Source organism: Monodelphis domestica, chromosome X, assembly GCF_027887165.1.
Source record: "Monodelphis domestica isolate mMonDom1 chromosome X, mMonDom1.pri, whole genome shotgun sequence".
NCBI lineage: Eukaryota > Metazoa > Chordata > Mammalia > Didelphimorphia > Didelphidae > Monodelphis > Monodelphis domestica.
This window is the reverse complement of record NC_077235.1, coordinates 1,033,585-1,088,029: the sequence shown is the minus strand read 5'-3', so window position 1 is coordinate 1,088,029 and position 54,445 is coordinate 1,033,585. Positions and strand designations below refer to the sequence as shown.

Below are 54,445 nucleotides of genomic sequence, written 5' to 3'. Positions count from 1 at the left end.
AAGCTCACTGTAAACCTGACTGTACCATAGATTTGTTCAATACTCAGTGGTTACCTCAGTTTACCAATTTGTACCATGAGCTGAAGTTTATAACTGATGAGGAGTACCATGCTAACAATGCAGCGGACTGACTTACTGCGGATGCCTGGCATCAGTTAATCAAAGGTGGTTGGCTGCCGATTCACTATAATGGAGCAAGAGTTCTCTGAGATGGGGAGAAGCAAAGAAAAATTTTTGCCTTTGGGTGTGGGCCAGGGAGAGTAGGAGGTTCCCAACCTAAAAAAAACCACTGACTTTGTTTCTATAAATTCTCCTCTGTGGTGTTTGCTCAGCCATTTGGGCAAACGTAGTCTGTCATCATGGCAGCCTCTGATGGGATGGGGAAGACCCAAAGAGAAGGCTATCATCCATCGGGGTGGGCTCTGGAGGCACTGCCCTCCCAAGAGGGATCTCTTTGGAGCTCAGGTTTAAGCTCCCTCCAGGACCTGGGGACTGTGCTTGAGTGGGTTAACTGGGAAAATGAGAATCTGTAAGGGCCCAGTTGAGTCACTGATGATTGTGGGTAGACTACAGCTTGGAGAGGGCTTGTGGCCTCCACAATTGGCAAGTGTAGGTGCTCCCCAAGGCTTGGGGCCGTTCCTGGGGAGAAAAGTGGGCCTGGCCCAGGCACTCGGTCCTCTGGTCTTCTTTCCACTTCTGGAAGCTTTTTTGTACCAAGTGAATCCCTGCAACCCCCAAAGGATATGGGCCACGTTAGTTATCCAATGACTGATGCGTGAGGACGCAGGAAGCAGCTGCCCAAAGGAGCTTTGTCTGCCCTTTCAGCGCTGGCCTGTCCTCCACCTCAACTCACCCCCAGGCGGCCCCTGCATGGCATGCCCATTCAGACTTCATTTTCCCTGGCTCTCTTGCTAAGGCTGCTGCTGCTGCTGCCTGGAGAGAGAAAACAAGGCAGGAAAACACCTGCCCAGGGTAATCCTCTCGCAGCCCAGTGGTCTTCTAGGCCAATGACTCAATCAAGGGAATACCTAACAAACATCAATCGAATGCCAGGCACTGTGCTAGGCACCGGGAGACACAAAGGAAACAGTCCCTGTCCTCTAAGAGCTTCCATCTTATGGGGCAGAGGAGAGGACATGTGTGTGTGTGTGTGTGTGTGTGTGTGTGTGTGTGTGTGTGTATGTGCTAGTGGTCTAACAAAAAGCCCTGTTGGCGTCTCGTGAGGCATTGCTCAGTGTTTTTGATCTGAGATCTGGTGCCCCATCTGAAGGGGAGCAGGAGGATGCCCAGGGCCCGGTTCTGGAGGGAGCCGGTTTCCCGGATTCTTTTCCCAGAATAGAACTCTAATGTGACCCTTGTTCCCCTGGGAGGGACGGAGGGGTGGTATATACTATTAATAAGGTGATACTTCTGGTCCTGGGAATCCAGGATGGTCTCCCACCATCCCTTGAGATAGATATGGAGATCCACTGAGCTGAACAAATAGACCACAAGAAGCTCTAGAGGGAGGGGCAGAACTCCCAGTCTCTCTTCACACTAGGCTGGAAGCTTGACTCACTGGCCTCTAAGGGGGATGGGATGAATGGGCCTCAGAGGGCATGCGAGTCCTTTCCAGGAGGAGCAGGAACCATAGAGCTGCATTCTGGCTTCCTGGGGGACGTCGTGGGTCCTAAAAGAGGGGCTGCAAGACATTGGAACTCCATGACCAGGAACCTGCCTGTGGAGGAGAAAGTGGAAAAGCAAACAGGGCCCTTGGTCAAAGCAACGGTACATTCCTTCCTGAGTGCCAAGGACAAAATGTACCTAGAACCTGAGAGCAAGGGCTTGGGAAGGGAAATGGCAGCCAAAGGGTACCAAAGATCCCAGGGCCAGCTGTTCCCCTTCCACACCCAGGTCAATCAGACCCCCCCCCTTTGCTCTAAATGGTGGAAGGCTTGGAGGCCCTGACTTAGCAAGGTCAGCTGGAGGGCATAATCTCTGGAGGGAAGGATTTGGAGATGGTCAAGTGTGGTGGGTTTGACCCACGGAGGGGCAGATGATCGGAAGGGAAAAGGTCTTAACAATGCGATCTCCCCCTACGTGGACTGGGCTGCCTGGAGAGGTGCCCACTCACGGGAGATCTTCAGGCAGAGGATGAACTGGCACTTGTCAGGGAAGTTGGAGATACAAGGATTCTCTTCTGGTTGTCAGTCACGCCAGAATTGGTGCCAATGGAGGTCTTGCCTGGCTCTGAGGCCACATGGCTACAACTTGGATGTTGTTAGAGCCAAGAAGAATCTTGTCCAATCCATTCATTGTAGAGATGAAGAAACTGAGGCCAGGAAGAGTGAAATGAAAGGGACAGAGCCGAGAGCGAGTTTGTTTCCTTCCCCTCTCACTTGTCCAGGAGACGCCATGAGGTGGAATTCCAGGAGCAGAGAACGTCACCATTATCTAGGGATCGAGTGTGCTGTTCTGTCTCTCTGTCTTTCCCTCATGCACTAGGAGAGCCAAACCCTGAGAGTCTCCCAGAGGCCCTGCCGTCCCTGGGTATGAGTAATATCATCTTGCCTGGGATCTGGAAAGTCCAGGGTGGCTGGAGAGGGTACACGCACTGCTCAGTGCTGAGGGGAGAACTGACACTTTCGAGGCAGGAGCTCCTGTTGCCTGGCAGCTGCTCTGTGCGTCACCGATGACTGCCACAGAGCCCAAGGACATAAACAGGAAACTCTTGTCTAAGCCCCACGTCTGAACCTCTTAAGTGCCCTCTGTGTATCACAGGGCACCCAGCTGTCCCTCGATTTTCTGGCCTTTGCTCAAATGTTTTCTTATTCAAAACAACCAAAGACAACCACTCTCCAGCAGCAGCCTGGAAGCTGGCGATGCCCTCAAGATTAGCCCCTTTCCTAAAGATGGCTGCTAGGCCACACAACCCGGGGAGGGGGGCACAGCACCAACCCTAAATGCCAGGTAAAACATGGCAGCCCTACTTGGGCTGTGTAGCCCTATTGGGCTGCTGCTGTTCACCTCATGCTGGCCTACCCATCACAGAGTGGAACAACGGACCCTTTCACATTCCCGTGGACTCTCCCTCAAACAGCCCACCCTCTCGCTCTACCCCACAGCAGGCACAGCATGCCCTTCCTGGGGAGAGGAGAGAGCTGGGAGCCGGGCTCTGACTTCATGGAGGAAGGAAGGGGAGGGAGGTCTGCGACCTCCATGGGGCAGCTCTGCTGTCCTGGCAGGAAAGGCCCTCCCAAAGGGCTCTGTTACAATGGGCCGGCTCTCTGGCTCTGTGGGGAGAGATGGGCCCCATGGCTTGCAGCCTTCCTGTTTCTTGGGGCAGTGGGATTTTTTCCCTGAGAACCCCAGAGGACTCGCCCACATGCTGCTTCCCCTGAAGCGCCTGTGTTTCCGGCGCCACCCCCCCCCAATCTCCAGACTGAGGCTGGGGTTGGCGATGGAGACAGGAAATTGTTTCTAAACATGTGCTGGGCCTTACTGCTTCCCAATTTGGAATCCAAACAAATCCACTGGGCATCCACAGTCCTAAGAGAGGGTGACGCTCTAGAGCCATGCAACCATTCCTGCCACCTTCTTAATGGAGATGCCATCAAAGACACCAATGGCTGGTTTTCCAGCATTGCTGCCAGGCCCTTCATGCAGCCCATGTCTGGGGGGCTCGGGGTGGAGAAGAGAACAACTAAATGCAACTCACTGAGAGCAGTCAGAGATCACAGGTGCTACAAGGGGCTTTGAATGGCACTGAGGCCAGCACCTCCATTTCATAGATGGGGAAACTGAGTCCTGAAGAGGGCAGAGAAAACACTTCACCTGGTGGTGAGTGGCAAAGTTGGGAATGGAGCCCAGACCTCTGGGCCCTCCCTGCACCCCGCTGGCAAAGACAAAATAGGGCAGGAGCCTCTGCAGGGGCTGGCTGGGGCTTGGCAGGCGGGGGGCCCACTCCCACTTGTCCAGCTGGTTCTTCTTTCCTTCACTGTGAGATCTCTGAGGCACTCCCATCATAGCCAGCCTACGACAGAGGGGCCAGAGAGACGCCTTAACATTGTCACTCTAAAAAGCAGGGAACTAAAGCTTGAAAAAGCTTGGTCAGTGACTTTGCCACAGCCACGTGAGCAGACAGTGCCAGAGCAACAAGTGCTGCCTTGGAAGCTGTGGTCGGTCATGCTTTTCTGGCTTTCTCTGGGCACCTGGGGCTGGGTCATGCCACGAGGAGAGCTGCCTGACCTTGGGCAAGGCTTTGCCGTCTTTGGGTCCAGCTCTGTGTCCTTCTCTCTTGATTCACCAACTCTCCTTCACTCGACAAAATGGACAGTCTTCACTGAATGGCCAAGAGCCTGGGCATGAAGTGGACACTCTTGAGCTGGCCTGTCATCTTCCCTCCATAGCTGCTGCTGGCCTCTCCCCAGGATGCCTGGGACAGCTAGAATGGCTGACCCAAGAGGTCTGTGACGAGGAGGAGGGGCAGGGTGAGGAGACCCTGGGGACATGGCTACAAAGCAGGACAGGCTGCTGGAGAGACCAGACGGGGGCAGAGTCCCAGATGCCACCTGTGTGCCCCACCCATCCACAGGCCAGAAGCCCCTTATGAAGAGACTAAAGAGCCTGTGACATGGCAAAGAAAGCTGGAGTGGAGGTCCGAGGACCCAGGGCAAACCCTGGATTGCTTCCCCTCCCTGGGCCTTGGTTTCCTCTAAATGACCCAGAGAAAGAAAGGGGACTTGCCAATCCACTCAGGCTTCAGCTAGGAGCAAAGGAGAGGAAGGCTCTGGCCACAAGAGAGGGAGGGGCAAAGCCCAGCACACTGAGATTGCCCAAGAGAAACCCTTTGACATATGTTTCCAAAGTGGGCACCCAGAGTCAGACACATCAAGAAGAACCAAGGCCTCTTGGCAGCCAGAGCCTGCAGGGCCAGATCAATGCTCTTGTCATCCTCACTGCTACTGGCCTCCTCTGCCAGATGGACAAACTGAGGCTCAGAGTTGTGAAGCAGCTTCCAGAACTGGAGAAGTGTCTGAGGAGCTCTTTGACTCCTCTCACAGAGGCTGAATCTGGCAAAGCTGAGGTGGCCAGCGACAGCCCACTAGGTTCCGCTGGCCAAGGACGCTTACAGAAGAGGCAAAGAAAGAGACCAAGAAGGAAAGGGAGGGGTCTTTATTATTTCTTCCTTTATTGCATGTGCCCAGGGAGTGCCAGGGCCAGCCAACACAGAAAGCACTGGCTGTCACTGCGGGAGACCTAGAGACAGCCAGAGGAGGGCTTCCCCTGCCCTGTCCCCTGGCCACACTGAGGCACACCTGAGCCTCCATTTGCCCTCTTTCACTCAGCCCTTCACTCACCTCACTCTCAGTAGCCTCTGGACTACCCATCCCACATGCCCCCCTCTCCACTACACTAGTTTCACTGACTTCTGCCAGAAGCCCCCCTCCCTCCCCTTTCCTCCCCACCTCCACCTGCCCCCCTCCCCCAAATGTCAAGCTGCTTGGGGCCCTCAGGGGCTATTGTCTTCATCTGTCCACTTGGCCTTGTGGGACCATTGCCTATAGGATGTTTCTGGATGGTGAGCAAGCCTAGGAGCTGCTAGAGCCTAGGAGCCTCCCACCCAGGACCCAAGGCATCCAGTCATAGAGATCACAAACCCACAAGGAAGGAAGTGCTGAGGAGGGGGTGGAGGTTGTTGGCAGCCTTGGGGTTCTACCTTGTGCCACTCAGGGCATTCATCCATCTCCCAGGCCCCACACCTCCCCTAGGTCCCTGACCTGCCAGGGCGATATGTTTATGTGGACACATATATGTATACGGAGGAGCCCATGCCAGGCCAGAAGCAAGAAGGCTCGAGACAAGGGAGTGACTCTCAGGACAGTGGGCCAAGGAGGCTGAGAGCCCAGGCCACCAAAGTCTCTCTGGGAAGAAGAGAGCTAGCATCAGCCCATGGTGGGAAGGGGAGTCAGAACTCAGTGGCTTCTCTTTGTTGGGTGGTGGTGGAGGCGGCAGAGGCAGTGGAGGCAGTGTCTCTGAGTATCACTCGCGGTAAAAAATATACTCGGTGTAAGAGGTCCAGATCTTGTCATCGCTCTGGTCCTGAGCACAGGCACAGGTGCCCGTCGAGTTGGACGTTACCATGTGGAAACCGGCAGTGGCCAGTTTATCAAAGGCTTGCTCTAGGTAGTTGAATTTGAGGTAGTATCGGGAAGTGTACCGCTCGGGAGGGCGGTCCGGGTCCCGACTCTCATTCAGGGTTTCGCCAAATACTTCTTTGGCCAAGGAGATCTTGCCACACACCATGATTCGGGCCACACGACGAAATTTGGCATCGGTTTGGCTATCCCGGCCTAGGGTATAGGAACCCCGGTAGCCAAGGGTGATGTAACCACCTTTGCGGATGGCCCCTGCCACGGCACCAGCCCCAGGGGAGCCCCCTGGGCCACTGAAGGAGGTATAGTTGGAGTATTGCTCTTCCAGGTCATCGGCTGCCACCAAGCTGTTGTTTCCAGTCTCGGGGGCCAGGATCTTGACGAGCTCAGGCAGTCGGAAGTACTCGGCCTCCCTCTTGAGCCGGCTCCGCTCTGGAAAGTGGTCGGGTAGCACCAGCTGGTGGTCTCTCATATAGTCTAACACATAACGAAAGAGGAAGCCATCTCGATCCACAAAGAACCGCCCTTTGTTGTCGTGGGCCAAGCAGAGGGGACTCTTCCGACTGAACATTTCCCAGAGCAGGGAGCCCTGAACACTGACCAGGGTGGGGTAACGGGTGATATACACCTGGCCTCCCACATTGAGCTCGATGATCTCAGGGAAGGCGGCCGACTCCTCTCTGTCTCTAGCGTTGTGCACCACAGCCATGACGACCTCTTCAGCTGCAAAAGCAAAAGAGACTCTGAGCCAGGGGCATCCGGTGCAGGGACAGGCTGGCGACACCCAGAGGCCCTTCTCAGGCACCCCAGCAGAGCAGCATTGCTTTCAGGATCCTTCACATGGGTGTGCCTGCTATCCTCAGTCGGTAGCCACTTCAGCCAAGAAATGCTACCACAACAGGAAGTCCACACTCCCTCTTTAACCCTTGAAGGCCAAGCCTGAGTTCTGGTTCCCAAGGCCAGAAACCCTTCCCCAAAGAGACTGGCCGCTGCCATCTCCAATCAGGATGCTTCCAAGTCACCAGGGCTCCAGTCTCGTACCTCTAGCTTCTGGATGGAGAACTCCACCAGCTGGGCGCCACCTGCCCTTCCTCCCATTCCTTGGCCTCCCAGCTGACTCTGTTTCCTCCACCTTAACCCCATCCCTTCCCATGTTTCTGTGGATCCTGCCCCATCCTTCAGGCCAAGACCAACATCCACCTCCTCTATGAAGACTACCCTGACCACCTAGCCACAGGGCTTCCATATACACTTCCTTGTTGAGGAGGGTGGCTGGGCTCCTCCCTCCTGCATCAGCCTCCCTGGCCACAGTTGAACACAGAAGGGACTTTGAATGGCTTCTAGTCTAAGCCCTCCATTTCACAGAAGAGGAAACTGAGGCCACCCAGAACACTGACATGCCTTGCCCAAGGGATCTCTCTCTCTCTCTCTCTGTCTCTCTGTCTCTCTGTCTCTCTCTCTCTCACACACACACACACACACACACACACACAAGAAGTGGCTGTCTAGATTTGAACTCAGGTTCTCAGAAAAAATCTCTCAGGTACCTAGTGTGGTTTAGTGGAAAAGAGCTGGATTCAAATTCAGCCTCTGTCCCTGAACCATCTGTAACGTTGGGCAAGTCATCTAAGTTTTCGGAGAGGCAACAAAGGCCTGAGCTAGGGGGTGGCTGTGAGTGATGATGCCAACTTCCACGGCACTTGATAAGATGATGTCACTGGAGCTTCCCAGCAACCCTGATTATTATTAATAATAGTCCTCTTAACAGTTGAGGAAGCTAGGAAAGCATAGAAGTAGAGTGACTTGCCCAGGGTCCCACGGCTAAGAAGTGGATCTGGGGCTGTATTTGAACTCAGGTCGTCCAAACTCCAGACCCAGGCCACTGTCCCCTAGCTAAAGAGATACTGTCCAGATAGGGCTAACAGACATTTTCAAATGGGGGGGGGGGGGAGATAGAGAGACAGAAAGGAGGGGAGAGAAGGAGGAGGGACAAAGAGAGAGGGAGGGGAGAGAGGTCAAGTTGATGCCCAGGATGGGAGGATAGTGCAGTCCCTTGACATAAGAGGGAAACTGAGGGGAGGGGGCGGGGTTTCTCGGCATTTCCCCGCCTCCGTCAGGCAGTGAAGAAGCCTGGCGTGGTCCTGCGGGCCCCTGACTACTTCAGCCTCGCATGTGGCCCAGCAGGAGCGCCCTTGGTTCTCCCAAGTGGAGGCCCTGCGGTGGGCCACAGCGTTGCTGGCCCAATTGGCCCCCGCCCCCATTCTCGGACGGCAGCCTGGGGCGCCCCTCGGCTCAGCCGGCCCATTTCTGGGAATCCATCCACTGAGGCAGGGGCAGCCCGAAGCGGGTTCAAGGTCACCCAGCCCAGAAGGCCGGCAGGTGGGGTTCCCGCCTCCCCCGGGCTGGGCGAATCGCTCGCGGCCGCTACGGGCAGAGCCGGGGCACGGACTGGAGCAAGAAGCCGCCCAGGCTTCGCGGCCCTTCTCCGCCCTCCAGTCTGGCCATGGGACAGCCCCGCAGTAGGTCCAGGCCATGCCGGTGCCCCCACCCCGAGCGGCCCTCTGCAAACCTGCCCGCAGCCCCCCCGCAGGACAGCGCGAGGACTCCTTCCTGCTGCGACGCTCCGTGCGGCGCCCCCTCCCCACCTCGGACCCAGGTGAGCGGAGGCAGGCGGCCAGGCAGGGAGTGCTCGGCTCCGCGGGAAGCGCGGGGTGGGGGTGGGGGGCGAGGAGCAACACTTGGCCAAGTTGGCAAAGGGCACGGGTCGGAAACGGCTCCTCCCAGCCCCTGGCGCGCGCCCGCCGACCTCCCCCCAGGCACGCACTCACGCACGCCCCCCTCCCCGCGCTGCAGCTTACCCGAGTGCCTCTCGCTCCAGGTCCTCCTCTCCTCCCGCCGACTCGGCCGCCACTTGGCCCGGCTGCTCCGGGCCCTGCACTCCTTCCCCCCGTGCGTGCGTGCGTGTGTGCGTGCGTGTGTGTGTGTGTGTGTGAGTCCGTCTGTGTGTGTGTGTGTGTGTGTGAGTCCGTGTGTGCGCGTGTGCGTGTCCGGCGGCGGCGTTTGAGGAGGGGCGAGCGGGAGGGGCACGCCCCCACAGACCTTCGCCTGGTTCTCTTCACCCCGCTGGCAAGGGAGCAAACGGGCGGCTCTTGCGCCTCCCCCAAGCCTTGGCAGTGACCCCAGTTTGCAGTCTGCGGCCACCCCTGGGGACATCCCCGTCTCTAGTTCTGGCAGGAAGCAGAAAGTGCCTACTGTGCGTCAGGCACTTGGCTTAGTGCTTTCTTTATCGAAGTCACTTGCCAGCCTGTCTTGGTGCCCACTAGCTCAGCTTTTCTCCCATTAGAGGTGTGGCGAGGCACGCCAGTGTCCACTGATACCACAAGCCCATTTTACAGGTGACACAACTGAGGTAGACAGAAGTGAAATGGCTGGTCCAGAGTCAGGCAGCTAGTTCAGGGTCTGAAGCTGGATTTGAACTCCCTGGGCTCCTCAACTCCAGGTCCAGTGCTCTGTGCATGGGTTGGGCCCTCTGTGCCTGCTTCCATCCATCCTGCCCCCCCCCCCCAGCCATCACTGTGGAGGACAACCACACACTTGCTTCTGCCAGTCAGTGGTGCCTGCTGGCTGGCTCCCACCGTCTGACACAGCCAGCCCAGTCCCCATAGCCTGGCCAAAAGAGGACCACCACAAAGACCCAGTGGCAACCAGCTGCCACCACCAGGCAGGCCATGGGTGGGATTTCTAGTCTAGGTCCAGTCGCTGGAGGGCAAAGCCCCTTGTAGAATGGCCAGAAATGCCCACTTGGTACTAGCTGCCACCAAGTGGCAGCACCTCCAGGACCACCAGTCTTGTTTCTTGAAGGCACCGTTGAGAGGGCAGGCACACCCTCCTTACCAGCTTCTGCCCAGCTGCCGCTGCCTAGCCCTACTTTTGGCCCCTGTGGCCACCACTGAAAGGAGTGGCTCACTAGCCAGCAGCCAGCGCCACCCAGGGCCCCTGGACCTCCAGCCCTGCTCCCAACCCTACACAACCATTAAAGTCAGTGCTGAGGAAAAAAACTCTCCACACAAGGGACCTCCCTGGTGCTGCCACCTGCATGCGGGCAAACTTGAGAGTCCCAGCCAAGAGTGCCCACATCCTCCAGAGAACCCATACAGCTCCCTGGACGATGCTCTGTGGAAAGGGCCAGACATCCCCTCAGCCACAGCCTTGTGGGCATCTGCCTAAGCTCAAGTCCTGGGAGTGCCAGGGCCACTGCCTCCAGTTCAACTCTTCCATGTATCATGGAGAGAAAGGAGGGGCTTGCAACCATCCCTACTGCCAGATGCCACCAAGGGACACAGAACCCCAAGATCCTCCATACTGGCATCACCCTCCCAGGCCACGGATGCTGCTTCTAGCCCAGGCCCTGTGGCCGTCCTCACCACCACCAATGGTCAGATGCCACAAACTGCCAGTAGGAGCTGCCCTTGTGAAGAAAGTGCCTGACAAAAGCACCAACTGCCCATCTCTTAATACTGCTGGGCGACTAAGCCCAAGCCAAACTGGGAGGCTAGCTGGGGTTGGGGGAGCAGAGCACTGGACCCAGAGTCTGGAAGACTCTCTGTGTGACACTGGGCAAATCAGTTCACTGCTGCCTGCCTCCATTTCCTCATCTGTAAAAAATGGGAATCATAACAATTCCTACCTGACATGGCTATCAGGAGGATGCAATGAGAACCTTACCTATGTGTAAAGCACTTGGCAAACTCGAAAGCACTTGAGAAATTCCAGAGCTCTTTATTCCAAGAACCCCAGGACTTATGGCATCTCCCAGAAAACCCGTGCTGCTTCCTTCCAGCCCAAAGCCCCACAGACACTGTTATGGGGGACCAGCCTTTGGAAGAGGCTTGCCACCCTTGCCACCACCCTAGTGATGACTCAGCCACTCTTCTGGCTACTAACCCAGCTCCTGTGGCCCTCACTGAGGTGGAAAGGGACTGGAGTACCCCCCCCATCCAGTCGGAGAGCCCATACCAGCCTCTCCCATGCCCCACCAGGCAGCCTTCCCATCTGCTGAGTAGCTGGCACCAAGAGAGAACGCCAGAGTCCCAGGAGTGGCAATGTCCTCCAGACTACCGTCTCCATTTGCAACCCAGACCCCACATCCGTTATCAGGGGGAGTGACCGCTGGGGAGCAGGCTACCTGAACCACAGGCTCCAGAATGGGCCACCAGCCCAGGGCCGAGCCCCGGCTGTCGTGCCTGTGTTATGGCCTCCATGATCTGGGTTTCTGAGGACTGGTTTTCTTTCTTTAAACACCTTCTCTGTCTTTGTCATTGCCCTCCCCTGCCCTCCCCCCAGCTTGAACCCAACCTAAACTGGCCCTCAGCCACAAGCATCATTCCTCTTTCTGACCCTCCCCTCCCCAGGTCTGGATCCTCCAGCCCTTGGGATCCACGTTCACATCAACCAGCAGCCACCTTTGCCCTCGGCCGCCGGTGAGGATGCTCAGTCCTGGCTCCCTGGCAGGAAGCCCCCTACTGAGCTGAAGCTTTCTTCTCCCAATCACACTCACTCTCCCCCTTTGCTGGAAAAATGGAACCTCCCTCTTCTCTGTGCCTCGGGCCACCCCTGTGCTAGCCCTTGGTTTCCCTGGCTGTTGTGATTCCCTGTGCTGCTTTCTTCTCCCCTATTCAACTTCCCCCAAGTGACTCCCTATTCCACAGCCTTCTCTTCTCCTCAAGCCAGGATAGCCTCTGCTTCCTCATCTTTGCCTAGACCTCTCTGGCTTCCTGTAAGGCTCCAGGAAGTCCTCTGTAGCCCCTCTTCATTTCTGCACCTCCCCTCAGTTCACCAGTGCCAAGATCTTCCTGGGACCTCCCTATTTGCTTGCACAGTGTCTCCCCCTTTCGATTGTGAACCCCTCTAGGGCAAGGGCTGCCTTTGGCCTCTTTGTATCTGCAGGCTTCAGCACACAGCAGGCACTTAATTGATGCTTACTGCCTGATGAGCTGCTAGTACTCTCCATCTCATCCTCCATGCTCTAAGCCAAAGCAACCATTGCTATTCATCCTAGATGCCATGCCATCTCTAGCACCCTTCCCTAAGGCTGGACCATTTGGCCTCCTCACTCCCGACTCTCTCCGAAGAGACCTTTCCCCATCCCCCCAGCCTCCCTGGATACTGAGGTAGTCTCTCCTTCAGAGGGGGGCCACAAGCAACCACCCTTTCGTGGCTTGAAGGGAAGGCATCACTGGCTCACACGCAGTGATGGTCACCGCTCACATGTCCGCAAACCCTCCCGGGGCTGGCCACAGGGCTCCAGCCTCTCCCAAACATCCAGGAAGAAGAGGAAACCCACAGAGATGGACACCCAAACACAGGAAGACTTCAGTGGGGGGTGGAGGAGCATGTTGGGGGCTATGCCCCCCCTTCACAGTCACGGTGCCTGTCTCCCCAAGAGAATCTCCCAAGTGGCCTGTGTTTGTGTTTCGATGGATTCCGAGCTTCCTGTCTCTCAGAGAAGCTTCTGCTGGGGGCAGCGGGGGGGGGGGGGGGGGCGATAGAGGGGACTAGCTTGCCCTGTACAGCCAATCAACTGGCCAGGTACGGGATAGGGGAGGCCCGGCTAGACAAAGGTTTCAGAAAAAAGATTTGGGGATTCAAGTGGCCTGCGAAACCCCTGGGGATTAGCGGTGAGACGTGGCAGCCCCCAAAGGCCCTGAGAGCTTGGGCTCCCTTTGGAGGTCTCAGCTTCTAAGTACCACAGTCAGTCCCCACCAGGTCACGTCCAGAGCACCACCATGTTGACTGAGGGTCCCTCCTGCTCCTCCAGGATAAAGGGGCTCCGAGCCCAAGAAGCTGACTAGTGGGCATTCTGGCTTTGGCTGGCATGGTGCCAGCCTCCCAAAGGGCTGGGGAAAGGCCCTGATTGGGCCTCTGTTCCCACTAAGATCAACAAGACTGTGGGAGAAATGGAACAAGAGCCCCCCTGAGGCCAGGGCCAGCATGAAGAGCAAAGGACCAAAAGCAAGTTGCTCTGGGCCCAGCTCAACCCCCACCCTCAGTCTCCCATTTGTCTGTGTGTCTCAGCTTCACCTCCTCCTCCCGTCTCTCAGATCAGAAGATTTCATCACCACAGAACATCCTTCATCCTGGCATTCCCCAATGTTTGCCACAAATGGCCACTGAGCAGCCAGCCACCCAGCTAACCTGTGACATACTACCTCCTCAGGGCCCCGCTTTTACCCATAGATTAACAGAGGCGCACAGAACCTTGTGGGCCAAAAGGCAAACCAAGAACCAGCAGTGGGAGCAGTGGGAGCCTTGCCCAAGGGTCCCCAAGTGAGATACCCATACAGGATTCCAACCCATACTGCACTACTCCACCCCATCCCCATTAGCCTCTCACTAGGATAGCCGTCTGCCTTGGCTTAACTGAGCCCATTGCCTTATCTCCACCAGTAAAGAGGGGAGGACCACAGCAAGGGGCTCACTCCTTCAGGGAAGCCCTCCTAGGATTCAGCCAAGGACAGCGAGTGTTTCCTCCCTCTGACAGTTCTGAGTCCAGGGTTCTGTCCACTAGGTACCACTGAAGTGACGAAGGTGGGCTCCCACCAAGCAACCACTCTTGCCGGTACCCTACCACCACCTCCTGGACTTCCTCCAAGGCCCACCTGTGTCCACTGCAGCACACACAGGCCTTTTGGGAAACAAGAAGTTCCAGCCCAAGGCTGTGATCCTTTGGGTGCATAGCTTCCTATTGGCACCAGCCCATTGGAAGTAGTTGGAATCCCTCTTCCAAGGCCCACTGGGAGAGGACTGACCAAGCTTCCAGAGAGGAGGAGGCCAAGGCCAAGCCCACTCTACAGGCTGCCATCCCCACCCCCACCCCGTCTCCTGGAAGCAATCTAAAGCAGGGTGGCCTTGGCCTCCTTCTCTCTCGAAGCCAAAACCCAAAAGCACCTCAAGTAACTCAATGCCTATAGGATCAAGAAGGCCTGACGCTAAAGCTGGCACTCTCTCGCCTCTGCCTGACCCCAGTGGGCATCTGTCTCCAACAAGAAGGGGAGGCCTTTGGGACAGGCTTACAGGACATTTGCTACAACTTGATGCCCCCCCATGTCAGTTAATGATTTGGAAGGAGTTTGCAAAGAGAGAAAGAGGGAGGGAGAGAAAAAATTCTCCACATTGCCAATGTCATCACCCCAAACTGCCTAGTGCCCCTGCCCCCGATCCAGGAAGCCCCACATCTAAGCCTTCACAGAAGATATTCCCAAAGGAATCCGTGGCTCTCAGTATCCCCGTGGCATCACCAGGCAGCCAGCTTTTGTCCAGGTACCTCGGAGGAGACTCCATGTCCAGGCCTGGATGCTGCTAGGCCAAAGGGAAGGCTGCTCTGTCCCCCAGGCCCTGGCCCCTGCCTCGCCCAGAAATGACCACACAGGCGCTATTTAATCAACTATTTAATCGACTATAAACAATAGACCTGTACACTATACAGTATAAAGTTTTCTAAAAGTCTATACAAATCAAACAATAATCACAGGAAAAAGTGTACTCAATTTTATTTCTTTCATTGAAGAGATCCCTGGGAAAAGGGTTGTGCCTGAGACCAGGAGGTGGAGAGACCTGGGGGAGAAGAGGTGTGCCTTGTTAGCCCCAGGCAAATGCCCGTAGATAAATGGGCTGCCTCTGGAGGTAGTGAGCTCCCCATCACTTCTAGTATTAGAGCAGAGGCTGGACTTACCACCTTTCAGGGAAATTAAAGAAGGGCCACCCCAACGGGATAGGAGGCTTTATTCGATTCCCCCAGGTGCAGGGAACAGCTTCTGACTCTGACCCCCAGAAAAGAGCTGTACAGGGAGACCCCAGGGAAGCATCTGAAGCCCTGGGTTTGCCCAGCGAGGTCTCCCGTGCCAGAGCCAGGAAGACGAAGAGCCTGCCTCTTGTGTCAAACACAGGGGTAGTAGCCAAATGGCCGTGAATTTCTGGGAGTCGGTCAGTCGGTCAGTGCCTCTTGGCTGCAGGCTCAGATCTCCCCAGAGCCAGGCTTGCCCTCACGAATCCTAATTCCAGGAATGCAAGACAGCCTGGTTTCATGGAATCATCCACGCCAAACAAAGGCTTTGCAGACACAGACGCTCGCTAGAAGCGCCATGTGATGCGCAATGGTGGCAAGGCTGTGTGTGGCGCACAACAGCACCATCTGACCAGTCCTGAGTTCAGATCATCCCCAGATGCTTAAGAGGGCGCCATACACCCCCTTTGCCACCCAGCTCAGGATTTGCCCAAGATCTTTCTCCCGACCGCCTGCCAGCATGTGCTTAGAAAATGTAAACTTGCTTTAACATTAGTCTAGGTAAGACCAGAACCCCGAAGTAAAAAAACAAATGTTTGGCCCCATGCCACTCACCCAGGCCTCTCTGGGAAGCACAAATTCTGGGTTCTGCACTGGGGCTGGGCTCTCCAGGAAGCCTGGTGCCAAGGGGGAGCTACCAGCCCCCTCCTCTAAATTCCAAGGTGTCCCATCTGGAACTCCTAATGCCACTAATCTGGGACTCCCAAGTTCCTGGGTCTGGAACTGATTGTGGCAAGAAGTAGGGGGAGGAGCTCTTGGCCCTCTCTACTCCTTCCGCTTCTAGCTCTCTATGCTTGCCTAGAAGTTGGGCTAAGGAGCAGGTCCCCAACACCCCGAAACGGGGGGCATTTCCTTGGAGGTTGGTACAAAACAAATATATCCCTTGTCTTCAATCATATGACTGGCGGCCCCTTTGGGGCAGCAGAAGACAAGGTGGGAAAATGTGTCAGGCCAACTGACAGACAGAGGGGGCCCTCAGTGCAAAGGGCACTGGAAGGGCCTAGGGCCCAGCTGAGCCCAGCTCAGCCCCCGAGATTCCCTTACCAACAAACAGAAGGCCAGAAGGTCCCTGGTAGGCAGTGGGCAAAGCACCCAAGTAGAAAAAGCAGGCAAAAGGGGCAGAGAAGAGCTAGGGGGAGGCCTTGATTCGGCAAGGAGGGCTCCAGCTCAGGAGCCCTCGATGAGGGAAAGGAGGCCAATGGGAGAAAACAGGTCCTGCTGCTCTCCTGCTTGGGAGGATGAGTGAAACAGGACTGCCCAATGGAGGCAGTGGCAGCAGCAAAGTGGTCTGTGCATGAGAGGAGGCAGAGAAGCCCCAGGAGCTGCTGCCACTTAAGTCCTCCACCCTCACCGGGAGCAGGCCAAGACCAGAGCACGGGTGCCATACCACCCGGTTTGCTCTATTCTCTTATGTTCTGTGGACCTTCCCTGCTCAGGTAATGTCCAAAATATTGTCTGCTGGTGTATTGGGAAACACTGTTTCTAAATGAACCCTGCTGGCCTTACAGTAAGGAGGCAGCAGGGGCTTTTTCAGCATCCGAGTCCATTGGCAGGTAAGTGGGCAGCAGGAGGAACCCTGACGTAGCTGCCAACTGGTCATCTGGGTTCCACTGTTGGGGCTCAGTCTTGGAGAAAGATCCCAGGGAACTTGCCAGTTTCCTGGGAAGAAAAGTGCCTGATCACAGAGCGGCCCCCAGCCCGCCGAGGTCAGAAGCTGCCATCTCATCCCGGAACCAAGGCCCTACCTCCTGCCGTGGCGTCTCCTGGCCGAGGGTTTCTAGCCCTGGAGAACGGCAGCCTCAACTAAGTCACCGTGGTCAGCAACTCCCCAGGCTGAGCTCAAACCCAGCAGCAGCCAGGCTAGGCCTGGTGCCCGCCGAGCTCCTACCTGCTACTTCTGGGCAATGGGCTTGGGGACTGGAGTGGGGCATGGGGGGAAGGGGGTGGCAGGGGAGGACAGAAGGAGAAGCTCAGTCAGGGAAATGACAAGTTACTTTGCACTCATGTCCCTCAAGGGCCTACATGGGAGAAGGGGGTATTCAGAAAGTTACCAGCTGACTCACTCCAGACACTCATTCGAAGCAGAGCAAGAGCTGAGTAGAAGGTAGAACAGGAAGGGAAAAGGAACAGCGGGAAAGAAGAGATAAAACGGGGTTAGCTCAGCCCAGTCATGAGCTCAAAGCTTCTGTCCACTTGTGGCTGTGTTCGAAAGTGTGGCCATGGCCACAGAAGCCATGCTACGATTCCACCCATTCTGGGATGAATTCTCGCCTAGATGTCAGCCAGGCTGGGCCTGGGGGGCCTGAGGAGGTCAACGGGAAGCCACCCAGGCTCACCCTCCTCACTTTCCCTCTAGGTGTGGCTCTGGCCCCCTCCTGATGGCATTGCCAAAGCACAGGGCCTCACGATGCCGGTGGTGGCTCTGGCCTAGGATGAGAAGGGAGAAAAGGAAGAGGGAGACGACGGGAGGGAGGAAGGGAAAGGGAGGATGGGAGAGGGGGTGTCAGAAGAGTGGGGAGGAGGAGGAAGGAGAAGAAGAGGTGGCGGCGACCAGGCTCACATCATGATGTGCCGCCGCCGGTGGAGGGCCAGGTGATCCGAGCGCGAGAAGCTTCGGTCACAGTCTGAGCAGTGGAAGGGTTTGATGCCCGTGTGCTTGCGGAAATGTCGAGTCAGCTCATCCGAGCGAGCAAATTTCCAGGTGCAGCCTTCCCAGGTACACTTGTATGGCTTCTCTCCTGCAATGGGGACATGGCAAGGAGGTGGGTGAGCAGGGATACGCACCTCCCCAAGGAAGCCTGTGCCTGAGCAGGGGGCCAAGCCGCTAATGAACCACCAGATGTGTGCCTCACCCTAAGTGACCATGACATTGGCTATTCTGACTGTGGCCATCCCCTCAAAGGTTGGAACCCATAGAAATACAGTAACATATGGGCGGCTCTGGCACATCCATAATTTCATTCTCACAATCCTAGTATTAGCTTCATTTTGCAGCTGAAGAACTGAGGCAATCAGAAGCAAAATGACCTGCCCAGGGTCTCATAGACACTAAGTGTTTTGCCAAATGATATGCTGGCCAAAATGAGAAACTGATGAAGCAGATACACGTTGACAAACCCCCAAAGTACCCAGATGAACAGAACAAGAAAATGGGAACGAGGAACTGAAAAAGAAAGTGCAGAGAGTAAGCATGGGCAAAGATGACATCTACCTATAATAGAAAAGCCATAACTGCAATCAGCAGAAGTAGCAAAAGACTTGGGCAAAACACAGCAGCCATTTCTGTTTGAAACACGTGCCTGTGATCAATACTGCTAGGCTGCTAGATCTGTTGAGCTGGACGGTTCTGGGCTATTCCTCCTCCTCCCCCTCCCTCAGAGCAGAGGTAGCCTAAAAAGGGGCAAACCAGTCTGTGACAATTAGTGGTGGCATTGTGGCCCCTGTATTCTCAGCCTGGATAGATAGATTGACAGATAGATAGACTGATGGGTACATAGACAATAAAGAGAACCATACAGATGGATAGACAGATAGACAGAGAGACAATAGATATAGATCTGAGGTGGTGAACCTATGGATGTGTGCCAGAGAGGCATACATGTCATTGCCTGCCAAGGTTCCTTACTAAAAAGCCAGAGGGATTTGGGGCAGAGCTTCTCCCTGTTTCCTCTCCATGCACCTGTGGACGTTCTTCACTTCCCTGGCTTTCTACCCAGCTTCCTCACACCCACCCCCCAGTCTGAGATAAAGCACTGGTGGTGCAGCTTGGACAGCAGCTTGTTGAGAATGTGGTGATGGTGATTCCCATGGTGGAGTTGGTGGAGAGGAGTGTGAAAATCAAATTGTAACCCCTGCTCATTTTTCGATTTAATCACCAAAGGTGTAAACACCTCATTCACACTTGAGTGGGGGAGGTCTGTGACCCACGTGTGCAAGTGGGTGATGAATCAGAATTATACTAACTGCCCCATGGCAGTCTTAAAGCAAAGCTTCAACTGTGATTGGTAGACATAAAATTAGGGAAAGGCACAGGAAGTGATGCAAAAGAAAGTGTCTTTAAAAGGGAGTTACAACTTCCTGAGTGCAGTTTTTACTTGGAGTTCTGAGTTCAAGTTGAGACTGGAGAAGAATCTGCTGCCTGGACCTAAGACCCTGTTCCTGGTGAGGTTGTTCTTAAGTCTCTTCCCTTTGGACTGACACGTGGTGAGTGAAAGGGCTGACTCCTTTCCGGGATATTTTATGAAGAAACTAGCCTCAGGAGAGACCAGCCTTTTGAGAGAGTTTTCTCCAGGTCCTGGGCTTTGCCAAGGCCCGCTAAGAACCAACTCTCCCTGCCCAGGTTGGGCCAGGGGCTGGGAGTAAATGGCTTAGTGCCATTAAGTAAGTTACCTTACCCTATCCTCTCTCTGATTTCTTACTTCACTCTTTCTACATTTTGTAAATAAATTGTAAATAAATCTCTTTGGAATAAATTAAATTCCTGGCAACCCTATATTTAAGTATAATCCAGTCCAACGTTTTACAAAATGAATCCCTTTTTCCCCCTTAGAGGAGCTGGGTTTTAGGGGAGCATAGCTAACAGCATGGCACATAGCTGGAAAGGAGTGGAGCACTTGGACCACTCTCCTCCCCTTCTCCTCACTCCCGAGTCACCCACCCCCTCTGCCCAGCAGCCTAATGGGAGCACTTCCTCCCTCCCCTATCTGGGCTAAGGTGGTCACACTCGGTCTCTAAAAGATTCGCCATCACTGATATAGATGCTAGCTAGCTAGCTACATGATAGGTGAGAGAGAGAGAATATCATTAAGAAGTATACGAATAAATAATTCCTCAACATGGCAAGTGGTCTCTTTCCCAAACTCCAGAACTAGCACTATCCTTGCTGAAGAAGTGCTGAAGACCTTTTCAGTGTGGCCAAGGAACAGAGACGGGAGGCTTTCACTTGGCAAACCCTCATGGCTCCGAAGGAACCAGTTTAGGAAGCGGTAGGGGCAAAGGGAGCAAAAGAGAGGTGAGAGAAGCCAGTATTTCCTTCTCTCCAAGACCCAAGGGCTGGGCCTGGTCACCAGCAGCCTCCTCACCTTCGTAAAGGTCTCAGGCCAGCCTCTCTTCTCATATATTGCTGCCCGTATGGGGATAGGCAGCCTCAGCCCTTCACCCATCCCTCCTCATGGCCTTCCTAGTCTTCTCTGACTCCCGCTCTTGGAGAGAGCTCGTGCCCACATACAGGAGGGTTTCTCTTTCCAAGAGACCCACTCGTGGACTCACTCACCTGGACAGGGGGATGGGGTAGGGGAAGAGGGCATGTTAGGACGACATGCCTGGCATTAAATTGAGAGTCAAATTCACTGTCCAGGGAGTTCGTCTGAGGGACCTGCTAGCACCTACGTTCTCTTCTCTTTTTCTGTGGTCTCTTTTATTCCCATTTTCTTTTGCACAAGGACAGCTAGGTGGGATAGTGGATAGAGTGCCAGGTTTGGAGCCAGAAAGACTTGAGTTCAAGTCTGGTCTCAGACACTTACTGGCTGTGTGATCCTAAGTAAGTCACTTCACCATTGCTCTCGCTCAAGGACAGATGAATAAACTGAAGCCAGGAAAAGGCTGCCCAGTACTGTGCCCAGGACTGTTGTTGCTATGCACAATGGCCCTCTTTCAACTAAGCCCCACAACACCATCCCTTCACTGGGGCAACTGGCCCATGAGACATAGTCACCGCAGGGAATGCTGGCCAAGGCCAGCCAGGAGGTCAGAGCGTGGCAGCAACTTCCTTTGCCAGGGAGCCTGGGAGACGGTGCCCCAGCAGTGAGTAAAGAGAGGGAAAGGGAGAGGGGGAAGAGGGCTGCATTAGTCATGGGTTGGGGTGGGGCAGTATGGGAGGGAGGCCGTACCATCCATACAATCCATACTCCAGGCTCCAGCCAAATGGCCCGAGCGCGAGTGAGCCGGGGATCGTCCATACCTGTGTGGATCCGCCGGTGGGCCTTCAGGTGGGAGCTCTTGGTGTAGACCTTGTTGCAGCCGGCAAAGTCACACTGGTGAATCCGCCTCTTCTTCAGGTCGGGGGAGTCCGTGTGATGTAATGGGGTCCCCACAGATCTGGGAGTGGGGGACAAAGTCAGAAAAAAGCAAGCAGGCTGCAACAGGAGTGAAAGGCTTGGGAGACATGCCTGTGTGCATGTGCACACACAGCAACTTAATGGTTCCTGCAGCGTCTTGGAGGCCCCCATCTGCCCGCCACCCTGGAAGAGGCCAAGGGGCAGATACACAGATACTCACTCTCTCGGCAGCTCCTGAAAGGCCGCAGATACAGACACGGTCTCCCCCATGCTGTCCTCACTGTCACTCTGGACTTCCACCGGGGACAAGGAGCTGGGGTCTAATTTCACTGAGGGGGAAAGGGAGGAACAAGGTGAGGCCAAAGAGAAGCTTGGGTGTGAGACCTGAACCCACCAGACCCTGGGGACATCTGGGATGGCCCTCTGGGCTGTGCCTGGGAAAACTGGAAACAGAGAGAAGAGGACATCTCGGATGTCACCTAGTTGTCCTCAGCCGTCCACTCTATTATGGGCAGTCCTGGAGAGAGCTTGGGCTTGGCATAGATTCAATGCTGCCAGCGGCTTCCAGGCCTCCTCCACATGTGCCATGGTGGTGCCCAAGTCCTGAGGTCAGGAAGGACCTGGGAGTCCTCTATTGGGGCTGAGCCTAAATCTGCCTCTTGAACTTCTGCCCATTGGCACTAGGCCTCCTATTGGGAGGGAGAAGTCAGGCAACTGGCATGGGGAGAGAACTCGGACCTGAACCTGGGCCTTGAGTCACCTTGGGTGGCTCGTGGGCCCTCTCCCATTCTGCTTGGCACTTCGCTTCCCTAAGATCCCAACATATCCCTCATAAGCCAACCAGAATGGGCCTGCGCTGCAGGGTGGAGCCCCACAGTTGCTGGACCTGGGTCCATGGGAGTTGGGGCCTAGAGGCAAAGAGCCCAGGCGGAGTGAGCCCTACCTGAGGCCAGAGGGGCCTGGCTGCCCCCTGCATGCAGAGCTGGGGCTAGGGAAAGAAGATCAAAGGTGGGACATGGGCACTTGTGTGCGACCAACAAAAGCCCTGAGCTGAGCTGGAACCGAGGAGCCTGGGAAAGTGGCCGGCTAAAACAGATGGCTGGAGACCAGACAATCGGCGCGTGGCGCTCTGAAGGATGAAGGAAAGGAAAGAGCAGGGGAAGAATCCATCCCAAGCAGAGCTCCCCAAGCCCCCTAAGGCTTGCTGGCCACAAAACTGCATTCCAAAGCAGGGGTCCAAGCCAGGCTGGAGTCCTCTGGCTCCCCCAACCAAGAAGGGAATGGAAGGCCCAAAGGGCATGGCAAGGCAGTTCACAGAAGATGGTCTGGGGATAAGCTGGGAGTGCCAGAGCCTCAGATGCACAGATGGGGGACAGAATAGCTTTGTGGCAGGGACCCGATGGTGAGGAGGCAGCAACATCCACTGGGCCTGGAGCTAATGCAGCCCCAGCTCCCCAGGCTGCCTGGTGGCTGCCCAGAAGGCAGAACCAGCCTCAAGAAGCTTGGCATGAGCCTGTTCGGCCAGTGTGAGAGGGAACAGCTGAGCTCTGCCTTCGTGGGCACTGCTGAGGCCCCTCGTGCTCTTTCAGCAGCTTGGATGTCCCAGCGCTGTTGTGGGTCAGCCTTCCAGTCTGGGCAGCTCATCTCTGCATGGGCTTCTTTGAACTCAGTTGATATCATTTGGGCTACCCAGCGCTAAGTTGGCTCAGCATCTCAGGAGGAAGTTGTTTCCGGGACCGGGCCAGGCCTGGCCTTTTTTCTCCAGCCAGTTCTTTCTTCTCACTTCTTAGGAAGTCGGATCCTCATTCTGAGAGGCCCACAAGTGGTCGGATGCACACAGCAAGTGGCCAACTCTGGGATAAGCGGGCCCTCGCCAAGAGGAATGAGTCTTCCCTCTAAGAAGAGGAGGGTCCACATCTTTAGGGGAGGCTATGAAAGCGGGCCCAATGCAAAGGCCTGAGGTATCTGGGGAGCTGCTCAGCTCAGCCTCTGACTGCTTCTGCTGGCCCTCAGTGACTGCGCTTTTGCTGCTCTGTAGGCTGCTAGCCACTTATCCCTGGAAGATGACATGACCCAGCGGGTCCTAGGAAATGGGATTCTTGGTGGCCCATTCCACTGCCTCCTTGCCTGGCCTCTCCAAGGAGGGCCTGGGAGTCAGGCTTCTGTGGCCCTGAGGCTTTCTTCATCTCTTCTGGTTTCCTTTATTGAGAAAATGTAAAGAGCAAGCAAGCAGCATTTATAAAGCACCTACTGTGTGCACAAAAAAAGGAGCTGAAGTCTCCTCCCCAGGAGCAGCTGGCTAGGAAGACTACAGGAACAAGTTCAAATGAGACTAATGAATACAAATGTAGACAATGCCAGGTGGGGGTGGGGGTGGGGTGGGGAGGAAGGCACACCCAGTTCAGCCTCCAGGGGCAGTCAGAACAAAGGCCCAGATGGGCCGATGGGCAGAACCATAAGGTCTGTGGGCACTCCCCTCTGCCCCTTTGGCCACTCCAGAAGAGGACGAGGTTTGGGGAACCCAAGAGGGGGGCAACGCACGGCAACAGCAACAAGGGCAGACACGAGGACACAGGTGACAGGGCCCAACGGAGAGATGGAGGGATGGATGGCAGACAGATGGAAGAGAGAGAAGAGGAAAGGGGGAAGGAGGAGGAGGAGAGAGATGGAGAGAAGCAGCACTTCCTCTAGGTATACAAATGCAAGCAAGGGAAGGGGAGCTCACATTGTAATGGAGAAAGGAGGCTGGGGGGGGAGGGGGGAAGTATGCTAGAGGGGCCTGGGTCTGAGGAGGAGGAGAAGGCTGAGGCTCACCCATCTCCCATCTCCGTAGAGTGCCTGCCTAAGATCTGGCCCTCTGAGGGTAGGCTCCCTGCAGGAGGGGCCCCCATGCTGGAATGGCATTCAGCGTTCCCACAAGCTGGGCTTCCAAAGGCAGAGTCCCAGCAAATGAGCTCTGAGTGTGTGGGAAGGATGCCCAGAGCTGAGGGGGGGGAGGGGAAGGGGGAGGAGCAGCACTCACCAGAACCTGCGTTTTTGCCATCTCCCCCAATGAGTGGGACGGTGATGGCGGCGGTCACGCTGTCAGGGGCCATGGTGGTGTAGACCACAGGCAGGGACTGGACCACAACAGGGATGGTCTGCAGGTTGCCCATCTTGCTAGGCAGGCTGACAGAGGGGATGGTGTGGATGAGATGCAGGATCTGCTGGCCACTGCTGCCCTGGGTCGAGGCCAGGATGGAGCCCGGAGACAACACGGCCGGGATGGCAGAGGTGGAGGGTGAGCCCAGGCCGGAGGGAGATACTGACACCACAGGTGGCTGGACTGAGGGGGCCACCAGCATGGAGGACGGCAAGAGGGCTGCAGTCTGTGGCGGTGAGGCTTTGGCCTTGTGCAGGGACAGGTCCACGGGCTCCGCCTGGGGCACACTGCCACAATCAGGAGCCAGGAGCTCTTCGGGAGGCTCGGTCTTGATCTCGCTCAGCAGCGTGGGCGTCTCTATGGAGCTGAGCTCCAGAAGTGATGAAGACGTCATCTTCCCCCTCTCTCTGTCAATCCCAAGAAGCCTTTAGTGCGGTCTGCAGCTGAGGCCTGAAAGAGAGGGGGGGCGGGGACTGAGCTCTGGAAGAAGCCCAAGAGCCGTAGGTCTGCCCCTTCCTGGGGAGAGGCCACCTAGAGGCCCCAACCCAGAAGGCCCCTGGGAATCCCCGGGCACTTCTGCAGGAAGGGCAAGCCCATCAGACACCCCCTTGGTCAGTCAGCTTCCAGCTCTGCTCCTTTCCCCACAGGGACCTGAACACAGAGCGACATGGGGGGGGGGAGGGTGCACACCTGCCTCCCCTAGCACCCAGAGTGCCAGCTGAACAGCAGCAACTTCCTGACCCAGGGCCTTGGGGCAAATGCTGGGGGTGAGGGAAGGGCTGGTCAACTCAGACAAGAGAGTTCCCAGAGGTGTGGTGTGAGCAGTTCTCCCCGGGCCCCCCTCCCCGGGCAGCATCTCCCCCAAAGCTTCCTTGAGCATGGGCAGCAGATGAGCTGATTTTGTCTCCTGTGAAAAAAAGGGCCTGAGCCTCAGCTCGAACCCTCTGTTCAAAATGCCCCCTGCTCCTATTTGCCTCACATTTTGCTTGATCCTGCGGGCACACACGCACACACCCACGTGCACACAGAAGCACGCTGCCACAGCCTCATTCTAGACCCTGGGGAATATGGAAAAGGAAGAAGCAGCCCTGAAGTCATTGGCCTGGTCTTCGGTCCCAATGGCTGTCTTGCCTGGAGCCCAGACTCTTGGGCTTTCTCTCCTCTCTTCCTCCAGCTTCCCTCTGTCCCTTCCTCTTTATCATACACACACACACAGAATTCCCCAGTTTCCCCCACAGTCCAAGATGGGAGGTGTTGCCAGAACCTGCCCATTTCCCAGAAAAGGCTGAGAGGTGATGTTTATGCAAAGCGCTCTACAAACCTGATCTCCTCCTCCTTTCCCCTCCCCCAGAAGCTCCACAAGAAGGCCACAGGCCGGAGGTCACGCCAAGGACCTGGCAGAGGGTAAAGGAGACAGACGAGATGCCTCACTGATGGCAAAGGAACTCAGAACTTGGAGAACAACACTTCTCTGCCACTGACCTCGGGCAAGTCCTTTAGCACTTCCTGCCATCTCATTGGATCCTTCTGATGACCCTGGGAGGAAGGGTCTAATATGATCTCCATTTTATGGATGAGGAAACTGAGGCACAGGAAAGGCAAGGGACTTGGTCAAAGTCACACAGCTAAGAAATGTCTGAGTCACAACTTGAACTCAGGTCTTTCTAATTCCCCATCTTGGGCTCCAGTCCCTTGGCCACTCAGATGTCAGTGTCCCCTCGCCAGTCAATGCCTCAGTTTCCTTCTCTGTCAAATGAGAAAAATAGACAAGACAATTGCATTCTAGCTCTAGATGAAAGGATGAATGAATGAGAAAGGATCTATTAGGTGCTTACTATGAACAGTGTTGATGTGGCCCCTACTAGGTGCTGGGAACCCAAAAAAGGAAGTTGCACAGGTCCTTGCTCTCCAGGGGCTCCCAGGTTAACGGAGGGAGAGGAGAATCGTTGGAGAGGCCCCCTGGGTCTCAGAGGGCAGCCGCACTTTCCAAGGCTATTTCTCCTTGGAGGGGCGAGCTCTGCCAGGAGAGCGGGGCGGAACCTCCCCAGGGTGAGCCGGCTTTTGTCTCGCCTTTGTACCCCTGGCCCCTCCCACAGAGCCGAGTGACTAAACAAATGAGCCCGATTTCTTCTAGGAGTTTTTTAAAGCTTTGAGCCTTCCGTTGGAATAAGGAACTTGGCAGCCAACCGCAGGGCCTGGGTCGGTCACCAAACGCACTGGTGCCCACTGGGAGATCCATTGCCAAGCTTGGCCAAGATCATGCCCCAGCTGTGGCTGGCTCGCTCTTAACGGATCCTCACTTGACAGCTACTCCGCAGAGTTCCTTCGGTGACCCGAGTGGACCTGCTGTGGGACCTTGTCTCTCACGTTCCACCTCCTCGGAGCGCCCAGAGAGCAGTCAGACGGAGACTTGGGGGAGGGACCTGCACATTTCGGTCTCTCTCTCCTGCACAGCCAAGACTTCTTTTCACTGGATCTGGGGATGGTAGGCCATCTAGCCTCTGTTAGCATACCTGCCAGTGATGGGGAAGTCCCTACGTTATGATAGGCCTGGGAATCAGCAAGGCTCGAGTTCAAATCCTGCCTGAGACTCTCGGCCTCAATTTGCCCAAATGTAGGGGGGACGATGACAGTCCCTACCTGCAAAGGCTGCTGTTAACATGTGACTGTGCTTTGCATGTCAGAGCCTAAAGAACTCCATCCAAAAGCTTTTCCTTAATGGGAACCAATGCCGAGTGAAGGAGGCAGGACTGGGCAAACAATCTATCCAGTGACCATAACGGTGGAGACAGACGGGGTGAGCCTGGCTTGGCGAAGAGGGTGGAGTAGCAAGAAGAAAGGCAGTGGAACTCCTGCAAACAGATCCAGTCCTGCTGGGAAAAGAACACCCGGGTCAGCAGGTGTCGGGGAGGGAGAGGCCCAGACCCATGCCAGGCTGCAGCAAGATCCAAGATGGCCTGAGAAGGGGCCCTGTGCCCAGGGTGGCTCCAGCTTGGCATCTCCAGAAAGAATCCAGGGTGGCTGTGGCAGTAGTGGACGGTCTAAGACCCCAGGCTTCAAGCAGCATCTCGCCCAGGCTGCACAGGAAGAAGGAGAGCAGGAGCCCCACACTCCTGGGGAAGGGGAACGGACTTCTGCTGATCTCCAGCTAGTTAAGAGGGGCTGAGCCCCAGGCCAGGCTTGGGGGGTGCTGGGGAACATCCAGACTTCCCAGGAGCGTGAAGGCTCTTCGGGGCTCTAGCCTGAGATGTCCCCGACGTGCTGGTGGCAATGGGACGAGCCTGGACCTTCCCCTCCCAAATGGCCAGAGCTTAACTCTCTCACAGACTTGGGAAATAGGCTGAAAGAATGAGTCTCTGTCATAAAGAGGGCACGTGGAGAGAGGGAAGCTTGGGCAAACTCGGCTGCAATTCCCGCAAGAGACAAAGCAAGCATCTGCAAAATCCTAAACAGAGTTCTCAAAAGGGAACAGCAGCCCAGGAGCGACCAAGAAACGAGAGCCCTGGAGGGAAGAATCACCAAGGGAGCTCCCTGAAAACGCGAATGGCCCAAAGGAAAGCCAGTGAATCCAGGAGGCAATAAGAAACATGAAAACAAAGCCGAGAGCCTGGGAAAAGGAGAAGAAAATGTCCAGTGTCTCCCAGGAAAAGCAACTGATCTGAAGAAAAGAACCTGAGAGCCCGGACCAGAATGGAGCCAGCAACTATGTCTTCCAAGCAGAGGCTTCTAAGCAGAAACAGAAAGAACTTAGAGTCAGTTCCTGACAGAAACCCCCAAATGAAAGGAAACTTCCCAGAAATGTCACAGCCAAACCCCAGAGTCTCCAGGTCAAAGGGCAAGGGGGAAAGTCCAACAAGCAGTCCAACCACAATACTGAGGAGCCACCTCAAAGACAGGATCCCACAGGACTTAGAGGCCACGGATCCTGTCAGCAGCAGATGAGGCCTTCAGAGAGGAAGGGAAGGGAAAGGAAAGTTATTTCACAGGTCAAACCCTAATTCCTCAGTGCTCTGCCATTCCCTGGCTGCATTCCGGGTACTCTCCCCACCCAGCCTTTTGGGTAATTCCAGACCTTGCTTATTCACCCCTGCTTAACCTCACCCCATCCTCTGATCCGCATCCAAGTCCGGTGGCTCCCCGGTGAGGCATTTGCTCTCAAGGAGGCCTAAATCCAAATTGCACCTCAGACATGCAATTTAGTTTCTTCCTTTGTCGAAGGGGTCGGGAAGCTCATCTTTCCATCTTTCATGATCTCCACATGCCCACTATGCTTGGACACATGTAAGGCCAGAGGGCAAGCTCCTCAGCACAACATGTCATGCCTGGATATGGCCCTAGCTTCTAGTCCCCCCCCCCACCACTTGTTTTTGTGGCCCCTTGGTTTCTCCCACAATGCAGTGAGAGTCCAACATTCGGAGACCACATATCTGTGATGCTGCTGCCATACAGCCGGGGCATATTTTAGCTCAACTTAAGAACTGCGGTCACGCCCTCACCCATGGGGCACTCTGTCCATCCACATTGTTCGTCCCCAAACTCTCCTCGTCCACAGTTGGCTTCCGTCCCTATGGGTCGGCCACGTGCCAGGCTCGCGTATACCATCATGTGCCATCAATCGTAGCTGAGAACAAGCCTTTGAAGCTATTTACTCTTTCAGGCTCACAGGAAGCACAACTGATCACTTCCAGAGAGCTCAGTCTGTATCACGAGTGCCCACATCCTCTCTGCAGTGTTGGAGTGCCCAGCAACATGGTCCTAAAGGAACCCTGACATGCGATGCCTGCCATTAGATTAACTTATCAGTGCCATGTGCCAGCCCTTGAGGCATCTTAGGGCTCTCAGAGGTTACTGGGCCAGCCCATCCTGGAAGCAGGAAGCCCATCCTCTTGGATCTGTCCTGGATGCTCTTCGCTCGAGGACCTCCTCTGATGCTGGGGATCCCAGGGGCCCCTCCCAAGGCAGGAGGACAGCCGAAATTAGGAGCAACAGCTTCTCTAGCTTGGACTCGGCTCTACCTTCCTCCAACTTCTCCCATCCAGCTCCACTGGCCTTCAGAGCTAACTCGGTCCTTCTGAACATGCCGGCACTTTCCTTGCTGTCGCTTTCTCCTTGGCTTCCTCTTCAAGTCATCTTGGTTCACGCTGATGCCCCCACTCACAGGAGCACAGAGGGCACTTTGCCCCTCTTTCCAGACAGCTCATCCCTCGAGTTCCTGGATAAGTCCCCTGCTAGACTTCTTCCCAAGTCCCACATCCAGCTAAGGGGGAAGGGAACGCCGATATGACCCTGGATGGGGGATGAACAGATGGACCAGCAGCACTGCCTCCACCCAGTGGGGCACTAAGACTCATGCAAGCAAGTCCCTCTGCTACTGGCCCCAATGGGACCCCAGCAAACAGGAAAGAGAGAAGCCCAAATCGAATGTCACTGTCTGGGCAGCGGCGAGAGGGAGAGCCGATAAAAGGAAGAGCTCTCTCTGGACATGGATGTGTTCCCTAAGGGGCCACCCCACCAGGGAGCCCAGGATGGCCCACCCAGCACCAAGGGCAGATCCAACAGAGGCCAGAGCTGATTCTCTGATCATTTGTCCAATGCAATAATCTCTATGGGGAAGGGGGACAGCCTGTGCCACTCAGGCCCATTTGCGGCGAGCAGCCCACTGGTCATAACACCGCAGGGCCTTCCTCTCAGGAGAGGGTGCTGTGCACCTTGCCCTACAACTGCAGCCCACAGATCCCCTGCACGAAGCCGGTAACCCTCCCTGATGCCCTCCCTTTCCTCCCCTTCCCCTTCCCCTTCCCCAGCCCCCACCCCACCCCCAGCCAGCTCACTTCTGGGAGTTGTTCCTGCAGGCCGAGTTCCAGGATTTCCACCTAGCACTAGGCAAGGCTCTCCCCCTTTGTGGACCCGGGGAGCAGAGGGTCACAGGTGCAGGCCCTGGAATTCATCTGGGCTGAGCCCCTCTTGTGACCGAGAGGGGTTCTGGGGCCCGTTCGTTGGAACAGCCCACACCTGCCAAAGGAAGGTAATTCCTGGAGATGGCGGCCAAGGAAAGGACCATTTTGGAAGACCTCAGGGGTTCAGCTTTGCCTCGCTCTGCTCGGTCCAGGCTCTCAGGTGCTGGGCTTTGTTACAAACCTTTCTGCAGACTTCTGGGGCTCCTCACTGTGAGGAGAAGAGCAAATGAGACAGACAGACCCTCGGCTAACTGCACCCCGTAAGGCCTAGCCCTGGGCTTTAGAGGGAGTCTGCCAGAGAGCACCAGGGAACGAGACAAAGGCCCTGCTCACTCCCTCCTCGGCCACAGATGAATCTGGTTCAGGGTTTGAAAACGGGCTGGAGGGGCAGAGTGAGAGGAAAGAGCAAGAACAAAAAAAGGAAAGGAAACCTCCCCCACAGCCCAGAGGGTGGAAAGGGCCTAGGGGTTGCTATGGCAATGAGATAAAGCCCAGGCATCTCCCTGAGTGAGAGAGGAGAGTAACCTTTGCACACGGTCCCTACTCCAGCGCTGCAAAGGATGAAGGGATACGTTCCCTACCTACTCACACACACACAAAAACCATTTCCTTTTCAAGGCCCGTATCCAATGGGTTCTTCCCAACCCCTCCCCCTCTCCCTGCCCTGTAACTGTGGAAGGCGCCCCCATCCTCCCATCCTCCCAGTCCCCCAGGCTCAGTGTCACCCTGAACTCCCCGGTCTCTTTTGCTCACCCCCTCCTCCGTATCCAAGCCGTTGCCAAGGCCTGTCGCTTCCACCTTCTCAACATCTCTTGAATACGCCCCCTTCTCTCCTCTGACACTACCGCCCTGCTGGCTGCTGTAGGTCCTCATCCCCTTATGCCTGCCTCAGCTTTGCCCCGTGATTTTCCTAAAAGGGCAGGCCCAATAATCACAGCTCCCCAGCCCAGGCGCACACACACACACACACACACACACACACACACACACACACACACACACACTCTGATTCCACGGGCTTTTCATCACCTCCACAAACCAATACAAAATGCTCTGGCTGCCATTCAAGGCCCTTGATAATCCACTTAATAAAAGCCTGTTGAGTGAATGATGAGGTGCAAGAAAGATGAATAAATGAATGAAACCCAGCATAAAAGACTGACAGCAAAGCCCACTAGAAGCAGTTACTGACCTGCTAAAAGGGGGCCATTTTCTAAACTCAGAGCCCCCTGAGGCCTTCAGGTGCAGAAGCCTGAGCTCCCCTTCCATCCAGAGTAACAATGACTGGCCCCATCTAACAGAAGTAAAAGACTTACCTAGCGTGGCACATCACTAAGAAGTGGCAACCAGAAGTGGCAAGGCAAGGCCCTTCTGAGATGCAGGCTCTGGCTCTGTCCATGTTGCCAGGGTCAGCAAACTGAAGGAGAAACACTCTATAAATCCTCACCCAAGGACCCTGGCCAGCACATGCTCACTTCCTTCCAGCTCTGCTTAACAGGATTTTTGTTTTGTTAGACACTGCCTAATTTACTTGCAGTAATTAGGATACCTTGCAGGCTGCACCCACACACTGGACATCTGACTTGTTAGCACCTGCTCACTGGTTCTTAGACCTTAGACACCAACTCCCTCATTTTGGAGGAGGGGAAACTAAGGCCACCCAGAGAGAGTAAAGGATTCTTTAAGTCTATATGGCCCTGGATTCCTCTCCTTCCCTCCCCTTTTCCTTTTCACTCTCTCCCTCTTTCTCTCTCCTCCCCCTCCCTCTGTCTCTCTGTCTCTCTCCCTCTCCCCTCTCTTTCTCTATCTGTCTCTCCTCCTCTTCTCTCTTCCTCTCTCTCTGTGTCTCTCTCCCTCTCTCTCGCCTTCCATCCCCCTTTCCTTTTTTCTCTCTTCCTCTCTTTCTCTCTCCTTCTCCCTCTCTGTCTCCTTCTCCGTCTCTCTCTTTCTCCCCTCTCTTTCTCTCTCTGTCTCTGTCTCTGTCTATATTCAAATTGTTGCTAAATCCTGCCACTCCTACCTTAACATCTCCTTCCTGTCCTCTGACACTATTGTGTCTCTGGTGTAGGCCTGAATTACTGCAATAGCCTGCTGAGGAGGCAGGCCTGCCTGCCTCAGTCTCTCCACTCCAGGCCATTCTCCATTCAGCCACCAAAGCATAGATGTGACAGTGTCATTCCCCTACTCAGTAAACTCCAGTGGCTCCCTATCACCTCCAGGAGCATTTAGAGCCAAAGGACAAAACATAGGCTTTGAACCCCAAGCCTCTGACTGAGGCCAGCACCTGAAGGTCTCTTCCCCCCTCTTCCCCCCCCCACCCCATCTGTCCTATTGGGCAGCAGCCCACACTGCTGACCTAGTACGTCTCAAACACTCACCTCTGAACCTTTGTTTCTTTCTCTGTATGCCACCAGCAAGGACTCAGGCCATTCCCCAGCCCAATGGCAGCTCCCTAAGGGCAGGCCCGGGCCAGCTCCTTTTCTAGAAATGCAGTTAAAGCCACAGGGGAATGAAATGGCAGTGACCTGCATTTGGTCCATCGTTCCAGTCCAACAATGCTATTCCATCCTGACCTTCCTGTCAGCCGAAGTGCTGGGGGAGGAGATACAATGCCTTCTGTTTGAGAGCTGGGAAAGCCTCCAGCAGAAGGACAGCCCAGGAAAATGACAGACAAGGAAACTGAGGCCAAGAAGCATGGGAGGCCAGGGCTTCCAGACTCTAGAGGGCACTAGTTCTCATAACGTCAAAGCCTGGAATTCCTCTAACATCCACTTGGTGCTTTACCACTGTGAGGGATCCGCACAATGACCCCGGAAGGGAAGTGATGATCGTTATTATTGTTACCATTTTATAGTTGGGGAAACTGAGGCAGAGAGAGGTAAAGAGACTCATGCATGCTCTCACAGCTAGGAAGTGTCTGGGGTCACATTGGAACTCGGGGATTCCTGACTGCAGGCCCAGTTTCCAGGTACTGTGGCACCCCCTCTCTGAATCCCTTTTCTCAGCATAAATGAGGAGTGCCCATTTCCCTTAACCCTTTGAGAACTGGTCTTGGCTCTTTGGGGTCCTGCCTTCACAAGCCTGTGGGGAGGCTGGGGATTTTGTCTAAGCAAAGCGAAAGGCACAGAGGTCACAAGGCAAAGAGCCAGGCAGGTGAGAGGGAAGAAGACTGTGGCTGGCTGGAAAATGGCAGCATCCTCTGTAGCAAACCAGGCATGTTGGCCTCTGGGAAATCCACCTTTTGTGTCTGTGCCCTTCTCCCCCTGATACGGCCACAGCCCTGTGGCATCACCTCACATTTGGAGTATTCCAACAGCCTTCTGGATGATCTCCTTGTCTTCAAGTCTCTCCTCACTCAACTTCCACTCAATTGTCAAACTAGTCTTCCTAAAGTGCAGATGTGACCACATCACTGCTCTGTGCAATTATGTACTCCTAGAATTTATGATTTATGTAGCAAACCAGGCATGTTGGCCTCTGGGAAGTATGATTGCGGTATTGATATTGTATTACCAGACACATGGTCAGACCTCTTGATGTCAAAGGGACAGTCCTAGGCACTAGCAAGGGACAGGCAAATTCATGAGCTGGGCCTTGGCGGGGCCATACTGCCTCGGCTTGGAGCACATTAATTTACAAAGTGCGGGATGGATTAATCCCCACCTCTTTGATCTCATCATTGTCAATTCAACCAATGTTAAAACCTATACCATGTTACATAGACATTCCTCAAACCCTCAATAAATACTGGGAACCCGCGCGAAACTCCTCCCTTACTAACTCCTCTCTTGCCAGCTCTCTCTGACTAGCTCTCTTGCCCTTCATTTCCTCTCTCCCTCTGTTCCCTCCTCGCCACTTACTCGCTTGCTTCTCTTGTATCTCTTTCCTAGCGACGTTGTCGCCCCCAAAGCAGACTCTCTTGTCTAAGAGTATCGAGGGGTTGGTGCTCCCCACCTATTCTCTTGTTCCTCTTACTTCCTCGGAGTTTGAGTTACCCCCCGTGTGTTTCTACTTCTGTCTTTGAGTCATTATTATTCTCCTTAGCCCCCTCTTTCCACCTCAGGTTATTCCCACAGATAAATGTTGTAGGACTTCCAAGGGGGGTCACTATACCTCCCATCTGGGACACTATATCCTCAATGGAAACAGGAAGGGCCAGGGAAGTGGTGGGTCTGGGCAGAGTTGGGGCTTGTCACCGTTCCCAAGTCGTTCAGCTGTGTCCAACTCTCTGTGACCCTGTCTGTGGTTTTCTTGGCAGAGATACTAGAGTGGTTGGCCATTCCCTTTTTTCCAGAAGGGGAAACTGAGGCAAAATGAAATGACTTGCCTAGGAACTCCAGAAGATGAGTCTTGTGAGTATTCAAGTCTCCACTTTACAGAGAAAATAAATACAAGGCCTGGATGATCTCTACTATCCCAAGACACCAGGGGGTTCCACAGTGAGGACAGCTCTGGGCCTTGAGTGGACCTCAGGCACTGACCAGCTGTGAGACCCTGAACAAGTCACTGAATACCTCTATTGGCCTCAGTTTCCTCAACTGTAAAGCAAACAGAGTTTGCCATTCTCCTTCCTTCCAGGGTAGTTGTGAGGGTTAAGCAAGATGATATTTGTCAGAGGTTTAGTCCCAGGCCTAGCACATAGCAGGAGGTGTTGGGGCTCTTTCTGTCCACTCTGGTAGCCAGCCCTGGGAAGAGCCAAAGACCAGTCTCTCAAGGAGCCCCAGCCCCAAGAGGGAAAGGGGGCTGACTTGCCCCGACCCGGTCTCATCTGATCTGCACAGCTGCCCCATGAGGGAGGCAGGGCTCCCACGCAGTACTGGCTCCATTTTACAGAGGAGGAAGTGGAGCCTCCTAGAGGCTAACCCTGCCCAAAGGCTCCTAGCTAGACCACCACAGAAGTGACATTTAAGCCCAGGTCTGCATGAGCATGTTACCTCTCTGCCTCTTCCCTTAGGTTTCAGACTAAGCCAATCAGCCATAGCCCCATGAGGGAAAGGACTGGCCAGGGTCCAATGGGACTATGCTGGGAGTCAAAAGGTCTGGGTTCTAATTCTGCCTCCCCTCAAAACTCATGTGATCTGGGGCATGCTCCTGCTCTTGGTAAATGCACCAGTTCCTAAAGATATTGGGTTCAAATCTTGTCCCTGACCAGTCCTGGCTGTCAAAGATAAGTCTTTTTGCTTCCCTGCCTCAGTTCCCTCAGCACTGAATTTCACAGGGCCCTGGTGACTGAGGCTCAGGGTGTAAATGCCACATGAAGAGCAACTGTCATGAATCACATGTAAGGACCTGGACAAGACTCTCCCAGCTTTGAGCCCAACCTGTGCTGAGAGTCCATAGCACTGCAAGGTTTGCCCTTTGTTGGAGCCTCATGACAGCTCTATGAGAGGGCTGCAACAGGTGTTGCCAGCTCCATTTTACAGATAAGAAAGTAAGAGTGAAGTGACTTGGCCAAGGTCACAGAGCAGTAAAGGAAGCCTCCGAGACCTGGGTATGATGCCTTCATTTCCTCTTGGATGAGGATTTCGGAGCAGGCCTCCAGCTGCCCAGGAGTAACCAGGCAGATGTTCCCCTTGAGCTGGCCCAGACTCCTGATGGGCTCGGTAGATTGGGACTAGAGGGTCCAGGTTCAAATGGAAGCAAGATATTTATGTTCTCTGGGCCTCCGTCTCCCCCATGTGTACAATGAGATGAGCTTCGCCACTCCACGTTCCCATTGCAAAACGTGGCTGTTTAAAATTCAGAAGTTCCAGAAGCAGAGCCACCGGATCTTTGGCTGCCTGTGGGTTCAGTAAGCCCTAGCTGGGAGGTGCTCTCGCCTCCTTTGCCCATTTCTCCAGCATACTGCTACTCAAAGGCCAGAGGAAGAGGTCAAGGGAGACACGGGAGGCTTTCGAGAGCAGTGATGAAGTTGATGGTCTCGTGGCATCCCCAAGTTCCTGGCGTGGCCTGTCTGCTGCCACACATCGGGGAAATCGAGGCAGGAAGCCAAAGTCATTGGTGTGGCAGGGCTGGGGCTGGCCCACAAGCACAGCAGACAGCAGTCCCACCAGGAGCCCATTGGATTGGGAGGTCCATTCCAAATGCTGCCTGCCACCCTCACCCCCTTTGCACTTGCCTCAGAGCAATGTCTGGAAGCATATTCAAGGGAGGGGGTCCCCGATCCAAAAGCTCAGGCCAAAACAAGCCCGCGTCCCTTTGTCCAACCACCATATCCTCAGCTTCTGCTGGGTGAAAGATCCTAGCCGACCTTGGAGCTGGGACTGACTGCAGAGAGCCCTCCAGTTTGGGCCCTGCTTCCAGGGGGCTTACGCTGAAGCGCCCAAGGGAGGGGCAGATCAGTTCAAAGGGCCTTGAAGGCCAGCCAGAGTGCCAGGAGGCGGACACAAAGGAGGAGAGGTTTCAGGCTTCCATTCCCCAAGAGCACACCCAGCCAGGCATCCCCACTCATACCACACGTGGTCTGCTCTAGACAAGCTCCCAGAATCTGAGAATCTCCCAGGCAGAAGGCACCTCCCTCTCTCATGGCCGAGAGGCCACAAACCCCAGCCCCCAGGCAGCCAGGTGTGCCACGCTAAAGACAGTTAGGACCACAGCCACACTGCCACCATGCATTTTCCTAGCCGTGACAGAGGCCTGCCTGTGGCACTCTCATCTCAGCCCTTTGACAAATTGCAGTGATGGAGCTCAATGCCAGTGGTGCCACACATCTCGTCGGCCCATGAGGCTTTCTCTTTTGATTACCACATCGAAAGCGGAAAAGCAGAGGGTCAGTGATGGTTTGGGGAGCATAGGGTGGAAACGGACATTCTTCTGCATGAGAACCACCCTTGACTGCTATAATGGAACTGAGAGCCTTTGGGAACGCGCTTCTGCAAAGTTGATTGTGTTTTGTAATGAGTTCCACCGAAAACAAGGGGGCAAAGAGACGGCAGCGATGTGACAACTGACATTGTTCCTGTGCTGGTAAAAGTTAAGACCAGAGGCATCTGAGTGGTTTGGTGGATTGAGAGCCAGGCCTAGAAATGGGAGGTCCTGGGTTCCAATCTGGCCTCAGACACTTCCCAGCTGGTCACTTGAACCCACGGCCTCACCCTTACCTCTCTTCTGCCTTGGAACCAACACATAGTTTTGATTCTAAGGCAGAAGGTGAGGGGTTACAAAAGATTAAGACCAGCGGAGGGGCCCTTCCCTTTATCCCTGTGCATACATTCACCACAGACAGGTTTTCGGAGCTCAAACTACACTTGTTGCAGCACTTCTGACTGTGTATCCGTCTCTGTACAATGTTCTCCTGGTTCTGCAGTCATGTGACCTGTCGGAGCCTCAGTTTCCTTCTTTGTAAAGTGGGAATGCTAATGCAGTCCTACAGCTAGTGTCTGAGACAGGCTTTGAACTCAGGCCTTCCTGCCCTCAGTCTACTGTGTCACCTTGTGGTCTCTCAAAAAGACAATTCCTGGTAGATGGAACAAATGTATTCTGGGAATTAGGTAAATTTCTCCATTTAGTCCTAATAGGAAACAGTGACCATTTTCCTCCAAAACCCCAGCAATCTGCAGAGGATGGAGCAGAGGCCAGAAAGGGAATGGAAGAACAAGAGCTTTGCTGGCAACATGAGGAGCCCTGAAAAGACAAGAGCCTCAGACCTGGCTTTGGAGGAAGTGTTCCTGCCATTGACGACTGCCTGGATGGTCCAAAGCCTGGCCACACTGCCTCTTTCTTTACCTGGTCAAAGCAACGGTACATTCCTTCCTGAGTGCCAAGGACAAAATGTACCTAGAACCTGAGAGCAAGGGCTTGGGAAGGGAAATGGCAGCCAAAGGGTACCAAAGATCCCAGGGCCAGCTGTTCCCCCTCCACACCCAGGTCAATCAGACCCCCCCTTTGCTCTAAATGAGAACTCTCAGGCCAGGCCACTTCATTCTTATGGCATCCCTATTGTCTCTCCCCTTTCTCTGCTGAGAGGCAGGAAATGGGCTTCCCCAGTCCTCTAGAGCCCATCTCTTTGGGGTCAATCCCTGGGCTGGGCCAAGGGTACAGAGAATGCCAAGTGTCCCACATCTGCTGGTGGAGTTGTGAATTGATCCAACCATTCTGGAGGGCAATTTGGAACTAGGCCCAAAGGGTAATAAAAGACTGTCTGCCCTTTGATCCAGCCATAGCACTGCTGGGTTTGTACCCCAAAGAGATAATAAGGAAAAAGACGTGTACAAGAATATTCATAGCTGCGCTCTTTGTGGTGGCCCAAAACTGGAAAAGGAGGGGCTGCCCATCAATTGGGGAATGGCTGAGCAAATTGTGGTATCTGTTGGGGATGGAATACTATTGTGCTCAAAGGAATAATGAACTGGAGGGATTCCATGTGAACTGGAAGGACCTCCAGGAAGTGATGCAGAGCGAAAAGAGCAGAACCAGGAGAACATTGTACAGAGACGGATACACTGTGGTACAGTTGCATGTAATGGACTTCTCCATTAGTGGCAATGCAGTGATCCAGGACAATTCTAGGGACTTGTGAGGAAGATGTTCTCCACATCCAGAGAAAGAACTGTGGGAGCGGAAACCTAGAAGAGAAACATAGGATTGATCACGTGCTTTGGTGGGGATATGATGGGGTTTGGAGTGAAGAGATCACTCTACTGCGAATATGAATAACCTGGAAATAGGTTCGGAACAAGGATACAGTATAACCCAGTGGAATTGCCTGTCAGCTCCGGGAGGGGGGAAGGGGAAGAACATGAATTGTGTAACAACCACGGAAAAATATCCTAAATAGATAAATAAGTTTTAAAAATCTCTTTGGAGAAAAAAGAAAAAGCATTTGAGGCCACGAAACAAAAAGCATCCAGATGCTGAGGTTAAAAAACCAGAAAGAAGCAAAGTCAAACAGCCCAAGGACAGAAATGACTTGGGGAAGGGCTCCCCATTGGACGGGACTTGACAGCAAGAGAAGAAAAGTGCTGTGGGGGCAGGGGGAGGCTTGGTCGGTTCCCTCTACCATCTATCTGCTCCACCAAGTGTCAAAGGATGTTCCAGTCACGTCATTTGGACAAATAAGAGGAAACGGCTGGACAGAAGAAGTCTCCCCAACTCTGGGGAGGGCCTGGGAAATGACCAAAGGCGAGGTCCATTGTTCCCATTGTAGCAGCTCCGAGAAGGGGGCCCAAGTGAGGAAAGAAAGACCATCTCTGACCTCCCTGGGAGAGTGCTGAGCTCCGAGGCAGGGCCTGAGACCAAGAGTTGTCCTGCAAAGGATGAAGAGTAGAAGTGTGCCCAAACAGCTGTGAAGGGAACTGCAAAGCAGCACAAGATGCTGAGCTTCCCCAGCCTGTCCTCTCTGGGGATGAGGCTACCCAGGCAGCACCAAGAACCTCCAAGATGACCTCATACAAACTCACCATCCCTGCAGGAAAAAAAAGAAGAGGCTGGAGAACAGCCTCCAGTCAGGAGAGGTGAAGTGACTTCTCTGCGGTCAGTCGTTTCGCTGTTACGTGGCAGAGGCGGGGTTCGAATCCACCTCCTCCCGATGCCAAGGCCGTGTTGCCTCAAGGGTGCCCCAAAGTTCGAGTGTGCTAGCTGGAAGCACGGTCAGGATCCCCAAAGACCTGCACTAGTCAGCTGTAGTCCTCTTGAGAAAGTGCGTCAGCAATGATGGCATCTCACTCTTGGGGCCAAAAAAGGCCTTTTCAAATCCCAATGAAAGGAGCCATAAAGTAGAGGAAGGTCCAAAGTTCAAAGAGCTGCCCTCAAATCCAGACTCTGACGCTGACGAGCTCTGAGACTTCGGCCATTGCAAAAAGTGGGGTTGGACGAAGGTCCTCTTCCTCCTTCTGCCCGCTAGGTTTCAGTGAAGGCTAAGAAAGGGCAAGTCAGGCTGCTGGGAAAGGCAGAAAAACTCAAGCCTAGGCTGGGGGTGGTTTCAGGAGTCAAACCCCATGAGATGAGCGGGGCTGGAAGGGCCTTGGCCTGGAGCCTCTTTCCAGCAAGATCTCTCACTGTATTTTTGATATAGATTTTTAGAGCAGCTCATTTTGACAGTCAGGCCTGGAGATGGGAGGTCCTGGATTCAAATCTGACTTTTAAACATTTCCTAGCTGTGTGGCCCTGAACAAGTCCCTTAATCCCAGTTGCCTAGCCCTTACCACTCTTCTGCCTTGGTCCCCACCTTTAGGACCAACTTGAAGACAGAAGGGAAGGGTTTGAAAATAAATAAAGATTGATTTTATTTCTATCTTTTTCTCCATCACCTAAATTTCTCTCCGTCTCCCTCCTTCTCCCAGCAGGCCACACGATAACAAATCTTTACAGAAAAAGTCAGCAAAAGCCGTCAGTGTATTGCCCAACGGCAGCTACCATACTCGCTCGCCGCTCCCCGTCCGGGGACCCTCAGCTCTACAAAGGAGCATGCAGGCTAGGGGGACGTGTTGCACTCCCGCCTCTTCTTTGGGGCCCAGTTTGCCTCTATTGCACTCTTGAGGCAGGGGGAGGCTCAAAGACCCCAAGAGGTAGCTCTGAAAACCTCTCCCTCTTCCTCTGGCCCATTCCCCTGGGATCAGCAGAGCAAGGACATTCCCTCTCCGAGCTCTGGCTGCTTCTCCAGAGGCCAGGACGCTTCCCTTTCAGCACTTTCCTTTTCGTTGTCTCCTTGGATCCCCACCATAGTCCCCTAAGGTAGGCCTGATAGAGGCAGGGATCCTCGTGACCATTTTCCAGATAAAGAAACTGAGGCTGGGGGAGCTCACAAAATTAGTGAGTGACAGAGCCAGGGGCATAACTGTGGAGGCACAGAGAAGTCCAGGATTCATTCTAACACACTGCAGGAGAAGTTCAAGGATGAGAGCCCTAGGGCAGAGAATGGCTGTGGGCTCCTCCGGTAACCCAGAGGGAGGTCTGGGAGCTCAATCAGACACACAGTCTACCCATTACTGAGGGCCTACTGTGAGCCAGGAACTCCCACAAGGGCAGGGAATACAAATGTGAGCAACAAGCTAGACAGTCTCTGCCTTCCAGAAGCTTCCGTCCCAGACTGCATCTCAAGTTCCCAACGGCCATTGCGAGCATCAGCCCGAGGGACTCTCTGAGGAAAGGGACTGAGCAAGCATTAACCCCAAACCTCTTATTAAACACTGAAAGCAATTCAAAGCTGTCTGTCAGGACCAAGCAGCCACAGAGTCCCCGGGGAGGAGAGAAGACGCCCTGTTCCACACGTGCACACACACACACACACACACACACACACACACACACACACACACACGGGCTGTCCCACCCTCTCCTGCTGGCCTCGAGGGCTTTCCCCTGCAAAATGGTGGGGCTTCCATTTGTGTTAGGGTCCAGGGATCCAGAGAATGCAGGAACCCCAAGGCCTATGCCCCAAGCACTTCCACTCCTCTGCTGGCCACAGAAAGGCAAGCCGACGTCGGGAGCCATTGGAGTTGGAGCCGAGAGGAGCCGAGGAAGGTGTCCCTCAGAAGTGGCCCTAGAAGGAAGGGAGGGAATAAGTGCTGCTTGTCCTTGAGTGGAGACAGCTAGCCGGCCAGGCATCCCCAGCTAGTGGAGGAGCTCTAGATCACTGAGTCCCTTGCCATCATCCCACATGTAGCTGGGGAAGGCAGTCCTCCCATCAAAGTGTGCAGCACAATACGATGGAGAGAATGGTGCTGTTGTCGTATCCTCAACTCCCTCTGGTCCCTCTGGTCCATCTGGGCGCTGGTGGCACAGGCAGTTGCGGTAGGCCCAGTGTCTTGCTGTGCTGGCACCTTTCTGGCCTCATGCAGTGGGGCTGCCACTCCAGCAAGGTTGGGCAGGGAAGAGGCTGGCAAGCTAGCTCTCTGCAAACAAGAAATGACGCAGGTACAAAAAGAAGCCCCTTGGCATCCTGGGGGGGGGGCGGAATCAGAGGACCACTGATGCGATGCTGGAAGGGACCTCGGAGCTCACCTAGGCCAAGTGGTTCCTTTGTCCCGGGCCCTGGGGACGCGAAATAATGGAGCAGGTAAGAGATGGCAGTGCCAACACTGGCCCCCAAGTCCTGTGACTTCCCAGCTCCCAGACTGATGTGAGGGTAGACAGAATAGGTGAGCTCGGGCCGGCTGCTGCTCCTCCTGCCCACCCTCAGGGACATGAGGGTCACAACCGGAGCCCTCTTCTTTCCTTTCTCCAAGGGAGAGAGGCCACAGAAATCAGGCTCTTGAGCTGCATCCAGAAACCAAAGGGGAGAGTGGGTGCTAGGATGGGCCCCGGGGCTGTGGCAGGGCAGCAAGACACCTGTAAGGAATCAGGCCAGGTCAAGACATTGGAACTCCATGACCAGGAACCTGCCTGTGGAGGAGAAAGTGGAAAAGCAAGCAGGGCCCTTGGTCTGATCCCCTGCCAAGAGCCCCAGCAAGGCCTAGGGCACAGGCTTCAGTCATCCCTCTCCTTCTGCAGTGTCCAAGGGCACATGGCCACAAAAGTAGGAAAGGGCAAAGTCTGAAGCGCAGTCCTGAGGCCAGGGGTAGAAAGAGGAGGGCTTGGAGGGGAAGCTGAGGACGCTCCGAGGAACCGAGGCTCAGAGAAGCAACCCGGGAAGACCTCAGCTAGAAAGACTCAGCCTCTGGAAGAAATTTGAAAACGATAACCCTCGAGAGGGGCAGGGAAGCCTTCAAGCCATCAGAAAGAAGAAATGGCACCCACCCATCAATTGAGATGTCACCCGATTGATCTCTCCCCCAAATTCAGAAGCTGCCCAAGGACTCGGAGACAGAAACAGAACTGACACCCAAAGTGAAACAAGGCCATTCACACTGGTTGCTGTGGCCATTTTCTCAGGCAATCAGAATTGAGTTTGAAGAGAAAAGATGACCAATTACAAATCAAAAGGACTTTCACAGGGGAGACAAAGGACCTGGGTTCAAATTCTGGCTCTGTTGCTCACTACTCCAGTGACCTGAAGACAGTCCCCAAATCTCTGGTTCTTCATCTTTAAAATGGATAAGGAACAGAGGACCCCCACAGTTCCCTCCACATCAGCCTCCCATTGTCCCCCCCCCATGCCCTAACCTGGACCTGACAAGCAGTGATAACAATGACAGGCCATGCCCCAATGGAGAAGATATCCCCAAAAGATCGAAACCAAAGGTGCTCAAAAGGATCGCCTACATCACCACGAATAGAAGAGAAATGGACATGAAAACGGGCCTGAGGCTTTTTCTCCCCTCCCATCCTGCAACTCGGCAAAGGTGATGGGAGGGCCTTTGGGAAGACTGTGAACTGGGACGTTTTAGAATCAGAATTAGAAGCTTTTGACTGGTTGTTGGCCATTCTCTCCTCCTTGACATTCTCTTTTCTCTAGGTTTTGAGGACATCCCTGCCCCTGCCCCTGCTCCTGCCCCTCCTGGTTCCCCTCCTACCTCTCCAACCACTCCTTCTCAGACTCCTTTGCTGGATCTTCTTCCGACCAACACCCTCTATCAGTAGGTGCCCCTCAAGGTGCTGCCTATACTATTTCACTCGGTGCTCTCCTGAGCTCCTGCACATTTAATGATCATCTCCCTGCTGAAGATTCACAGAGCCATCTTTCTGGCCGCACCCTGTCTGCTGACCTCCAATCTTGCATTGTTAACTGTCTTTCAGACGGCATCTTGAACTGGATGGATGTCTAGTAAACATCACAGCCTCAACACGTACAAGAGAGAACTTGTTGCCCTTCTGCCTAAAGCTTCTCCCCATCCCACCTCCCCCAAGGTCATGGAGGCCAGCACCGTCCTCCCAGACTAGTGGGTTCCCAAGCTAGGGGTCCTCTGGGACCACTCCCTCTCTCTCACTCTGTATGTAGTCTGTGGCCAACATCTGCCACTTTGCCCCTGGTGACATCCCTTGAATATGCTCCTCATCACTCGGGCCCAGACCATCCAAGTCTCCCCAGTCCAGTGGTCCATCCTTCCTCCACAATGAACTCCAGCAAGGATCACACACAAAATACTCTGTTTGGCATTCGAAGCTCTCTATCACCTTCCCGGTCTTCTCAAACCTCACTCTCTGACTCGGACGTACCCTGTGATTCAGTGACGCTGGCCTCCTGGCTGTCCCACAAACAAGCCACTCCATCTGTCGGCTCCAGAAGTCTCCCTGGCTGTCCCCTCCATGCCTGGAATGCTCTGCCACCTTAACTCTACTTCCCCAGCTCAAACCCTGCCTTCTCCAGAAAGCCTTTCCCAGTCCCTCTGTGGATCAGCTCCTAAGTCTCCTGGATAGAGTCTGCTTTGTCCACATGTGTTTGCTTGCTGGCTCCCCCATTAGACTGGGAATTCTTCGAGGGTAGAGCTGTCTTTTGCCACTCTTTGTACACTCATCACTCAACACAGTGCCCGGGACATAGCAGATGCTTAAGAAATGCTCACGGATGGCCTGCAAGCCATTTGGATCAATTATGTAAGTGGTGAGGCCACTGCTGAGTTTATACTAACCCAAGGAGACCATCAATAAGACGCAGCCCCAACGACACTGAAACATAGACAGCAGTCCTTCTTCCCATAGCAAAGAATTGGAAACAAAGTCGATGCCTATGGATCAGGAACTGCAGAGACCAAGGGTGGCACGGCACCTGATGCCATGGAATATTTTTGTTACCGTGCTGTAAGAAATGATGTGGTGAGGAATCCAGAGACACAGAAGGAAGGACCAGAAAATAATGCACACAACACAAATAATTCACATCAACACAAAGAACACCACCACACCAAAAATGTGGCAAAATCACAAAGGATGAGTGTGGCTCCAAAGAGCTGCAGAAGTGGGAGGTCCACAAGGGGGCTAAAGAGGTTTTCAGACTTTCGAATGGATTGATCAAGGGGGGGGGGGCTGCCACCAAATATCATCAATCAATTCTTCAAACTGTCATGGAAGGAGCCATCCCATCCCTTTATGACAGATTGTTTCTAAATATGGAAAATGGTCATATGGTGACAATGGAAAGAAGGAAGGAAGGAAGGAAGGAAGGAAGGAAGGAAGGAAGGAAGGAAGGAAGGAAGGAAGGAAGGAAGGAAGGAAGAAAGAAAGAAAGAAAGAAAGAAAGAAAGAAGAAAGAAAGAAAGAAAGAAAGAAAGAAAGAAAGAAAGAAAGAAAGAAAGAAAGAAAGAAAGAAAGAAAGAAAGAAAGAAAGAAAGAAAGAAAGAAGGAAAGAAGGAAAGAAGGAAAGAAGGAAGGAAGGAAGGAAGGAAGGAAGGAAGGAAGGAAGGAAGGAAGGAAGGAAGGAAGGAAGGAAGGAAGGAAGGAAAGAAAGAAAAGAAGGAAGGAAAGCAAGAAAGCAAGATTTGATCCCCAAATCTAGAGTAGATAACATTGAAAAAGAAAAGTACGGGCTAATATCATTGACTGCAATAAGGAACTTGCTCCCCCATTTGTCTACAGAACCAATCTATAGGGCAACAACAGGTGAACCAAGGTTATGAGTGATTTCCAACTTGTGTTTCCTGTGATTTGGAATCATGGAAATAGTTGGAATTGTGCGGGGCTGAGCAGGAGGATGATTTCCATACTCAACTTCTTTGTATTTGGGGGAGGCATGTTAGAATAAAATGATGAGGGGGTGCTGAAATGAAAGCTATGGAAGGCACATGCAATGCCAAGCAAGCTCAGCCTGCTGGGGCCATCACTAACCATTGGCCATAGGTAGCCTCTAACAAACTGTCAAAGGAGTCTTGGTCCACAGAAGGGAGCAGATACCAGCCTGGTGGAGCATGTCATTTCTTTTCTTTTTTTTTTTAAACCCTCACCTTCCGTCTTGGAGTCAATACTGTGTATTGGCTCCAAGGCAGAAGAGTGGTAAGGGCTAGGCAATGGGGGTCAAGTGACTTGCCCAGGGTCACACAGCTGGGAAGTGGCTGAGGCCAGATTTGAACCTAGGACCTCCCGTCTCTAGGACTGGCTCTTAATCCACTGAGCTACCCAGCTGCCCCCTGGGGCATGTCACTTCTTAAGGGCTGAACACACCAACAGAAGAATGATTTCTACTCTAAACACACCCACTGCATAGCATCAAAACCAGTCACATGTACCTCCGAGCTGCTGCTGCTGCTGCTGCTGGTCCCCAAACCCTGGGCAGCCGAGTCCACTGTCCTACTCCCTGCCCTGTATCAGGGCCCCACAGCAGCAGCCCCTGCCGAGGAGGGGGGGGAGGATTGTACAGCTCAAGCTTCTCACGAAGTAGTTGCATCTGCTGGGGCTTGTACATGGCCACCCTTCAATTAGTTATGCCCAGGTCTGACTGGATACCTCCCTCTGCTCAATAACCTTCCCAGCTCCCTAGTGTCTGGAGTGTCAAACCCAGGAATGCCTCAGCTTGGCATTTAAAGCCCCTGTTTACAGTCTGCTTCCAATCTCTCTCCAGCCTTCCTTTCCACCCAAACTGGCCTGCTTGCCCTTCCCCACATCCAACAATCTATTCCCCCAAAGGGGGACAGGTGTCCCCCATGTCGACGCTGCCTGGAAGTCCCAGCTCCTTTCCAAGCTCGGCTCAGCCCACCTCTTTGTCTGATGCCCCCCTTCTATAAGGCCTCTGTGGGCACTCAGCTGGGAATATCTCTCGCATCCTGGGCGCCTCCATCTTCCCGGGGTAATAAGCTCTGCACAGTTCAGATGAGAAGTCCATGGAAAACCTGATGCCCAACAGCTACAATTGGAACTGTGCACAGGGGCCAGAAAGGCTCACCCTCACACCCACACCCCCATGCACCTGCACAGAACTGGGGCACCGGGCAGAAAAGCCAAAGAGGGCACGGGCCAAGCTCTCTCTCTCTGCCAGGAGCCGAAAAACACAGAGAGGGAAAGGCTCGGCCCACTTGCTTTGCAAAGCCCAGGCTGCCCTAGGCACACCCTGGCCACAATGCCAACCCACGGTGCCTTTGGCAGCTGCGCACATGGAGGAAGGGCACCGGCTGGCCATCCCCTCTCTCTCAAGTGCCTGTGCTTGACTTGGGGGGATGATGAGGCTCCAGGGACTGGGGAAGGAACCTCAATCCCCAGGAAGGCTCTGGCTGGAAATGAACACACACAGACACACACCCCTCTTGTCTGTTCCTTCCAGCTCAGGGGGAAAGAGCTTCTGGAGACACGACGCCCTCCTCCCAGGCCCCCCAGACTCCCCGGGCTGCCAGGGGCTTCCCACAAGGAAGAGGCGGTGGGGGGGAGGGGCCTTGGCCCCGGAAGTGGCTGCCTGCTGCTGCGTTGAAGCCGGGGCACCCTTGGGGCAAAGGCTGGCCGCCACGGGCCGCCGAAGCAGAGCGAGCCCAGCGGTGCACGAAAGGCCAGTCAGCCCGCTGGCAAGCCAGAGCTGGGAGAGGAAAGGTACACAAAAGCCTGGGCCACCTGGTCTGCTCCAGAGGAGCTCCTCAGCGGGCAAGGGGAGACCGACAGGCGGCCCCGCTCCGCTCTTAAAGGCCCAGGGGAGGAGCCCGGGCCTCCGGGCCAAGTGCCCAGCCGGAGCAGCCACAGCCAGGAGGCCTGGGAGTGGCCGGCCCGCCCCGAGGAGGGAGCTGGGCTGGCCTGCTGGGGGCGGAGCCGCCCCCCAGCCCCCCTTGCCCCCCGAGAGAGAAGAGGGGGAGGAGGGAGGAGAAGAGAAGAGGAGGAAGGAAGAGGTAGGGAGAAGGGAAGAGGACAAAGGAAGATGGGAAGAGAGAAGAGGGAAGGGGGAGCGGCTCAGAGTAGGGCGCCGCCCGCCCCGACCGAGGGACCACTCACTCTGGGGCTCCAGGGCCTGGCCGCTGGGGCTGGAGCCGCTGCCGCCGCCGCCGCCGCCGCCGCCGCCGCCGCAGCCGCCCGCTCCTCGGGCCTCCCGCTCTGGGGCCGCGTCCGCGGGGCCGATCATGCTCGGGGACAGGCCCCGACGTCCCTCTAGCGAGCGCGGACTCCGGCCCGGGGGTGGGGGGGGCCTCGGCCTAGTGGCCCCCCCCCACCTCTGCCCATCCGCCCTGGCCGCAGCGGCCCTGTGAGGCGCCCTCGGGGCTCACGGGCCCAGGGGCTGGCGCGGGCCGGGCCTAGGCGGGCGGGATCGCTCGGGCCCCGGGTCTTCGCAGGCAGCCCCGCGCCGAGGTGTGAACCGGCTGCCAGCCCCACCCTGGGCTGCCCCGGGGCGGAGCTCCTTAAAAGGGCCCCGCGGCGGCGGGGCGGAGGGACGGGCCAGGGCGGGCCCTCCTCCCATCCCCAGGTACAGCCCTCCGGGAGGAGGGGGCCGGGTCGGGGGAGGAGGTGCCGGCGTCTGCCACCGCCCCGACTGGGCGGAGGCGACAGTCGGGGATGCCGGGGTGGGGGCGGGGCGGGGGGGAGGGGGCGGCAAGCGAGGGACCTGCCAGCTGGGCGCAAGGATTCGGCGCGCCGAGCTCGCCATGGCAACCGCGATCGAGCGAGCGAGCCCAGCCTGGACTGGGGAGAGAGGGAGCGGAGGACGGATGGACTGACGGACGGACGGACGGGCGGAGGGAGAGGAGGAGTCACGACTAGTTCCCGGAGGGGAGGCCACCACGGGAACGGTGGAACCACCCCGGGAGGACCAGGCCGGCTCCCAGCCCCCCTCTCCCGGGTCATCTCCCCGAAAGGGCGGCGGACGCGCGCTCCCCTACCTGCTTCTGCCCAAGGGCCAGGTTCAGGGCCCCAAAGGGGCGGGAAGTGCCGGGCCCCTAGGAGGGAGCCCGGGCTCGGCATCGCTCAGACCGCTCCTACCTTGGACATTTCCTAGTGCTCGCCTCCGCCCTGCCCTGCGGCCGCTACCTGGACCGCCCCCCGGCCCCCTCCCCCGCCCCTCGAGCGAGGCTGTGTCGGATGGGCGGGCTGGCCAGAGCCTTGGCCCTGGCCAGCCTGGAGGCTCGCGCGTGGGCCGGAGGGCTGCACCTGTCTGAGCGTCACTCCTCTTACCTGCAGAAGGAGGGGCTTCACTGGGTGGCCTCCCAGGTCCCTCTCAGCTCTGGGCTGAGTCTCGGAATCAGGGTTCGTTCTGCTAGGTGTGGGGAGGGGGGAGGGCTCAGGCTGCGACGTCACTCTGCTCCCATCCCCGGGAATGTCGCCTAGTACCAGAACACACGGCATCATGGGCCCTCCCATTCATTAACTCCCGGGGCTTCAGGGACCAGCCAGTGAGACTGCTCGCAGGGCCACTACTGGTCCCACTTTACAGAAAAGGAAACTGAGCCGGAGAGACCCGGCAAGCATGGGGTCTGGATTTGAACTCAAGCCTCTGCTGTCTTCCAACACAAGATGATCCCGTCTCCCTCCGCACCCCAGCCCGAGGAGCGGACAGGCCGTGCCCTGGGGTCCCCTCGGACGTGCTCCCCTCAGATAGAAGAGGGACCTCCTGGGAAAGTCCAAGAGTTCCCGAAGTCTGGGCCCCGGGGCGGGGGACTCGGGTCCGAGAGAGGCCCATCTTCGAAGCCCATTTGCCCTGGGCGAAGGGAGGGAGAGTCCCAAAGTGGAACTGCGTGCCTGCGTACGTGAGTGATTCTGGCTCTCCTCTCAAAGCTGAGAATTGTCAAGGGGAGTGGGGGGTGGCCCGCTTTTCCTTTGGCCCAGGGAAACAGATCTGGGGCATCACTCCGTAGCAGGATCTGGAGGGTGGGAGGGCGAGGGCTGCCTGGCGCCCCCTGGCACATGGCCTGGCAGATCCGACCAATGGAAGCGGGCTTTGTCACGGAGGGGGGCAGCGAAGTCCGGGGCCAACGAGAATCCCTCCCCCGGCCCCCGGCACTGGGCTCCGGCTCTCCCCTGCTCCTTGGGCCAGGCCCGCGCCCCGGGGACGCTCGACTCCCCACCCTCCCCGGCCCCTTTCCATCCGCTCTCACCCGTGTGGAGGGAGAATCTGGCCGGCAAGTCCCCCCAAAAGCACCCTGGGCACGCTTCGGCCTTCCTTCCGCCCGTCCATCCCTCCGCCGTCGGTGTGCCCGGGGCTGGGCCGGGTCGCGCCGCGAGCAGGGAGGCTCCTGCCCCAATAAGGGGCTGTCGCTGGGGCCACACCAGGGTTAAATTAAGCCGGCCCGAAGGAAGGCCCAACAGCTGAGAGGTGTGCAGGCGGGCCCCCCCGGGGCAGGACTGGGCCCCCTCCCCCTCCAGCAGCCCAGCTGACAAGCTGCCCGGGGTGGGGCCCTGGCTGAGGGCTGCGGGGAGGGGAGAAGGCGAAGCCTCCTCCGGAGGGCTCCACCCTCCCTCCTCCCAAGCTGAATAAACAAAATCTGGGAAACTCCAGCCAGGAGGAGGGCTGCTGGGAGAGCGGGCACGGCCGAGGCGAGCTTGCACCCTGAAGTCACTGCTATTTGTGGCAGCGCCAAAAATACGGCTAGAAGCTGCGGCGGCGGCCGTCTCTCCCCGGGCAGGGCCCCTCCGCCTTGCCCCGGACTTGCTGGGGCTCCGCAGGCCCCGGCCTGCCAGCCTGGCCCCCTCCCATTGGCCCTGCTTTCCCGGGAACTCCCTGCTTGGCAGCTCGGCTGCACCCAAGCCCGAGGAGGAGAGCAGGCGGCCTCCCTTCCCCTGGCCTGGCCAGAGTCCTGAAGGCCCGGGGCACCGGGATCCCACGGGGGGGGGGGGGGCGCTCCCAAGTTGGACGGGCCCCAGTCACTGCAGCCCGTGGTGGGTCCGAGGATCCGGAGTTCTCAGCCCCGCCTCCGGCTCGGAATCCCTCAGCCCCGCCTCCTCCCTTTCCCCTGGGATGGCCGCCTGGCGGCTGCTGGGAGACCCCCCAGGCTTGTGTTCCCCTCCTCCATCGGGGTGGGGCTCAGAGCGGAGTTGTCCAAGGTCTTTCTGTCTCCGAGGCCGAGGCTGGCGCCTTCTGAGGGCATTAAAATATCTCGGGCAGGCCAGGCCACGAACTCAAGGACAGAAAAGCCCTGCACAGGCCCGGGGAGCCAGGAAGAGGGGCAGCAAGGGGAGCTCAATGGCTTGGGCTGCGCCCCCCCCTCCCAGGCCTTCTTCCGGCTATGCTGGGCCTGAAGGCACTTCCAGGTGTCCCAAGCTGCATCCATTCAAATCTGGGCCCAGCCACCTGGTGACCTTGGCCAAGTCCCTGCCTTTCTCTGGAAGCCCTGAGCTGACCCCAGTGCTTTCTTCAGCTCTCCCTCAGGAGCTCTGCGGGCCAGTCCCGGGCTTCTCTTGCCTTGTTGGGTATGGAAACTAATCTGGGACTCTTCCTCTAGAAAGTGAGGAATCGGCCCACCAGAGGGCGCTCTTTTCTCTCTTGGGCCCTTTGCTGGGCCTTTTTGTAAAGCCTCTCCTTCGAATGGATCCATACTGTGTATGGGTGCCTGGGCCCAAGAGGGTGAAGGAACTTGCCAGGGACACCCAGCTAGGGAGGGTCTGAGGCCGCATTGGAACCCGATTCCAATCTCCTTGGAGCCTGTGAGGAAGACTTGATCCCGACCTTGTTTGAGAGGAGACTCCACTTGTACAATCAGCAAGCTCTCACTGCAAGTGAGCCAAGTGAACTCTGGGCCAAGCCCCAGACTTGGCCCAGGCTACAAAGGGAGGCTGCAGAGGAAAAGAGACAACCTGAGACAAGGAGGCCATCCCAATAGTTCAGGGAGGAGGGGAGACCGAGAACAAATGACCATGGCCACATCTGGCAACAGATGGAGGAGCCAAGGTCAAAAGCCGGCTGCCAGGCCCACATCCTCTGGATATCTGCCTTCAGACGGCCAACGGTCATCTGGTCATGTGGGCCTGGACACAAAGCTGGAGGAAACGCCCAGTCAGGGGCCCAGGGGAATAAGGGGGGCCAATGATGCCAAGTGCTAGAGACCAAGGAGGGGGATGTAGTAGATGGTGCCACAGTGGTGCCAACATCCACCGGGAGGCGAGGACCAACGGGGCAGAAGGGCCTCCGTTACAAAGAAAAAGCGTTCACTCTTTTTTTCCACGATGCGGGCACTTGTTTTCTGGCACCTCGGCCCACCCCTCTGGTGGCCACTTCCATATTCCCACGCGGCTGGCAACGTCTATGCTTTGACTGGTTAGCAGTCAGAGTCCAAGAGTTCAGAAGGCAAACTTGCCACCCATTAGAAGCTTCCGGAGGGCTCCGGAGAAGGTTGGGAGGAAGAGCCTCTGCGAATGATGAGGGAGGCCTAGGATAGTAGGGTTACCTGACAACAGCGAGGGCCCAGTTGAGCCTGCAGAACATGAATTTGCAGCAGACCCATTCACCCAGCAGGGTTGCATGGCTTTTACACCATGATGCAAGGCCGAGGCTTGGCTGGGTGTAATTAGGAGTCTGGGAGTGACCTGCGGGGCTTTCGTGTCACTGGGAGCCGTGGCCATGTTCATTCATTAAGGAAAGACCCCTCCCATCTTCCCAGGAGAGCCTGGAGATCAGGCAAGGAAGCACCCAAGAGAGGGCCCCACTGGAAAGCTGGAAGCCATATGTTTCTGCTCTCCACTTGAAGGCCAGGCCGAAGATCGGGATTGGGCAAGAGATGGCAGTTGTGCCAGCAAAGCCTAATCCTGGCCCGTATGAGAGGGCTTGTGGTCATACTTTGATGGCTGCTTCAAAGCCAGCATCAGTCACTTATGAGCTGGGTGAGTCTGGACACGTTACCTGATGGCTACGTGCCTCAGTTTCCCCATCTGTAAAACGGAGGGACTAGCAGCAGCATTATCTTCTGGGCTTGCTGTAAAGATCAAAGAAAGCCCAGGCACATAGTGGGTGCTTCATATGTGCCTACCTCCTTCCCAGCCTGCTCCATAGGCCTCATGGAGGGGGGGCACCTAGGCAAGGAGGAGTATGCAGCTGCCGGCCTTGATGCCACCCCTAGCAAAGCCCCTCCACGCCAACAGGCTGGTCTTCCTTGATTCTGTTGTTCCGCCTGCTCCTGCTGAGCACAGGGCACACACAGACAATGCCTGCTAAAGGGACCCCCCTCCCTCGGCATGGTCAGACAGCTTCCAAGAGCCTTTGGAGGGGATGGGCTCCTTTCACAGGAAAGGATGAGCTCTCCAAGATGACAACTACCAGCACCCACCTGGGGTGCTGCTACCAAGCCCGTGAGATGTGGTGGGACACTGTAGCCCCCCTCAAGCCCAGCCCTCCTGAGATCTCTGCTGGCCCTAAAGCACAGACATTCCTTTCCCCACATGGTCCCCACTCTCAGGAAGGTCTTTAGGGCGTAGTCGCTGCTAAGTGGTGGGCAGAAGGATCTGGTGGCATTTTCGCATTTCCTTTTTGGGGCCTCCCCCCAATAAGTGTAATCTAGGGGAGGGGCCGCCCCAATCCAGCCTGGGTAGGTGATGGAGCCCAGAGATGGGCCCGGCCTCCCTAGAGCAGCCTCCGCCCTAACCCCACCCAAGCCTAGGGCAAGGGGAAGCTGGATCAAATCGGAGAATTGTGGGAAGCGGCTTGGCCCACGCAGGACTTGGGCTGAAGCCTTCCTGGGGCCTGTCCCCCTTGCTAGAATGGAGTTCCCTGAGAGCAAGGAGCTGACGGCTTTCTAGCTGTGGCCCCAGTGCTCAGCCCAGGCAGTGGGCATGCTCAGTGCTTCATTCCTTCACTCACGCACTCCCCTGTGGCCCCAGTTCCCACAAATCCCGTTTTCCTTTTAACTGACTACAGTGATTTTACCGCATAACATTTTGGTTCCAAACACAACTGATAAAGAAGAGGAAAGCATTTGCTTCCAGAGACTGTGGAAGCTGCTTCCTCTGAAGAAGAATCCAACAGCAACTCTGGGGAGGAGGGAGCTGCCCCGCTTTGCCCCTAGGGTGCTGCTGGCAGTGGCATGAGGGCTGGCTCTGGGGTCCAGCTATGCCACTCAGGAGCTCGGTAGCCTGGGGGAAATCCTTCAGCTGACCTCTCAGGCCCTCTTCATCTGTAAAAGAAAGGCCTGGCTGACTTCTGAGGCCCTTTCCAGCTCTCGGCCCATCTGGAGAGTCGAATCTCCTCAGCCTGCCCAGAGAGGCTTAGGTGCCCACCCTGGGGGAGCACATTTACTGTGTGAAGATGGGCCTTAGTCTGGTTCAGGCTGGAGCTGCCTTTTTCGTTGCTGAGCTGTCCTAGGCTTGGCTACACCCTTCCTCATTTGTTGGGGGAAGGTCTGAGAAAAGGCTGCTTGGTACCAACCCACTAGATGGCAAATGGGCTGCTGCAGCACAGAAGGCCCAAGGCAGCCAGACCCTTGGAGATCAGTGGGCTTTGCTCGCTCAGGCAGCCGAGACTCCCAGGCATGGCAGATGGCGCGTGGCTGCCACGAGACAGATCTTGTCGTGTCCCCCATCTGCCCAGATAGTCAGCTAAGGATGTCAGAAGTAGCTGAGATCCCTCAAGGCAGGACCTGGGAGGGAAGGAGGGAGAAAGAGAAGGAAGTTCCAGG

At 55.6% G+C, this 54,445-nt stretch overlaps 2 protein-coding genes across 9 annotated transcripts; both read right to left on the bottom strand.

Annotated features, from left to right (window-relative positions):
• Positions 1–5,139: 5,139 nt before the first annotated feature.
• LOC100017359 (BTB/POZ domain-containing protein KCTD12-like) lies at positions 5,140–6,843 on the bottom strand. The gene has a single exon (XM_056809304.1). It carries the CDS (start codon positions 6,841–6,843, stop codon positions 6,022–6,024), a length of 822 nt encoding a protein of 273 aa, XP_056665282.1. The 3' UTR covers positions 5,140–6,021.
• On the bottom strand, positions 6,731–50,225 carry KLF8 (KLF transcription factor 8). 8 transcript variants are annotated; one of them, XM_056809302.1, is made up of 7 exons: positions 26,815–29,868; positions 25,496–26,687; positions 24,055–24,624; positions 21,253–21,361; positions 20,936–21,072; positions 17,537–17,714; positions 14,569–16,635 (listed from the first exon to the last, which is right to left on the bottom strand). In XM_056809302.1, exons 3-7 carry the CDS (start codon positions 24,566–24,568, stop codon positions 16,479–16,481), a joined length of 1,095 nt encoding a protein of 364 aa, XP_056665280.1. In that variant the 5' UTR covers positions 24,569–24,624; positions 25,496–26,687; positions 26,815–29,868; the 3' UTR covers positions 14,569–16,478. The 8 variants fall into 8 exon arrangements, with proteins under 8 accessions (XP_007507693.1, XP_056665280.1, XP_007507688.1 ...); XM_007507631.3 differs by lacking the exons at positions 14,569–16,635; positions 25,496–26,687; positions 26,815–29,868 and adding exons at positions 6,731–6,857; positions 47,850–47,986; XM_007507626.3 differs by lacking the exons at positions 25,496–26,687; positions 26,815–29,868 and adding an exon at positions 49,940–50,225.
• Positions 50,226–54,445: the final 4,220 nt, after the last annotated feature.

Excerpts from the sequence above, each read along its gene's own strand:
- LOC100017359 (XM_056809304.1), bottom strand. The coding sequence starts at position 6,843 with ATGGCTGTGGTGCACAACGCTAGAGACAGAGAGGAGTCGGCCGCCTTC.
- KLF8 (XM_007507626.3), bottom strand. The coding sequence starts at position 24,568 with ATGACGTCTTCATCACTTCTGGAGCTCAGCTCCATAGAGACGCCCACG. Across the intron at positions 21,073-21,252 it reads TTTCAGGAGCTGCCGAGAGA|ATCTGTGGGGACCCCATTAC; the intron begins GTGAGTATCTGT and ends CCCCACTCCCAG. Across the intron at positions 17,715-20,935 it reads CCACCGGCGGATCCACACAG|GAGAGAAGCCATACAAGTGT; the intron begins GTATGGACGATC and ends TCCCCATTGCAG.